A 71,648-nucleotide genomic window follows, 5' to 3' on the forward strand; every position below is an offset into this window, starting at 1 on the left:
CAGCAGAAAACAAGCTTGCTCCCTCCTCAATATGACATCCCTTCAAATATTTAAACAGGGCTGTCATATCACCTCTTAACCCTCTCTTCTCCAAACTAAACATCCCCAGCTCCCTAAGTCATTCCTCATAGGACATGGTTTCCAGACCCTTCGCCATTTTAGTCGCCCTCCTTTGGACACGCTCCAGTTTCTCAATGTCCTTTTTGAATTGAATGCATTCTTTGATGGACTGTAAGTGTAAGAATGCAAGAAGAGCCCAGCTAGATCAGATCAGAGGTGAGTCTAGTCCAGAGGCCTATTTCCAGGAATGGCTAGCAGAAACCTTTGGAAATCAGTCCCTTTTTTCTGGTTCCCTCCGAAGCATGGAGATTACATAAAGTCATCAATATGTATGTGACTTTAATGTTCTTTACTTTGGTGTTGACACAGCATTCAACAATTAGTTCAGTGGATCTGTTCCAGTTGGGACAGCCTTCAGGACCACTCATTGTCTGTATTTTGAGAGACCCTGGAAAGTTTGGAGAAGCAGATACTGGTATCTTTTATAAATCTTTAGAGGGGAAAATATGTGTATAACTCCATGCAGCAGCTTTAGAGGTGCATTGTAGAATATACAACCTGCTTTTTCTTGGATGCTAAAGGGCTTTCAGTGCCATTGTGGCCTAGCGGTTTGAGCTCTGGACTGACTAGAATCTAGAGGGTTTGAATTCTGGCTTGACCATGGAAACCCACTGAGTGACCCTGAGCAAGTCATACTCTCTCAGTCTTAGAGGATAGCAATGGCAAACTTCTCTGAAGAAACTTTGCCAAGAAAACCCCATGATAGGGTCACCATAAGTCAGGAAGGGCTTGAAGGCATACAACAAGGCCATTCCCTTCTCTTTTTGTGTCATCGTTTTAGATCCAAAAAACACTGCAGAAATACTGTATATGGCCTGTTACAGACAGCCAAAATAAATCTGCTTCGAGCCACAGTGGAGGTATGGTGTTTGAATGATGCATGTGTCGTAAGAGTCCAGAAGCCACACCAAAGCCACGCTCCAGTCCTTAGGGCTGGAGCATGGCTTTGGTGCGACTTCTGGACTCTTAGGACTCATGCATCATTGAAACACCATACCTCCACTGTGACTCGAAGCAGATTTATTTTGGCTGTCTGTAACAGGCCTCTAGTATACTCATCTATAAGTCTAAAAATGTATGCCCCAAAATTGACCCCCAAATCCTAGGCTGATTTATTTATAGGTCAGCAGGGTAATGTGCATGGCAGCTCTTTCAGATTTCCTCATGCAGTTTCTTTCTGTCCTGAGCCATCTCAAGAGTCCTTGGTGGCTGATTGATTGCTGAAGCCTTGGACTGATTGCTTCTTCTCTCTTGCCCCTCATTTTACACTCCCCCTATCTACGGGTCATATCAAAATCCATAATTTTTGTCCCAACACTTGCCCTCGACTTATACAGGAGATTGATCTATAGTTGAGTATATACGATAACCCAGTGCCACTGCTTTAACTGCCCTGATTTGATGCTAGGGAATTCTGGGAACTGTAGTTTTGGGAGCCCTTTAGCTTTCTCTGTCAGAGCTCTGATGCCACAATAAACTACAGTTCCCAGGATTCCCTAGCACTGAGCCAGGGCAGTTAAAGCAATCTGGATGATTTCTGCAGTATATTTTGTTCTTTAGACTGTAAACCTGAGGGCAGGGAACTGTCCAATTAATAATCGAAAGATCTAGCTGTGTTAGTCTGTAGAATCAGTATGTAGCTGAGGGATCTTGTGGCTCCTTTGAGACTCACTGAAAGAAAGAAAGAAAGAAAGGTGGCAGTAGGAGCTTTCCTAGACTTCAGTCTACTTCCTTAGATGATCCAAATGCTTCTGAGGAAGTAGAGTGTTTTGTGGGTTTCTTGGCCTATGTGGCCGTGTTCTCTAAGGGTTTCTTCCCGACGATTTCTCTGAGGATGCCAGCCACAGATGCTGGCCAAACGTCAGAAACAAACTCTTCCAGAACACGGCCACACAGCCTGAAAGACCTACCCGCCCCCCACAAAAAGCTATGGGTGCCAGCCGTGAAAGCCTTCCACCTCGGAAGCAGCAGACTGTGAAAGCTCATGCTACCAATTTATTTCTTCCAGGCGCCCCAAGATTCAGACTCCGTAAACCGCTCTGGGCGCATTTCTGAAGAGCGGGGCATATTCAATACAATACATTTAAAGATTGACATAATAACAAGAACGACAACAACAGAGGGCCTGTGGGCGGCGTCTTTCTATGTACGACTTTCAGGCCGGGGCTGATTCCCTCAGGGCCTTGAGAGGCCCACCACCAGCCAGCCCCCTCCAGGCGCGGCGCCTCCTCCTCCTCCTCCTCCTCGGAGAGGGCGCACGGGGCCCGCCTTCTATCTTCTAGGCGAGGCCGAGGCCTGTAACGCGGCCTCAGTCGTGGGCCTTGGCAACCAGCGGAGCCAAAGTGCAGCTACGCGAGAGAGGGGCGGGCGGGCGCGCGGGCGCGGTGCATGGCGGGAAACGCCCTCGCTGGAGGGAGCCGCCATTTTGTCTGTGTCCCTCTCCGCCTCCTCCGCCGCTGTGTGTTCCTTGGCCGGGGAGGGAAAGCGGTGGAGCCCCGCCGGGCCGAGAGAAGGAGACGGGCATCATGATTTCGGCCGCCCAGCTTCTGGACGAGCTGATGGGCCGGGACAGGAACCTGGCCCCGGATGAAAAGCGCAGCAACGTGCGCTGGGACCACGAGAGCGTGAGTGGCGCGGGCTCCGGGCCTGAGGGCGGCGGGCTGGGTTGCTTTCGGGGAGGAAGGCGGGCAGGAGGAGGGGGGCTGGGCTGCTCGGGGAAGCGGGTTGGGCTGGAGGCTGGCGAGGGTCCGGAGCGATGGCGGGGAAAGGGACTCCAGGAGGCCGCCGCGGCCTTTGCAAACAAAGGAGGCCCGCACGGCGGAGGAGAAGGCGGGCCTGGGAAGAGCGGGGCAAGGAGAGGGCTTGCAAAGGCAGGCAGGAGCCACTTGGACAGCCCTTTCCCTCGGCGGAAGGGGCTGCTGGCCTCTTAGTGTGGTAGACTGCACCCATACTGGAGAAACAGTCCGTTCTGGCCCCTCTTTAACCGGAACGGCTCAGTGCTATGGAATTCTGGGAATGGTAGTTTGTTGCGTCCCCAGAATTCCAAAGCACTGAGCTGTTCCTGTTAAAGAGGGGCCAGAACGGATTGTTTCTCCAGTGTGGATGCAGCCGTGTAACGCGGGTCACTGCTGAGTATGAAGACATGGCACCGAGGCCAGAGCCGGGAAGATTTAAAACACTGTACCTGTTACAGATGATGGATTATGGGTTATTTTAACCAGAACTGAGCAGGGAGGCCGAGGACTGGGCAGGAAGCCTTCTTACTTCGGGCTCAGCATTGTTCCCAGTAGGAAATTCACCCAAATTACTGGGACCCCGAATTCAAAGCGAACCGATTTTTATAGCCTTTTGGACAAAGAAAACTACCAGTCACGTTTCACTGGTTCCATTGAATGAAACATTTGCACCCTTCCTGTAGACTGATCGGACATCCTAGCGCAGGCCTCTATCCCTCGGGGGTTAGCCATCAATCCCTCTTTTATCTATAGGTTTTGTTCCACTGCCCTCAAACTCTATGCAGCACTTGCTGTTATTTGGGTTGGAATCTTAAGTTAGGAGCCATTTCCAAGTGCTTTACAATCCATAAACAGAACATTTGACCTGGCCTACAAAACCCAGCCTTGCCCTATACTTCTCAGCACTACAATCTTCAGCTCCTGAGCAAGTGAAATTCTGAATTTTAACCACTATTCTGCCACATACTGAAGCAGAAATGTTTTTGAAAGGTAGGTATGGTGCTGCAGAACTAATTCCAGCTTGAGGCCGCTTCAACTGCCCTGGCTCAGTGCTAGGGAATTGTGGGGGTTATTACTGTCATTATTATGATTACATTTATTTATATCCTGCCCATCTTTGAAGACTGGAACTCAGGGTGACTTACAACATTTCAAAAACGCCATACAGTTAAAACATACAAAAATAGTATATTAAAATTCTAGTTTGTTGTGTCACCTGATCTCTCTGGCAGAGAAAGCTCAATGTCTTACAAAACTCCAGTTCCCAGAATTCTCTAGCATTGAGCCAGGACAGTTGAAGCGTTATGAAACTGGATTGTTTCTGCAGTTTGTTTTGAATCTATCAGAGAGGAACATATTACTGTACAAGTTACTGAGATGGAGTGGTACCTTCAAATAGGTTCTCTTGATTGTCCCCATCCTTACTTTGGATGAGGGATGGCCGGCTTTAGATGGTCTTCTTGCTAAAAAACCTCAGTGCGTGGTCAGGATCACAGCTGTTTACGTATATTCATGGAACACACAGTGTTAGATGTTTGAAAATAAAACTAAACATACGTTTTTGCATCTAGAAAAGGTGGACAGCAAGAAAAACTGCATGCAGCCCGGGCAAAGGGTGTACCTATCTCTTTAGTACTCACATAGGATCCCCCTAGTATGTGGGCTTCTTTACTAATGTATTGAAGATGGGTAATGTCTCTACTTGCTTATAAATTTTCAGCACCATAATCTCTATATGCATCAATTCAAAAGTGGGCCCCATTCAGTTTATGGGGCTTATTCTAGACAAATGGGTAAAATATTTTTCCTTTAAGTGTCATACTAAATAATTTGAATTAGTAGTACTGAGGCGTTGTCACTCGTGAGCTGGAATTCAGATTGGGGCACCCTCACATGTCCCTTACATGTCTCTCGTAATCTGATTGTGAAGTAGTATCCAAAGCCCCCTTCCCATTTTACTATAAAGTCCAAAAGCTGCCCCATACAGGCAATCTGGACCCAAGCAGGACACACAGCCAGAAGCACTGAGACCTCTGAAGGATCTCAGCACTGACATCATTGTTACGTATCGAGCTACAGAAGGGGTAGTCAAAAATTATTCATTGAAGCGTGCATAACCTATATGAGGTGGCTTTGGGCCTTTAAAGTAAGTTGGGGATGGTATGATCAGATTCCAAAACATAAGTATACTTGAATATGGATCACAATGTTGTTGGGCAAGTAGTCTTCAGAGTTGTATGCAGTTGGTTCAGATTTGTTTGTATAAATCTGATTTATACTAGTAATTGGTTTGCGATAAATGTTTAGACTTGTTCTAGTTTCATTTTGATAAACTACATTTTAGAATAACGGGGGAATATCAGGAAAACAGAACATTATTTTTTCAAGATTATATTTTCTGCTAGTTCTTTTAACTGGAAGTCATTTGAGAAGGACATAAGAATGTTTCTTGGCATGTTTCTTTTTGTTAAGAAAGATCACAAGATCTGTACACCTCAACAGTAGTTTCCTTTCCATTAGATGAGGTAGGACTCTGTGCATCATGTCCTTCGAAGAGTTGTTAATACTTCAGCAGTTCAATTAATGCAGACATTTGGGATGTGGAAAAAAACATTCCAAGCAGATCCTCTTCTAGTTAGAAAAACAGTGAGACATTTGAACTGAACCAGATATAACTCCAAAATATTGCTTAGCTATTTCATTCTTAAACATACATAGAATCATAGAGTTGGAAAAGACCCCAATAACGTCAATAACATTTCTTTCAGCAAACTTATGGTTCCTGAGTTTTCAAATGTTGTAATTCTGTTGTCTTTGATTTGTCCGATTTTAAATTGATGTTCTGATAATTTTTATATTTATCATTTTGTTATTTTAAAACCTCAAAGTTGGCATCTTGTATAACATTCCATAATTTATTGGGTGTATTGAAGAAATACAGTACTTTCATTCATCTTAATTCGCCCAGCAGTCCACTCTGAGTTGATATTTCATCAAGCCATCCATCATAATTCCCAAGTTCCTTTTTTTGATCAGTTACTACAGCACAGATCCCAAAGTTGGCATCTTGTATAACATTCCATAATTTAGTAACACGTTTTTCCCGTTAAGGTACACCACTATACACTTGCTTGCAGTGAGTTACAGTGTGTCCGTGTCATATGCGGGTTTGAGCATATGCTATTAATATTATTTATTCATTTATCTTGCTCCTCCCCCCCCCCCCCCCACACACACACACTTTGATTGCCTTAAGTATTCTTTGCATACAGCTTTTGCTCAAAAAAGACTGAAGTCAATATGGAATGTATAGAGTAGGGTGTCACATTTAAAGAGCCACCAACAGTGTTACCAATTATAATTAGGGCTGGGGAGTAGTGGTGATTTTGGAGTTACTCCTTGTCCTACTCTGGAGTAAGATTTTTAAAAAATGTTACTCCTACTGCTTCTGTAAAAACCTTTTACTCCTTTTACTCCTACTTTCCAGCCCTGGGGGAAATCCCAGGTTGCTTTGCAAGGCTGGTGTGTGTGTGTGTGTGTGTGTGTGTAAGTAAGTGTCTCTCTTTGCCTCCCTGTCTCTTCCCCAGTGCAATATAATAAAATTGTTTTTTGGTGTTTACATGTGCAATATAATAACAGGAATAAGGAGTAACAAATTATATTTGTTACTACTCCTACTCTTGTAAAAACCTCTTAGACCTTTACTCCTTACTCTTACTCCCCAGCCCCGGTTATAATATATAGATGTGTAATTCCAAAATGAAGTTCATGAAACTAGTATTTTCTGTCGTGTAAGACGACCCCCAATTTTTCCAGATAAAATATAGAGTTTGGGATATACTCACTGTATAAGACTACCCCTCTTCCAATGCACACCAAATAAAAATGAAAAAAAAAACCCATCAGATTTGATTTCAATATGGTAATTTTAATTCAAATGTTTATGACATGCCGGTACTTAGCAGGAAAACTTGTTGTATACAAAGCCTGCTTGGATTGGTTAGCTCTCCCTGCTTGCCCAGCCCTCCCTGTCTCCAAGACTATCAGAGCGGTAGCACAAACACGGCTCTTTTTTCCATACCCCAGGCGTCCCAGACGCCTGCAGCTTGCTCCACCCTTCACTTACACCTTCCCAATAAGGTGCCCCGTCACCTCGTCATTGGGACCATGTTAAGTCACTTCTTTCCACAAATCCTGGTTAGTGGATTTTCTTCTACCGTACTTGTACAGCGCCACCATTGCTGCTTTCATACGGTCACTGCATACAGAGGGGATGCGGCCATTTTTTAGCTTCCCCCACCATATGCGGCGACCGCAGATTCTCCTGTCCGGCTCGGAAGTTTCAGCACCCGCCCTATAAGACAACACCCCCACGTATAAGATGACACCCAACTTTTGAGAAGATGTTCCTGGGTTAAAAAGTAGTCTTATACACCAGAAAATACAGTAGTTGTGCCTCTTCATCTTTAAACTGTTTGTAAAGAAAACAACTGAGTGATACTCAATAAAGTTCTGAAGGGATGAGAAGGATACATTCAGAGAAAGGTGGCTGCAGTGAGGAGCAAAACGTGTCTGCAGATGTGAATAAGTATGTCATCCCTTCAGAACATCTTCAGCTCCTGCTGGGTTGCTTTCTTCACAGATAGCGATGAGTTGTGAAGTAAAGACACAATGAGCTCTGTTCATATTTCTTATTACATTCACAAATTAGATTGGATTCAACCCATTAGTTACAATAATAGTTTGTGAAGATACTTTTAAGTTTTTAGATAAATGATTGGTGGCTATTGGGCTAGCAGTGAGCTTTGCTTACTCCTTCATGACACTTCCATGTAATTTAGCAATTTCAGCCCTTGGAACACCAGACGTCACTATGAATTCATTTGAGATTTGCAAAATATAATTCTCTCAGTTAAAACACACCCACATTCATTTTGGACAGCCAAATAGTGTCCTGTACTTGAGAACAACATTTAAGGCTTGATGCTCAGTGAGACAGCAAGTGTAAAGCATTCCAAGATCCTTAATGGCTAGGAGATCTCAGACTATATAAATACAGCAAAAATGCTGCAGGCATTATTATGGATCAGGCAAGGTTGGTAGAAATTCTAGCTGTTGAAGAAAGAGAAAATTGCACCATTCTTTTATACTTTTGTCTTTCTAGAGATAAGGTGTAGGAAACAGAACTCTAAAAAAAAACTGTTGTTCTTCCCTGTCAGGTTTGTAAATACTACCTTTGTGGATTTTGTCCAGCTGAATTATTCACGAATACACGTTCTGACTTGGGTAAGTATGTGTGTTTTTTATGTTGTAGCAGATAGGAAGCTGAGGGTTACTGCTGAGGGCTACTGCTTGTGGTTTGGGGTGTTAATGTCTTTAAAAACTGTTGTTGTCATGTATCTTTTTAGAATAAACTGTCTCTTTGTTATTAAGAAGGCTCAAAAACCTTAACTATCATGTTCGTAGCTAATTATATTCTAAGCTAAGAATTCCAGTTGCATCAAATCTAGCATTTGATTTACTAAGTATCAAAATATAGATGTTTTTGCTCTTGGAAATACTTTTTAAGAATACAGTGGGCCCTTCACATTCACTGAGGTTAGGGGCACATGAAAGTGAAAAAAACTGCAAATAAAAAAACTGGTTTTTTGTTTTGTTTTTACTTTAGAGAACCTCTCGGAATCTCCATCCTCCAGCACAGCTCTATGGTCACCTTTTGCCAGAAAATGACTATAGAATCAATATGCAAGACTTACAGATGCCTAGAGAAGTGTTCTTTCTAGGTATCTCTAGGTCTTCCTGCATCACCTGTGGTGGACATTAACAATAGGGTCACAGTGGAGGACCTAGAGATTCCTAAAGTGAACATATTAATTCCTAGAGAGAACATATTAATCAAATCAGTGAATAATCAAAGCCACAAATGGTGAGGGCCAACTTTAGTTTTGTAATCTTTCCTTTTATTGATAGATTTCCTCCACAGCCAATTCAGTCTCTTAGATTTAATGGTCTTTTACTTTTATATTAGATCAAACCACAGACTTAGAGCCTAGTCAGTGTTGTACCAGCATACAGATTTATAATGTGGCTCATACCAAAATTTCACTAATGCATATGTGCAGGATGGTGACACTAAGGAGAATCTATCATAGGGTTTTCTTGGCAAGTTTCTTCAGAGGGGGTTCGCCATTGCCATCCTATAAGGCTGAGAGAGGGTGATCTGCCCAGGGTCACCCAATGGGTTAGTATGCCTGAGTGGGGAATCAAACTCTCATCTCCAGAGTCATAGTCCAACACTTAAACTACGACCCCATGTTGGCTCACTCAGTGTATATGCACATGGTTCTAAAACTGTTCAAATTTTTTCAGCTTGTTTTTAAGCTCTAAAATTGTTTAATATCTTTTTAGATTGTTTGAACTTTTAAAATTGTTTTAAATGTTGTAGTCTCCTTCATTTAATTTTAATTCTACCTTGCCCTGAGCTACTGTGATACAGGATGGGATATAAATATTTTAATCAATAAACCGCTACAATACGCTGGCTCTTAATGGCAGTGCCAGTACCAAGTTGAAAATCAAGATTTTGGAAAACAAGTGGTTGGCCTGACTGTTTCCTTTTTTGGTTTTTAAAAGATTCACTTCACAGCTTTGATTTCTAAACATTCATAGCTACATTTTTGGTAGCTTTAATACATGTTGCAAGGGTATAGTATACTTGTTCTTTAGCTGTCACTAATTCTGTACAAAGTTGCAGAAATATATGTGATACCAAGTATGTTCAGAGGTTTGTGGAAGTAAGCCTTTTTGCCTTATTCCTGGAAAGAACTTGAATCTTTTTCGTTTTGTGGCATGTTCATTCTTACATTTAACATCCACTTGTGTTCTGTATAGTATCAGTAGACTATTGATTACAGGTGTTCTAGTGTAATGTCAGTTACATCATAACAATCAAAATTTTTAGATGTTAAGATGTGCAGGGCTATACAGTGGTATTCCTGCTCTCTAATTTACCTTATGGGAAGAGAGCTTTGAAGTTTGTCTTAAAATATTCCAATAAAGTATTTGAATTTATTATCCTTTTTATTTCTAGGCCCATGTGAAAAAATTCATGATGAAAATCTCAGAAAACAGTGAGTACATCTAATTATAGTTTTTAAGTAGCTAGTAAATATAACTAAACACCAGTAGATACATTTAAATGATATAAAAATGTTAGTCTTTATTGAAACAGCTCCTAAACTCTTGTGACATACTGATATAGATTCAGGTCTATATCAGTTTCTCTTGTGCTTTGGCTGTACAATGATTGACATTTAATTACAAAGTTGTTTGTTTTGTTTGTTTGTTTTTCCATTGACAGGTATGAGAAGAGTTCTCGGTTCATGAAAGTAGGCTATGAAAGGGAATTCCTTCGTTATTTACAGAGCTTGCTTGCAGAGGTCGAACGTCGAATTCGAAGAGGCCATGCTCGTTTAGCATTGTCTCAGAATCAGCAATCCTCAGGTGTAAGTATATAAGGAGATGTATGTATGTTTTCTTGTAAGTTGGATTTAAAATAGGAAATATTTACAGATTTACCCAATGATTATAGCATGCTTGAGACATTTCATAAGAAGAAAACTTAACTAATGATTCAAAAGATATTGGATGTCGTGCTGCTTTTCTAGCTTCTTGTAACTTTACAAACATGGAAAATAGAAGCAGGCTGCATAAGCCATGGTAATATGTCAAGCACATTATGTTTATTTAATTGTTCTGAAGCATCTAAACATAGCAGAATTATTTAGGCTTTAGTCTTTTACCCAGTTACCTCAGAGTAAGTTTTTAAGAACTTAGTGGGGTTTACATCTGACTACAAATGCATAGCATTGCAATATTAATTTGCAAACTCTTTTGTAGAGAGTGGAAATTTAATATTCTTGTATATTAAAAACTTACTGCAGAGTTACATCTTCTATTATTTTTTTAGCATGAGTAGTGTGATAGACAGAGGTAAACAAAGAAGATCTGTGCATTGTTTTATTGATTTCCTTTACATGGTTACTGATAACTTTGTTTTAATATTTAGCAAGCAGCAGGACCTACTGGTAAAAATGAAGAGAAGATTCAAGTTTTAACTGACAAAATCGATGTACTACTACAGCAGGTAAAGATTTCTTGAATATCACAGAAATGTTCAGAAACCTGGATTAAAGCACTGTAATAGCTTCCCCCCCTCTTTACTAGATTGAAGAACTGGGTTCTGAAGGAAAAGTAGAAGAGGCTCAAGGAATGATGAAGCTTGTCGAACAGTTAAAAGAAGAAAGAGAGTTGCTCAGGTCCACAACTTCAGTAAGTACACCACAGGAACCCAACTGATTTTTAATAGCTAAAGGCCACAAGACATAAATCAATCATGATGCTTTCGCAATGCCTTGTAATTCAGTTAATTATAAAAAAAAAGTTTTGTACTTGTCCTTTAAATCTTTTCATTCTTTACAAGTTGATTATTCTTAATCTCAACTTAATATTTAACTTGCAAAATAATTTAATAAAGTAATGATTACATTTTCAAGACTAGTTTTCACTAGCGAGGAAACATCTATATAAAGTATCTAGCAGCTAGCATTGCAGCAGAGTCAGGGCTGTGCTATCTGCTAGAAGAACAGAACTTACTGCTGATCATAGCCAGGTTTCTTCCTATTCAGGACCTTCATTTTCCTCATCAATGAGGGATATAAGGCAGTACCAGCCTTTGGTGTGTCACCAGTGATGGGCTGACACCTGTGAGTCAACCCCAAAGTGGTGATGCTAAAAGATGTCACCACTGTGAGGAGACATAGATCAAAGGCACTACCGCTTCTTAGATTGGAGAATAGATACAGTCCATGGGTGTGAGGCATGGTCTGGTAAAACCAAGCCATTTACAGAGAGAATGTAAATTGACTGTTGAGGCTACCCCCAGAGTCTTTGGGTGAGAGCCAGGGATTGAAAGGAAGAATTAAGGTTACTAAGGTTAGAGCCAAGTACTATGTTTAATCATAATGCCTTATTCAATCATCTCCGTTGCATAGGAGGAGGAGGCATTGCATTACAATAGTTCCACTTCTGTCTGCATTCCAGGTCCTTGACAGTAACTCTACTGGATGCTTCTTAAGCCTCACTACCATTGAGCCATGGAATGCCACAGGATTCCATCTTGACTCTCATGTTGTTCACTGTCTCAGCCACTAGGGAAGGTCATAAAGAGATTTGGGTTGGAGTGCTGGCAGTACGCTGATTGCATTGAGCTCTACTTTTGTTTGTTGTTGGATTTGCCTGGATGTGGCCATGTAAACCAATTTTTAATCCCAGGAGGATTGTGTCTTATTGGTTCTCAGGTCCAGATTTGGCTAACTTACCTAACTTGGACGGTGTTGCACCTCTTGAGCTGTGTAGCTTGGAAGTACTCTTAGATCCATCTTTGTCACTAGAGACTCAGGTGGGCTATTTGGCTGGCAGTGCTTGAGGCCAGCTTTAAGTTATTGGCTAGCTACAGCCTTTCTTGGACAAGGATAACTTACCCATAGTAGTCCATGCACTGCTGACTTCCTGAATTTTCTGTAGTAAAACTCTTACATGGGGCTGCCCTTGAAAATGACTTGGAAACTTCAGCTAGTGCAAACATCAGAAGCTAGACTGCTAACTGGAACATCATATAAAAACCATATAACCTTGGTTTTAAAAAGGTTTTCACTGGCTACTAATATGTTTCTAGTCCAAAATCAAGTTGATGGTAATAATAATTAAAGCTCTAAATGGCTTGGGATCTCATTGCATGAAGGAGTGCCTCTCCTTGAATACCCCTGAGACCCTGTGTCCCATCATTCAGGACAATATATTGTGAGAAGATGCAGGAGAGGGCCTTCTCTGATGTGGCACCCCACTTACAGAATAGTTTCCCCTCAATAGTCTGATTAGCCCCATTGTTGTCATTCTGGCACCAATTGAACATGTGGCTCTTCACTAAAGCCTTTGGGATGTAATTACGTAATGGTTTTACACAAACCCTCACACGTACATGATTTTTAACATTTTAAACTATTTTAATTGCCTTAAATTTTTTAATGGTTTACATTGTCTTAAATTAGTCAGGTTGGTTTTATTGTACACTGACCCGAGATCTTTAGCAACAGAGTGGGATTTGTTGTTGTTAGCTGTCCTTGAGTCAATCTCAGTCCATATAAATATTAAAATAAGTAAGATTTAAAAAGATTCTTTGCATTGATCCAATCTGAGTGTATCAAAACACTATGTAGCTTGTTTTAAGTATCTTGAATTTAGACAGGATTCAAAGATATAGCTGTGTTAGTCTGTAGAGTCAGTATGTAGAGCGATTTTTTAGCACCTTTGAGACTAAGTGAAAGAAAGAAGTTGGAAGCATGAGCTTTCCTAGACTTCAGTCTACTTCCTCAGATGCATTTAGTGGAGTGGAAACCAGGGACAGATATATATATATGCCATTGGTATGTGAGAATGTGCATTCAAATTCAAAATCCACTGTTTATGGAAATGAAGTAGCAAGTCCAGTTTTAACTATGGTCGTTAGTGAACAAAGACATTGGGAACTGGCCATTGTGTATGGAAATGAACAGGCATGACCAGTTTCGCTTTGAAAACTAGCTTGTAGGTGGGAAAAATAGATGAGTGTACGACACCCCCCTAAAGATGGGGTTAGTTAGTGTTGAAATGTGTGTCGTGAGCCAGGAAGCCATTATCCCTGTTCAATTCATTGCTGAGGAGCTGTTGTTTATATGTATGAATTCCAATTCTGCTGTTTTTCTTTCCAATCTACCTTTTGTTCAAGGGCCAATGTTCTGATGTCTGAGATGAAATGCCCAGGGTGATTGAAATGTTCCGCCACCAGTTTTTGTGTAGTTCCATTCCTAATGTCTGATTTATGTACATTTATACTCTGGCACAGGGACTGGCCTGTTTGCCCAATGTGGAGTGGTCAGTGTAGGACGCCCCCATTCTCCAGGGGGCGTCTTACAGTCATCTGTTCTTCCCACCTACTGGCTAGTTTCCAAAGCCAAAGTGGTCTTCATTTCCATATACATTCCATATAGATTTCCTCTTCATTTCCATTTACATTGGACAGTTCCCAATGTCTTTGTTCACTAACAACCTTAGTTAAAACTGGACTAGCTTCTTCATTCCCATACACAAAGGATTTTGAATTTGAATGGACATTTTCACATATCAATGGCAGGTTTCCACTCCACTAAATGCATCTGAGGAAGTAGACTGAAGTCTAGGAAAGCTCATGCTTCCAACTTCTTTCTTTCAGTTAGTCTCAAAGGTTCTACAAGATCTTTCTACATATTGAATTTAGATAATATTTTGCAGTATGGCTGTGTGCTGTTCAGTGGTGGGGGGTGGGTAATTGGAGCACTATGTCAGCCTTATGTGTAAATTATGATGGCATGGTAAACTTTCACTGCATAAAGTAGACAAGTAATGGCAAACTTGTTAAGGTCCGAATGCCCAAACTAAAAGGTCTTCCGGCACCGGGTGTTACCCAGTGCTGGGGGTGGGACTTCTGCCCTCCGGGGCAGGACTTCCAGGGCAGTTCTTCCACCGCCCTCCTGGGCCTTCAGATGCCTCTCAAGAGACAGCTAAAGGCCTTGGGAAGTGAGGGGGAAGAAGAGGCCGCCTCTTCCTCCCCCCCATGCTATCTTCTCCTCCTTCCCCCCTAGTCTCCCCAGGCCTTCGGCTGTCTCTGAGAGGCAACTGGAGGCCGGGGAGGGTCAGGAAGGAGGAGAAACAGGCGCACGCCTCTTCCTCCTCATTTCCCCGTCACGTACCGGGGGAAATGGCATCACATGCCATAGGTTTGCCATCACAGATGTAGACTTATATGAAGTGCCCAGTGAGACAGCTTTGTTTAAACAGCAAACCCTAATGTCTAATCACAAAATACTTCTCAGATTCAATTGAGCTTTAGAAATGAGATTGCAACTTGACATGAGTTGCTTAAGTAGTTTATCCAAAGTCCCACTTCAGAACCAGTTATTTGGATCTTTGGATTAATGCCTTAGCCAGTTCTTGCTACATCAGAATGTAGCCTGAAAAGCTGAAAACATTTGTGAAAGAAAGAAGTCATGCCTTCCATCCATGTTTTTGTACCATGCAACTTCACAAAATAGAATTAAAACAGATTTTGAAAAAGACTTTGGAATTACTGCAGCCCAGATCTCTTTGGATTTACCAACATGAGTATGAAATAAAGTTTTCCCCTCATCTCCTATCTTGATTCTTACAGTAAGCGAAAATGCCTTGAGTAGGGAAACCCTCTTCCATTAGGGGTTGCAGTGCTCTGGTGTCATTCTGTCTTTCCAAAAAGTTTGCTTAGTGTCCTGGTCATATTCTTTGCAAATGGATTTCTAGTGAGATTTTTTTTTTAATTACAGCATCTTCACATTGAAATACAAATGCATTTAGGTGGGCCCTTTTATCTGTTTTGCTGGATTGAGAATAATTCTTGGAGTCACCATATTGTAAACCAAATCTGGAACAGAAATGAGAAAAACATTTCAAAGTTATTCCCTTTTTTAAATAAGTGTCTTTTCTTTACAGACAATTGAAAGCTTTGCAGCCCAGGAAAAGCAGATGGAAGTTTGTGAAGTCTGTGGAGCTTTTTTAATTGTTGGAGATGCACAGTCCAGAGTAGATGATCATTTGATGGGAAAACAGCATATGGGTTATGCTAAAATTAAAGCTACAGTAGAAGAATTAAAGGTATGTTAAACCTCAGTGTGTTTTTAAAAAATTAAAGGAAACATGCTGTATATGCTAGTAAACATTATCATTATTAAATTAATTAATTCTTTTTAATGTACGTTGTTTTTTGTTTTTAATTGTATTGTTTTTTAATACTGTGAAGTCCCGGTCCTGGAAAAAGAGCAGGATATATGCAAATGGAAGTACCGTGGGCCGTCCACATGGGCTGGGGCACAGGACCCCCATGAAAGTGGAAAACTTGCAAATAAAAAAAACAATATGGGTTGTTGTTTTTTTACCTGAGAGAACACTTCTGTAAGATTCTTTAGGTCCTCCAGCGCAACTCTGTGTTCAACATCAACTGAAACTTGTCCATAAAATCAAACTAGAGAACATTAAAAATGCCTATAGGAGTGCTTTCTCTAGAATTTCTTGGGGATAGTCTGCACTGGCCAAATACAGCTGCTTCCAGCTGCTTTGTAGTTAGGGTGTTCAGACAACACATGAAATGAAACCAGGTAGAAAGTGAAAGGAAGCTATGCTCTGGAGCAAAAAACTGGAGCAAAAAGAAGCTGGGATACGCCATCTCAAGGTGGAAAATATGCATCATCTCACCAGCATATAAACAGCCCAGCACCAGTATGGGACTGTGGCAAACCAAAAATGTGATTGTCGATAATGCTATGGATGTAATTACAACATACACAAACCAGACAGTCCAACAAAGGGGCATGGGGTGAAGAGAGGTCAAGGGGACATGTATGGGGGCTTCCATGATTGCACTTTGCCAATGTATCCCTGGGCACACCAATGCACTGTACAAGCAGTGCGTTGCACTTGCGACTGTGTGGCCGATCATACAGGTTGGTATCCAGTGGAATGGCATGTGAGTGGGAAGAGGGAAGTTATTGGAGGTTGCAGACGGTGTGTTTATGCAATGGAGGCTATACATAGTGGGGCGGCGACAAAACAACAACTGCAGTGCGGCTTGACGCTGCATGGTGCGGAACAGCCCATGGGTGTTTGACCACCTTGGGAACGGGCTGTGCAGACAGTGGGGTTTTGACCTGCTTTTAGAAAACCAAGGATAGAGCCACTTTTTCCTGCCCGTCTGCTCCGGCCCTAGGCCCTCTGGTGTGATTCTCTGGCAGCTTCCAGAAGAGTCTGGAGCACCTGGAGATTCCTAGATAGAACATCCCAATTATATCTGCAAACAATCAGATCTGCAAAAGTCAGAGCAACAATACTTAGAACTTTGTGACACCAAAGAGAATAGCACAGCTAACATTGTTCAATATAGTTGGTCCTCTGTATCCATGGATTCAACCATCCACAGCTTGAAAAGCTTGATTTTGCCATTTATATAAAGGACATCATTTTACTACCTCATTGTATAGTGGAGCCTAGCCTTACGAGAGAGATCCATTCCGGACACCCCCCCCTCCCCCATGTAAGGCAAGTCCCTTGTAAACTCAAGCTCCATTCAATAGAATGGGGCTTGTGTTGTGGCGGTTTGGTGCACATGCTATTCATTTAATGCCAGCGCGGCTTCCACGTAAACAGGAAGCCACATATGGTGTGTGTGGAGTGGGTGAACTGTATATAACTGGATGTGAGCATCCATGGATTTTGGTATGCACAGGGGCGGGATGGTGGGGTGTCCTAGAACCAAACCCCAGCAGATACCAAGGTTACCAGTGGGCTACCTATGGAGGAAATAATGGCTTATTGTTTTTTTGTTAACATTACACAAAGACTAAATCTTTTATAGTTATATTACTAATATATAAACTATTAATACTATAAACTATTTATAAGGAATTGAAAATCAATAGTAAACCAGGATGTAACACACCTTCCTCTCCCCCCCCCCCCCCCCCAATATGAGGCAAGAAAGCAATTGTATACAAATAACTGAATATAGGTTTTCAAATGTTGAGGGCCTGCTGTGTATTGAATAATGAAAGACCAAAATTGGTATTATTCTGTGAAATTAGTAAAAAGAATTGAGTTGTGTCACATCAATAATGTATGTATTTTGATGTATAAAATGTGTCCTGATGACCTGGGTTTTTTTTAAAACACACAACATTTCCTGTAACCTTTGTGGAATTCTGTCCATTTTAAGGAGAAATTAAGAAAAAGAACAGAAGAGCCTGAACGTGATGATCGGTTAAAAAAAGAGAAGCTAGAACGAGAAGAAAGAGAGAGGGAGCGTGAAAGGGAAGAAAAAGAAAGAAAGAGGCGACGTGAGGAAGAAGAAAAGGAAAAAGAGAGAGCTCGTGACAGAGAGAGACGAAAGAGAAGTCGTTCACGAAGCAGACATTCAAGCAGAACCTCTGACAGGAGAGGTAGTCGATCAAGGGACCATAAAAGATCCAGAAGCAAAGACAGAAGACGAAGCCGGTATTTATTTAGGAAGTGATATGAATTAATTTGTGTTTATTGATTACTGCCTTGCCTTTTAGAAATAGAATACAAAGTTTGTTAATAACTTGTTAAAGCTTTTTCTGATGGCTATCATTTTAAAAAAAATGTTTAGAAGTCGAGATCGACGCAGAAGCCGAAGCCATGATAGGTCAAACAGAAAACACAGATCACGAAGCAGGGAGAGAAAGCGGTCAAAGAGCCGGGATCGGAAATCTTACAAGCACAGAAGCAAAAGTAGAGAGCGAGAACAAGACAGGAAATCTAAGGAAAAAGGTTAGTCGATATGAATGATACGAAAATTCTCTGCTGTGCCATGGTCCCTCAGTTTGGGGGTGGGGGTACCTTTTTTTCCAGGCTCTTCTTGAATTTCAGTCCATGTGTTGTAGCATTTTAGATGTGCAGTCCCTGCATTCCAGGTAGATGTTGCAGGATTAAATGAGCTGCCCCCATTTTTATCTTCCATGAGATTTAATAATTTGTGTCTGTTCAATTGAGTATTCTTTTGGTGCCTAGCACACAACGTTAACAATCCTAACTATATGAATTGGTATGATATGTCTTGTTTTTTTAAAGAGGTGTTATTTTGACTTGGGAGATAGGCTACTCTTTTGCATTCTCATATTCCTTCTCTTCACTTGCTTTTTATTGTTTCTATTTTTCATCCTTACCTAAATGTTTGATAATTTAAGAATTTTGTAATAGTCTAATCAAAGTAGGTTCTTAATTTTTTAGATCGTTCTTGAAATATCTTCATTAAAAACTGTGTTAGCAAATATGACAGATTTCCTTTTGTTGGAAACTTTTGGTATCTGTTCATTACTGAAATTTCCTCTGACCAAGAATAACATGGAGTCCAAATAAAATAAAGTTCCGTAATAGCTTTGTCTTAAGTTTCCTACATGTCTGTTTAGATGACGAATACATATCTATCTTAAGGTGGCTGGAAATGTTTGAGGGGTAAAAATATGAGTTAATTGATGATTTTCCTTTGGGATAGGTTTGATCAGTTCTTTTGTTACAAGCCCTTTCTCAAACCGATATAGAACATGACCTCTATTTCACATGGTCTTATTCACTTCCTGCTTTCTAAACTATTCTGTTTGGATTGTTGGGGACTTCCTCTTGGTCACTTACAGTGCAGTGCTGTCCATGTCTACTGAGAAGTAAGTCTCATTGAGTTAAAAGAAGCATGTTCCTTAGTCAGTGTCAAGGACTTGCCTCATTAGTGAAGAACAGGGTTCCGCAATCATGTTCAATAAAATGTTCTGAAGGAAATGAAAGGAAAATTTGTACCCTTTCTTTGTATTGTGATTTCCCCCCTGTTGTCACAGTTTATTCAAACTTCTCTTCCCCAAATTTTGAGGATATTTCACAAAAACCTATGTAGTTTCATTAGTGTGCAAAATTCTGGGTCTTTTTATTGCTTGATGGCAGTATGGTGTAACTAGGTATTATAATCATGGCCTTAATCAGATTCAGTTCTGTCACTGGCCTGTAGAAACTGTATTCATTTGGTATGTGTGTTGCATATTTATTTTGCTAAATTGTATTCCTGCCTGCTCAGGAAATTAATAGTGAACCTCCTAAAATTATGGTGAATAAGACCAGATTAATGGGAATGATTTTGTGTATGGATACTACTTTAGGTTGTACCATCAGTGGAGGTTGCACACTTATTACACTGTCAGTTGCCTCTAGAAGGACCCCAGTGACACAAAATATAGATCATGTTTTTATAGTTATTGCAAAAATAGTCAGTTTATTATCACTGAGGATATGCATTGAAACCGCTTTGTTTTGCTTCATTGTCCTATTTGCAGTGCATTTTTCTTGAACACACAAGCACCTAACAGAATTAATTTTCTGTGTCATCGTAAAGTACTTCACAGTTTAATGGAATAAAATGTTACATGTTTAAACAAGAGACAGAGGAGATAACTGTCCCAGCACTTTTAGATTTCAGAATATGCAGTTCATTCCAAGAGTAATTAAATGTGTGAAACCTTCACCAGTTTTGTGACTCAGCTACTTTGCATAAATGGGGTGGTGAAGTAGGTTTTTAAAACTACTGTCTGTAATTTTTTCCCCTTTCCTTCCTATAAACGTCCTGTTGTGGTTCCACTTACTCGAAAAAAGTTACTTCTTTTTATATTGCCTTAGCCTTATGCAAAACACCAGTCATTGTCAAGCAGCTGTTTGAATATTTATCCTAACTGCAGGTTCCTTATTTTTTTTCTTTTCAATTTTACATGTTTTGGGCAAAGTCAGTTTATTATACACAGACTTTACTGAAGAAAGCATCCATGAACATAAGTGCAAAAATGAGGAACTGAAATTTTAAAGTAAATTCCACTTGTGCCCTCCTCAAATTGGAACCTCATGATAAAATCTCCATTTAAGAGGCTAGTATTATAAGCAGAACAAATGAAAACAGGCAATCATTGTGGAGATGTGTTCATACCTATGAGCAAATCAATTCCATTATTTTGGTAATAAAACTTGTTTTCCTCTGTCCCTGCTCTGACCCTGTCCAATGAAACCCAGGAATTTATCATTCTTAGTGGTCACAATCAATGGCTTCATCTGAAGTGCAGAAATAATCCAGTTTGACACCACTTTAACTACCACAGCTCAGTGCTGTGGAATTCCGAGAACTAGTTTTATGAGATATTTTGCCAATTTTATCAGAGAGCTCTGGTGCCACAACAAACTACAATTCCCAGAATTCCATTCCTTTGAGGTATGGCAGTTAAAGCAGTGTCAAATTGGATTATTTCTGCAGGGCAGATTTAGCCCTAATCACCTGAATAGATAGGCATCCCAGCATCAGCTGTGCACATATGATCACAAAATAATTTTTAAGGAATATGCAAAGGAAACTTACTACATGCAGACAGTCTGCTTTTTTAAAAGTTTATCCAATATTTAAGTAGATTTCAAGAATGATTATCATCAAATGAAAGATACACTACAATGAAGTAAGACTCTGGCAGTTGTCATAGTATAGGCTCATCTTTCAACCCATAGGTTAATAAATATTTTATAGTTGCCGAAAGAAAACACCCTCTTTCCCTCACCTGTCCAATTTTAAAGCATCTTTAAAGTGCTTCCACAAGAATCTATACACTGCCCATTTATAGGGCTGTTGAGCTCTATCGTATCTACATAGGACAGAAGATAAGCTTATTGGACTGACTGCTAGTCCTCTGCGGGGCAAAAAGACTGCTGTTCCTCAGTGGATCTACATGTGAATCGTCGATGCCTAATAAAGCAAAAATGGAAGACTTTCAAAAAGGTCAGTTAGTGCAACCTACCCAGGCAATTATCACACAGAGCAGACACTTAAGAGTTCCAAAGTTAAATGGACTTCTGTGGCTGATTCTCTCTAGGTTTCATATAGTGGGTGTTTTCCTGTGCATTTTTCCAGATTTTTGTTTGTTATCTGTTTAATGAAATTGTTTTAGGTTCCTGGCAGCAGGAATTGAAGGCTTCTTAGAAGTACCTATTTGCTCCTGTGGATGGCCAGAAACTTAATATTACCATGCTTTTATATACTCATCACCCAAGTAGCTTTGAGACTCTCCTCTTCTTTACAGTTCTGATTTGCTTTTTCCTTAAATAAATTCATTCAAAACAGCTAGTTGGATGCTTAGGCAAGAACATTTGTTCACCATACTTGCTAGAGAAATACCTAGTGTACTGTCATTATGCCATGTACAATTAATATAGGAAAAGTTCATTTAATGGGTCATAACCAGATAAAATCTCCCGTGTGAAAACTCTGCTCACTATGCTAGCCTGTGCATTAGGTATAAGACAGATACATTTAAAATAATATGCAAGACCGACTGACTTTCAGATCTCTTTCTACTAGTTTCTCTGGCTTTCCTATGTGGGTGGCATGTAAATACACTTGTTCAGACTCCCTTCTGCTGCTTGCCATTTATTTAGATAGGTTGCTGTCCTCCTGTGGATGATGATTCCCATTCAACTATTATATTAACATGGGTCCTGTGCAAGGAGAAAGGTGGGATATAAATAAATAAAATTTGGGTTCAAATAAATTTACTACATTCATAACTTTTAATTGTTTGACATGTGAAAATAAGCTGCAGATTTGCCAGTAATGTGAAAATTTGCAAATCTATTACTGCTTTGAAGGCTACTTTTTTCTCTTCCCCTAGTCCTGGATTGTTAAACATCAATCTAATACTACATGCACATAGACTGCTTTTCTCCCTTCTTGGCAGTGGTGGCAAATAGGGAGACAACCCCCAACTGCTGGTGATGTGATGTGATGGGCATAGCAGGCAAATGAAGGTAAAACATGTGGGAGGGGCTTTGAAGGACAGTGAGGATAAGCAGTTGCTGCGAGTTAAGCAGAGGATTTAAAGCTTTGGTCAAGTATAGAAAAAATTGACCAGAGTTGTTGACCATCAAATCTATATAAATGGCAGCTTCTTCCAGTACAAATTTTGTCATCCTGTTACAGTACAAAATTAAATCTACAGATTTTTTTTTTTAAAAAAACTACAGTACATAAGGACCTGACTTCTTCTATTTGCCTAGTAAAAAAAAGCAATAGTATTTTTAAAGGTTTTAAAGACATCTTAAATTCATTCAGACTGCTCTTAATCTCTGATAAAGATCTGGTTTGTACATATGGCTGTGTTAATCTTGATGCTAGGTAGTCATAGATATACATGTAGTTTGTAATTTTGGCCAGACCTTTCAAATAGGTAACTTTTCTTTGCAAAATATTTTAAGCAGTAGTTACTTGCCTTGATGTTATCCTGTCCCTTGCTCCTAGTTCTATTATTCAGATCTTACTCTTTCTGATAAAATTACTCTATTTTATACAGTATTAGCCTATAACTTTGATGTATAGTTTCCAATTTTACAGATATAGCTGATGGTCTCAGCACACGTGAAAAAGTGATGCCATGTGTGTATTTACTGTGAAGTCCATGGTCAATGTCTTCTTTCATGGCAGAAAAGAGGGGATCTGATGATAAAAAAAGTAGTGTGAAGTCCAGTAGCCGAGAAAAACAGAGTGAAGACACAAGCATGGACTCCAAGGAAGGCGATGCTAAGAATGAGGTCAATGGGACCAGTGAAGACATAAAATCTGAAGGTGACACTCAGTCCAATTAAAACTGATCTGATATGACCTCAGATCAGACAGAGGTAAGTGCATTATTTCAAACTTTGATTAGGGCTTTTTGTTACTGTTTAACAGTTCAGCGTAAGTATGTACAGATGAAGATGGAGCTAAGTCAAGTAAGAAGAGATACTAAAGCCACTTCTGAAGGAAAACACAGTGTAGCCCTGCAAAATCTTTTGAGGTACATTGTTTTGTATCGGCTATTTTGTAGCAGACTCATACCCCCATTAGTGTGCCTCTTGGGAACATATATGTAATTATAGTCACCATAGCAGTTAATTATCCTATTTTTTTTATTTTTAGGGGATTTGTTATCTTTTTTAACATTTGAACTGATTTTGTAATTAAGTCCATATTGTGTTGGTGCATCAGAAACATTTGCTTTAATACTTAATATTTGAGGCACATGTTGGACTATTTTGTTTTTATATAAACTGCTAGTATTTCTTTGTCAAGGATGTTTCTAGTTTTTTTGCTTTGCCTTGCATTCTAATGCAGTTTGTTCTGTAACTCGAGAGCCAGTAGCATTGGATTGATGGAAGTGTAGGGTTTATGAATAATTGCAGCTGACTACCATACCTCACACAGCGTTGGTGTTGTGAGCGGCCCATGAAAAGCCAAATTAAAAATCAAGGATTCAGTCAAACTAAGCAGGTACTCATGCCAGGTACTCCTTTCTCTACCCACATCCATGTTTGAATGCTGTTGCCTGTAATCTTTAAGCTTACTGTTGTGTGTTTTATTTACAAAAAGTGAAAAGGAATCTTTGTGCATATTTTGTGAAACTTGTTAACCTGATATTAACTTGACTGGCATTTTCTTTCAACTGTGTGTAGGGATGCAGTGCTGCCCAGAATTAGATATCTTTAAAGAGTATTAAATGCAATAAATACTACATAATAACCGCCTTGTTACATTCAATGCATTTCAAGTCTTTAAGAGGTATGTGTTTATAATTTCCTACTGTGTAGGAGAATTGCCAGGCAGCCATGGCACTCAGCAACCTATACTGGCTGATACCAGACTTGGGAGGCAAATGAAAATAAAGGCCAATGTCAGAAACACCCAATAGGTATATATAAACAGCACAAATGTATACAGTCAAATTGCTTAGATAAAGGAAACCCTTAGGTATAAATCACCTATCCATTTAAGATTTGTAAAGACATTCCTTTAAGGAATAAAAAAAATAAAAGCTAGCTGATTAATTTCCTTGTAACATAGTAAATTTTAGTTTCTAGTCAGTTACCATGCAGGCCTATGTATGTTTACTCAGAAGTAAGTTCCACTATATTCAGTGGGGCCTACTCCCACATAAATGTGCATAGTGTTGCAATCAGAATACTGATGTTGCACAGCTTCCATTCATTTCGATGGCACTTGCATTAGACCCCTGTGCAGGTCCAGCTGGAATGTGTAAAGGCTTCCCAACAGCACTGATTGGTGAATTGTAACGTCATGTTTATCCTTTATTACTGCCAAATACGTAGGGACTTTAGGTGTAGTGTATATGAGATAATTTTGAAGAGTTAAGTGGGCAGCAAACAATATTTAGGAGTGGCAAATGAAAGTAAATCTCTGTTCCCACTATCTGACTCGCTTTCCCCAACATTTTGCGTTATAGGACAACTGGGTGACAAGTCTGTGAAGAATCCAGAAGACTGCATAAAATGAAGATCTGCTTTAAAATGAGGTGAAAGAAAGCTGTAGTGGCATAGAAAAAATAAAGTTCAGTTAGATTTTTTTTAATAAAAATTAATTCAGGACTGTTGTGACCACTCAGAAAACAGAAAAGTTAATAATTAAACAAGCTACTGAAAAAGTCCTTTTACCATTTTTTTCCTATAAGACTTTTAAGATGATAAACCAACATAATCTGAACACATGGCTTGCTCAGTGTTTAATTGCAAGTTTTCATTCTTGAACTTCAAAAATGCAAGGATAAATGTTTAGTATTTGTGTGACTCAGACAAGAACAAATCCCATTTTTACAGTCAGGCTATACTTAGCTTCTTGATATATCCTAATGGAAATAAAAGTATCTAAATTTCTGTTACACATCCAATTGTCATTGAGTGTTTAATATTAAATAGACTTCTTTTCAAATAAATGTGTTCAGCTGCATTATTGTCTCTTTTTGTCCCTGATCCCAGTAAAAATGAGAGGTTTCATACTGCTCTCGACTAAAAATAACCATCCAAATTCTGCCCATCTAGTTTCCTTAACTTAAAAAAAATGAAGTATGTGATATTGCTACTGTTTTAGTTTGCTAATATGTTTCACAGCAGACAAGGTCCTAACCTTGTTAAGCTCCTCCTATTCGCTCCTGTAGGCAGGGACAATAAAAGACCGGCCGCTAGATAGGGAGGAGCTAACACCCCTGGGCCCTAGTCCTGCCTATGCTCCTAGCAGGATGTGTCTCTTCAAGCCAGCAAAGTTTTTCCTTTCTCTGAAAGCGGTTTGAGAGTTTTCTTGGCCTTCCCTTCTTCTCCTCTCTCCTGCCTTTCCCCCCCTTCCTTGGTGGTGGCTATGGCAGAGGACCCCAAGAGCACTGGCTAAGGGTCATCCCTAGCTCAGGCTTCCCTAGCTCAGGGTCTGCCAGCTCAACAGAGGGAGCTGGCTTCAGAGAGAGACCCATTGGGATGTGTTTGCTGTTGCTCTGCAGCTTCTTCACTACAGCCACTCCAGTCCTTCTCTTCATTTCTCTTGCTGCCTTGGAAGCATGAAGAAAGACTTAATGTGGCAAGGGCTTCCAGGATTGGAGAAAGGTCTTGGCTTTGCCAATGACTCTCGCTCTCCTCCAAAGCTGCCCCCCTTTCATGGTGGGAGCACAGGAGATTTCTGTAAACAGCATTGCAGCACATGGGAGCTGTGGGAACAGATGGTGAGGGGTATCCCCTCCATGTCTCTGTTTCTCCACATCACCTCTGCCCAGCCTGTTTAAGGCCAGGGATCAGTGAGGAAACTGGCCAGAAGTCATGGAAACTTCCCTTCTCAGCATCTCTGCCCATCCAGAGTTCAGAGGACAAGCTAGCCAAAAGCCATGGCAAAGGATTTCTCTGCATCACCTCTGCACAGCCTGAAACAGGGCCAAGGTCAGAGAGGCAAGTTAGCCAGAAGACCCAGGAGAAGAGGTGAGTACCAGGGGCCCTCTCTCTCTCTAGCCAGCAAGGAACCTTTGCCAGATCTAATGTCCTCGCTCAGGGCAGCCTCTGCCATGGCCATTGCAGGCACTATGCCTAGCATAGGGTTTGGGACTCTGCCAGGAGGGCAGATGGGGGCATAAACCCTTGGTCTCCCCCTTCCTTCCCATCTCTGGCCCCAATGGCACCCAGGACCCCAACAGGTGTGGGAGATCCTTTTGCAGACAGGGAAACACATGGTGGTGTTGCCAGGGCTCCTGCACATTCCTTTTGAATTCTTATAATGAGATGGTGTGTAAGGAGGCAGAGGACTCTTCCTCTATGTTGTACAGTCGCATGGCTGTAAAGGAAGCTGGACTTGGCCCAGCAGGAGCTGAAGCTTCCAACTCTAAAATGGTCTTTTTTGGCTACCAGAGAGCATCCCACAAAAAAGCACAAAGTGGCTTCATGTCCTCCCCAGAGAGAGCATGGCCTCTGCCACTCACTTCTAAACAGAGGCTGGAGGGTCATCTATCGGGTATGCTTTGATTGAGAGTTCCTGCATGGCAGAATGGGGTTGGACTGGATGTCCCTTGGGGTCTCTTCCAACCCAAGGATTCTATGAGAGAGCACATGGATACAAATCCTCCTGTGTTCCCTCCCCAAAAATTACAACAACAAAAAGGAGGAAACCACTTGTGGATATGGGTGGAGAATTCCCTTCACCCCCAACTGTGACTGCCCCAAACTATGGCACTCTTGAGAGAACAGCTTGAGCGCTTGGCCTCTCCTTTCCATCGGAGATTATCCTTTCTCAGCACACAGACATACCTCAGGTAAATGTAGAGCCATGTCTTACAGCAGCCTCTCTGCCCTTCCCAGCTACCTATGCAAGTGGGAAGGGAGTTGAGGACCAAGCTAGCTTCTATCATGCAGCCAGGTTACTATAAATATAAAGCCTGCCTGAGATTAAAGGGCTAAGCTGTAAACCCCAGCTTGAAGTTGGGGCTGTCTCAAACATAAATAAAATAAAGTGCCCTGTGAGTATCAGGGCTACACTACAGGCCATATGCAGCTATCTACCCATGGTTACAAATGGTCTTCAGTCACTGCTAACTTCAGAGCAGTTTCCTCAGTGCTTGGAAGAAGCTACTGCCCAGGCAGCCTCCCTTGATGGGGCAAATAAAGGAGGGGAGAGCCCCCACAGCAACAGGTCTGAGGGCTCAGATTTACAAGAGATACTGGTTAACTTTTTCTGGTGTTCATTTTATTACTGTTAGCCCATGAGGTTTGAGTTGTGCTGTTTCTGCTCACCCCCCTCTCTTTTTTCCAGGCCAGAGAAGATGCCTGGAAACTAATTCAACAAGGGAAGGGGCTAGCCATAAGCCAACATGATGACTTTTCTTCCTTCCTCATGGGCCTCCATCCCTGTCTCCATTAGGGCCAGAGCCTTTTTGCCTTAGCTGGAACAGCCTAAGACATAAGATGAGCACATGGTTCTACCTCCATTGTGCAAAATGTTATCAGCCATAGCACTTCTCATTAAGAGCATAAGCTTTAACAATACAGATTCATTTAATAAACAGGGTGACTCAAGCAAGGAGAAGGCCCCTCTGGTCACTCAGCAGACCTCTAATGCTTACAGGCATTGAGGATCTTTGGTAAAAACATCTCATATGAGGTGATAGATATATTGGATTAAGGTGACCAACAAAGCTCCACTTTAGTGGCAAAGGGTTATGTTCCTGTTATAAAACACAGGGAACCTCAGTCAGCTAGCCTCAGGAGAGGTGGCTGTCCTCTCCGTCCCTTTTTTCATTGGAGAGATGTCTGCTAAAGGGAAGAAACTAAAAAAAATACAGTTTCTTCCATGAGATGGTTCTCACTAATACAGGGGGTTAAGAAAAATTCTTATCAAAAACAAACAGCCTCCTCTCCATGGGGGGGGGGGGGGAGAAACCCCCCTTCCTCCATGAGTGTTTTAAAACAATATGATTAGGTTTTTCTGCTAAGGGGTTGCTTCAAATCCCATTCAGACATCCTACAGAGCCCTGAGGAGTCTGCCACAAAGATCACAATTATCTCTTACCTTTTCTAGATAGTTGCATTTTAAATAAGAATGCCTGCTGATGGGCTTGCCAGTCAACTGCTCCCTGCCCTGGATAGGCCTATTGTAACAAGGTCTATCATGCATATAATGAGTTGGGCTCAAGGCCATGAAGGTTCATGCTGCCAGTCTCTTTCTTTTAGTGGTCTCAGGGTGCTACAAGATTCCTTTGCATACAGTTGGGCATGCTTTGATTGTGATTTCCTGCATGGCAGGGAGTTGGACTTGATGGCCCTTGTGGTCTCATCCAGCTCCATGATTCTATGATTTTATTGATATAAGGTTAGCTGCTGTGTGGGTGAGTGTCTTATCCCTGACTGGGTTTTCATGCCAAGGTCTGGTCCAAACAACACTGTTGTCCACTGCCTTCTGAGGCTAGGAAAATGGACTTCCTAGTGCCTATGCCTTGTTTTCTGCTAGCACATGTGCTCAGATTTAATATACCATAGACTTACACCAGCCACCTATATGCCCACAGCTTGTGTGTGTGTGTATTCCAAAAAACAAAAAACAGAAACAGAAAAACAACAACACCAAACTGTGATTTTACTATTTTATATAGGAGACTCCATTTTACTATGCCATTATATTTTATGTGACTTGAACTTCCATGGATCTGGTATCCATGCAAAGTCCTAAATCCAACTCCAGTACATATTGAGGGCCCACTATACTATTTAAAATTTAGGTTTGTTTTCCTTTGACAGATCCTTTTTGTGGAGAAAATCCTCTCCTCGAAATTAGATACCAGAGGGCTATCCTTGCCAAGCCCTCTGTTCCAATTTCATGACTCCTTAATCAGCAGTTCATTCAGCCAGGAGACCCCTCAGCCTTCATACAGGTTGATGATAGTCTGCTACATGGAGTTGGGCGATTTTTGAAGCCTCTAGACAAATTCATCCTCAGATGAAATCAGACTTAATTCTGACCACAGGCCCTGTTAACACAGAGTGCATCCATGCTTCTGCATGGACTCACCAATGTCTGTGAGGTAAAGGTTAATCCAGTGTCTCCCTTGCCTAACCATGGAATTAGTCTTATTTTACACAGGTTCACAGATGTTCCAGTAAAGAACTGCACATTGTTTTGAAATATTAGTTGGTGGTCAGACATTAACATTCCTCTTTCAGAGTGGTAAGTCTTCATTGCTACACATGAAATCACCTTAATATCACCTTCATTGCTATAACCAGTTGACCAGGTGATCAGTGATAGGGTGGAAGCTGTCATAGGTCCAGATTAGATCAGGTTCTATTCTGATTGATCACATCATCCACCATAATCCATCTTTTAGACAAGTTCTCATCGATTGCTTCAGGTTTTCAGTGGCTGACCTGCTATAGTCCATCCAAGATGGCATTAAAAAGGGACTAAGACCCAACATGGTTATAAGGCAGGTGTCTGCCATCACGTCGGTTCTGCTCCATATGACAACAGCTAGAATGGCGGCCATCCTCACATTAAGAGGCTGTTGAGGGGAGTTTCCAACAGGGCCAGCCCACCAGACATCGTTTTCCATCTTGGGACGTGAACACGGTCTTAAAGGCGCTGACGGTTGGGCTGATCAAGTCCCTTCGGGAGGCCTTCCTCAAACATCTCTCCCTCAAGGTCATCTTCCTCACGGCCATTACCTCCGCCAGACGGGTGTCAGAGCTGGGGCCCTGTCGGTACGTAATGACTTGTATATTTTAGGCCGGTCTCAGTGTGCCTTCGTCCAGATCCTACCTTCGTGCCTAGGGTGAACTCAGCCTTTCAGGTGTCACAGGACATTCTCCTGCCTTCATTCTGCCCCAGTCCTAAGAAGGACTTGGAAAAGACCTGGCACACATTGGATGTGCGCATAGCCCTCAAAATCTACATCAAGAGGACTTCAACCTTAAGGTCATCTGAAATGTTCATTTCCTTTCTCCTGGGCTCTTTGGGGTGCAAGGTATCTGCCTCAACTCTGAGTAGGTGGATCAGGTCTTGTATTCAAGAGAGCTACCGAACTCTTGATCTCACTCCTCCCAAGGGGGTGATGGTGCACTCAACCAGGAGTGCATCAACCTCTGCAGCCCTGGCCACTAGCGCCTCCGTCAGACGTTTACAGGGTGGCCACATGGAAGTCGCCTTCAACCTTCATAAGACATTACAAACTGGACGTGTCTCAGTCTGCTGAAGCGTCATTTGGAAGGCGGTTCCTCCAACAGATTGTGTCGGGGGCCACAGTGTCCTAGCAGCACTTCCCTCCCAGTTCGAGAGGGCTTTTGTAAATTCCAGAATACAGGAGCTTAGGACCCTGTCTGCTGGGAAAACAAACGTTGGTACTTACCCATGATATGTTCATTTCCAGCAGACGAGGGTCCTAGCATCCTGCCCACCTGGGTGCTGCCTGCGGCCTCCGACCCTGTCTGCCTGTTGGTGGACCTGCCTTGTTCTTCTTGTTGCTGGATTGGTTTTCTGAGTTCTTGTTTGTTGTTAGACTAGTTTTTTCTAAGGTGTTCTAGTTACTCTTAGCTGATGTTACTAAAGTTCAGTTCCTTGATTTACCTTACTAGTCACTTGGCTTGTTACTGACTGAGGCCCAGGGGGGTTAGCTCCTCCCTATATAGGGGCCGGTCTTTTGTTTGTTGTCCCTGCCTACAGGAGCGAATATGAGGAGCTTAACCCAGAATACAGGATGCTAGGACCCTCGTCTGCTGGAAATGAACGTATCACGGGTAAGTACTAACGTTCGTTTTTCCATAACTTGTAAAGTTAAAAGAAAAGCACAGTACTGTTCACAATCTCTGTATTAGCAAAGCCAATTGTGCATCATCCTTTAGGGAAGATCACTCAAGTTAAATAACAAAGAGAAAAATGTGAAAATTAATTTTTAAAAAAGATTTAATCACAAAGAAGGTTGCAGACTTTGAAAGCCCTAGGTCATGTTGGTTTGAAGTGCTTCTTTACTTTTGAGCTAATTTGCTGCAATATTTGGAAGTGCAGCTCTTTGGAAATTGGAAATTTGTAACCGTGACTAGAAAAGGTTTGGGCACATATTGTTTTTTTGTATTGCCAGGAAGTAGTTCAGTAGAGATAGTACTGAAGAACTGATAAACATTTAAACAGTTTATAATAATGTGTGACAGTAATATGTGAAGAGATCTTGTAGCACCTTTGAGACTAACTCAAAGAAATTGGCAGCATGAGCTTTCGTAGACTTCAGTCTACTTCCTCAGATGCATTTGGTGTAGTGGAAGCCAGGTACAAACATATGTATGCCATTGGTATGGGAGGATGTCAATACAAATTACAAATCCTTTATGTATGAAAATGAAGTTGCAGGTCCAATTTTAAGATGGTTGTTAGTGCACAAAGACAAAGGAAATTAGTCTTTCTGCATGGAGATGAAGTGTCAGATCATTTTGCAATGGGACTAGCCTGTGTTGGGGGGGTGGGGGAATAGATGAATGTAGGGCACCCCTCATGAGGATGAAGTCAGATAGTGTTGAAGTGTGTGTAGTGTAGTGTCTTTATTCAATCCATCGCTGAGGGGCGGTAGTTTATGGATGAATTCCAGTTCTGCTGTTTCTCTTTCCAACCTAACTTTGTAGTTCTTTTGTTCAGTGACCGCTATGCTGAGGTGTGAGATGGAATGCCCAGGGAAACTGAAATGTTTTGCCAACCGTTTTTGTGTATTCCCATTCCTATTATCTGATTTATGTCCATCTATCCTCTGACACAAAGACTGGCCTATTTGCCCAGTGTAGAGTGGTGAAGGGCATTGCTGTCACAGTATAGCATAGATCACATTGGAGGATGAGCACATGAAGGCCCCCCCTAATATTGTGTGTGATACGATTAGGTTTTGTGATGACATTTCCTGGACAAATGGGTGGGCAGAGTTGGCATCTTGGTTTGTGGCGAGGCTTAGTACCTGTCGCCGTCTGTGTTGTCCTGTAGGTGAGTACCTTTTTTGAGGTTTGGAGGCTGTCTGTAAGCGAGTAAAGGTCTGCCACTGAAATAGTGGCATTATTGTCCAGAATAGGTTGTAGTTCATTGATGATGTGCCTGAGTGGTCCCAGTTGGGAGCTGTATGTGAGCACTAGTGGGGTTCTGTCATTTTCCCTCTTCATTCTGTTCTGTGATAGATCAATTCTGGGTACACATCTTGCCTTGTTTATGTGTTTTTCCACTTCATGTGATGGCTACTGTAGTTTGAGGAATGCTTATTGTAATTTCTTGAGTTTGGCATCCCTGTCTTGTGGGTCTGAGCAGATGCAATTGTATTGGAGGGCTTGGCTGTAGATTATAGATCTAGTGGTGTGTTCAAGGTGGAAGCTGAAGGCATGTACGTATGTGTAGCGGTCCATGGGTTTGCGATATAGTGTGGTGCTTATCTGTCCATTTTGTAGCTGTACTGTAGTGTCCAGAAAGTGAACTTGTTCAGTAGATAGTTCCAGACTGAGGTTGATGAGGTGATATGTAAACAAAGTTGATGGGAGTGAGGGGAAAATAGAAGGCACAATTTTGTGGATCTTTGTATATGTGTACAGAAAACATGGGAAATGCAGGTTGGCAGTTGGGAAGCTGAAAGAATAAAGGAAACCAATAGCCATACCAATATAATCAAGTAGAGCCAGTTCTAGTTTCACAGTAGATGAGATTGTTTAAAGTTTTTCAACTCAGCTATAAGAAGTAAATCACTGCAACAGCTGAACACCGAGCTTCACTACATAGCATTCATGGCATACTCCTGTTTCAATCATATACAAGAACCATAACAATCAGGTGTAAAACAAAACTTTAGGTTTATTAAAAATACTTTAATACATTAATTAGCCTGTTACAATTAGGTAATACAAAAAGTACTGTTCCAAAAGTTTGCCATCTTATTTACAGGATAACAAATTACAGAAATACAATGACTATTTGTTTAGCTTGCTTCATAGCCGCCGCCCCCGTCCCCCCTTTTTTAACAAATCTACAAAAATAATTTTCTAAATGCATAGATCTGGTCCATTGTCAGCATACTTATATAATCTCTTCTGCGCATGTTTAAATTGTATACAACAGTAAACTTGATTGTGGTAGCACAATTGGTAATGTCAGGAAATGTTCCAGATGGGATTTTCTTACAAAAGCTGTATAACAGCAGTTAACATTGAAACTATTCTCATACTACTTGGGAGAAAAGGTAAAATAAAGGTGTTGTTACAGTGTTGTTACGGTTCTTGGGATGAAGATCATATATCAGGAGAACAATACTGAAGATTTTTCACCTTCTAATGTGCTTTCTTTTGTTTTCAGTTAATTGTCTGCCTTCATGTTATTAACATAAATAAGTTACCTAACACTACTTCTACTACTACAACTATTAAAAGAACTAGTAGCTATTTGTAACATAATGTATTTTAGGCAGGAATCTCAGTCCAGTTGCCTGAGAGAAATTTGGAAAATGATTGCTTCTCCCACAAAACACTTTTTTCCATCTGTGCTTGCATATGAAACTTCTAAAGTGATTGAGCTGTATGGGCCTTTACCTCTACTCAACAAAAACTAACAAATATAAATTTTTCAAATGTATCCTAGCTGAAAATACCAATATATAAAAATAATTACTAGTAAAAATAAATTAACATGAATTTAAAACTTTTAAATATATTTAGTCACTGCCTGTTAATCTTCAGTATGTCAGTTTTGCAGCTTTAGTGTTGTAGTAGGGTCTGTCCATCGCTGTTGGTGCTGATGGATTTCTGAATGGAGAACTGATGCTTCGCTCCAGTACTAGTTCCAGCTCTTGAAAATCTTGAAGCCTGGAAACATCTTTATCCTTGAATGAGGAAGGAAATAACATCATTTAATTGGAAATAGTAGCTTAAAACAGTAGTTTTAACTGTGAAAGTAATGCTACAAAATGCACTGAGATCATCAGACAGAATACTATATGCTCATGTCTCAAAAATAATTTTCATATGCCCTGTTAAAGAAAGTAATATTTTTCTAACTAACCCACAGCATAGTTTGATGTGTAGAAGTGAAATTACTCAAGTTGGAGAGGTAGGACCTCCCCCTTCACATCATCAGTTTTACTTCATAGTCTCCAGTGAAGAAAGCAGATGAAGTACTTGCTACCAAGTGCCTTCCAGGTTCTCTAAGAAGCCAGCACCTGAGACCCAATGTGGATGTGCAGATTCGGTGGGTGCTGGTTCAGCTGGATATTTTGCTTGTGCCATCTTTGATACATGGCACATACCAGCACCAGAGCAGTTGCAGAACTTCCCTCCTCACTAGGGTCTGCCTGCTGGTTTAAGGACACTGGAAACATAATTCAGCACAGGAACTGGGGAGTGGACAGACCATCAGTCCAGCCTGGATGGTGTCCCATTGCTGGAAAGTTCCTGTTGAATGATCCATTGGACAAAATTGTACAAACGGTCAGGCACAAGAAGGCACTCTGAAATCCACAGGAAAAGGATCCAAACAAAGCCTCAAAACCATTTCTTTATTCCTCTACTCTTCATTCTCTTCTAGGTTCTCAGGATACAATTAACCACTGTTTCCTTTCTGGGCTATCCTTTGTGGGACAAGAAACACATGACCTGTCCAGTCCAAACAGAAGCAAGTCCTATGGTAATACCCACTTGAATAAAAAAAAAGTCTGGTGGGCAAGATGCTTCTTCTCAGGTGTCTTTGATATTATTCTTTGACAACTGAGTGCTTGAAAAATCCAATAGGGCTATGCCTTGAGTTCTATTCCCTGGTCAAGGAAAAGTTAAGATCCGCACCATGAGGGACCCTGCCAAAGCATCAGAAGGAAAGAGGAACCATAAACAATCTCATCTAGATACAGGTCATAGAGCCAGTACCACCCTCACCAGAGGAGTAAAAGGGTGTTCTCAGCATTCTACATGGTCCTGAAGAAAACTGGGAATAACGAGCAATCCTGACCCTCAAAATAATACGTTTGTTGCTTAAAGGGGCAGAAATTTTGCATGGATACCTGATCCATCAGGGAAGAAAAGAATGACTTCCTGATTTCCATTGATCATACTAAAGCATATCTCCACATACCTATTTTTCCAGCTCATCACCACTACATGTACTTCAGATATGGAAAGGACTAGTATCAGTACTATGCAATATCCTTTGGCCTGACCACAGTTCTTTGTATTTTCACTAAGATGCTGGTGGCTTCTGTGGTTCTTAAGGTCCAGAAGAGTTGCAGTCCATGAGTACCTAAACCACCTGCTTATCCACACTCCATTGCTTAGCAGCAATGACAAATGAGGCTTAAAGTTCTGCAGAGAATATGGTTTCATGTGTTCTTCTTTCTAGAGCATCAATAATCCACTGCACAAATAGCCGAGAGTGATGGAAGCTCCTTCCAGTCCTTTCATGAGCCTGGACATATTTTTAGGAAAGATGGTATCCTGCAAGACTCAGTGCCATGGGCTTGCCTATTCTTAACACCCCTGTAAACCTACATAATTAATAATAATAATAATAATAATAATAATAATAATAGGATTTATTTATATACCGCCCAATCACTGGGAATCCGAGCGGTTTACAACAGAGGGGATAACAGACGGTTCCCTGCCCTCAGGCTTACAATCTAAAAGACATGACACAAAAGGAGAAGGGAATGGTGAGGGGGGGAGGGAATCAGGTCCAGGAGTTATTCTCTCCCTCTGAGGCCTGGACCAAGGCAGATGGACCGGAGGGAGGGCTCTCTATCTTCAGGCTGGCCCTGATGGAGCTGAGCCAGCCTATTCGCTCCCTCACAGGCCGAAAGATGACAGTTATGGAGGGAGGGCGCTTTATCTTCAGGCTGGCCCTGATGGAGCTGAGCCAGCCTATTCACTCCCTCACAGGCCAAAAGATGACAGTTATGGAGGGAGGGCGCTTTATCTTCAGGCTGGCCCTTGATGGAGTTGAGCCAGCCTATTTGCTCCCTCACAGTCCGAAAGATGACAGTTATGGAGGGAGGGCACTTTATCTTCAGGCTGGCCCTTGATGGAGTTGAGCCAGCCTATTCGCTCCCTCACAGGCCAAAAGATGACTACCAATAGATTTGTAGAATCAGAACTTAAAAATCTCCCTCTCTCCTGAACTCACTCTGTTGGCAGACCAATCCTGCCACTCTGACTAGATAGTCTTGATCACAAATGTTTGCCTGACAGGATCGAGTGCAGCATGTAATGGCGAACATGCTCAGCACCCCTAGTCCAAAGAAGTAAGCAGTAAGAGCACGAATAAAGAAAAGCATCTGAAAAAGACCCAAAATCTTTAATACTGGACCCAGGATCTGTTCCTTGGCCAAATGGCCTGCTCTACACCTTCCCTCACCTTCCAGTGATTCCAAGAGCAATTAGGAAAGAAAGAACTGAAAGAGCCTCAGTCATCCTAATTGCTTTGTGGTGCCCCTGGTTTGTTGATATGAACTTCTCCATCCATCCCAGGCAGACCTATTTGGTATGAAAACCCCATCTTCTTCAAAATGACCACTAGACATTGAGTGGCTGTTCTGAAAGCAAGCATGGCCATTCTGACAGGCATCTATCCATCCTAGCTTCCAGAAGACATTTCACTTACATAGCATATGGCCTTCCTCAGCCTTCTAGGATGGACCCCCTAGAGGTCCTGGATTCCCTCCAGGATGGCCTGTCAGTCAGCACATGTTCAGGGAAGGAAGTAATACTAGTGGGGAGTTACTGCTTTTCCTGAGAAACACTGCTGTTTCACATACACCAACTAGTGGGCTTCCTTCCTTACTGAACCAGAGAAACAGGAATTTTGTATTTGCCAGTTCTGAGTTGTGGAAAGGAGGCCACCTGGGCCTGCTGAGAGTTGTGTTTCTCCTTTTCCTCCTCACAGTCCTGGCATAGGGCTCCCCGCCTGTGGGATCCCTCCCCATCCATTTTCCCTACAGGTTTCTGGCACCACATGATGGGAGCCAGTTTAAAGCTTTGTTGGGTCCTCCAGATCTACAAGACATTGGAAGTCTCATCTGGCTATCTGAAGGAGAAGACCCTGCCTCCTCCCAGAACTTGGATCCAGCCTCAGTCTCTGTGGTAGCAAGTTTTTCCCCACACTAGGTGGCCTCCTTTCTTAAACTGGGTCATACTTGTGTGCAGAGTTTCCCTTTCATGCATTTAAGGCACTTTTTGATCCAAATATCTATATTGCTACTGTTTTTAAACAACAACTTTACAATTCATTTTATAAGATATGGATGGCATACCCTAAAAAGGCTCATAATCATAAAAGAAGTTCAACATAATGATCTTCTTTTTGCATGGATCTCTAAATAAATCTGCTCACAATGCAAGACTCTAAAGCACAGCCTCCCTTTCCTACATAAGAAAGTAGCAATTAAATAGGCTGGCAAAGAACAAGCTGATGTGATTCAAAGTTCAGTCATTTATCAAGAGCTATGGCATATTAATGCTTACCCTTATTTTTCCTATAAAAATCCATTGTGGCTTAGATTGCTCCTTGTCATGCTTGCAAATATGGGTTATCTTAAGTGGTAATAATATTCAAGGGCAAAGTTTAGGTTTAGTACCATATTAACAATACATAACAATAAAATACTAACTTCAACATGACCGCCTGTTTGCGAGTGAAAAGGGTCTTGACTCTTAAATGTTGGTCAGTAACAAGAAATTTAGCTCTTTCTCTGCTCTTGACTGCTGATCAGTGCTGTCTGGCAAGGAATATTCTTGCACACTTGAATGTGTAGAATGCTGCTTCATATGAAGCTCTGGATGGAATCTAAAGCCAAAATCATGAACAGGAAATTGCAAATGTATATTTCCTAAACAACGAGCCAGGACTAATATATGCACTCTGGGACACATGTACCAGATACACCTAACAAGAAATGATAACCTGTATGTGGCAAAAGCCACATTTTGTATTGCATATATTTTATAACAGATGACATCCATTTCCACCAACATGTCCAATGTAAATGTGTCAACTTACAGAAAAATCTTTCAATGAAAATACTATCCCTTACCTTTCTTACCAGAGTATTGGGTAGCTTTCTGATCTTCTCCACTTGCTCAGGATTAATACCCAGTTCACAGCAACTCACTCTGAGCAGGTTCTGGTATGTCAACTCTTGTCTGTCCAGCTCAACTTCAATGAAGTCATTCTCCTTAGGATTCTGAACTCTTACTTTGAGCACTAATTCTATATGATTTTTTGGAAGGGGGAGATAATGTGTTTTTAATGAAGTTAATCATCACTAAAATGTAAGGAAACTGAAAAAGGCAATCACTTCATTTAAATCCTAAACCCATAGATGTAATTACAATATAGAGTCCCACCATCTTTATTATATCTGATGTTACCTTCCAAAAACTATCTTGTCAGCCTGGCAGCATCCCAGCTGAAGGTTTTCTGAGATGCTGCACATCAGGCTGATGGGAAAATAATGTCTCCTGGCTATGGGGCACATAGAAAACAGACAGCTGGAGTGACCCCTCAGACTCCTTCCACAACTGCTTGTCTGCTTCCCACAACTGGGAGAGCGGTGTAGACATCATTGCTGAGTACCCCAGTTTGCAGGGTCTTGGTAATCCTTTGGTTGAACAGCTAAGCTAAGTTTGGTGGGTGATGTTCAGTTATTTTAACAACCACAAACAGGAATCCCCAGCAGTAAGGAGATCTTAAGACATCTTTAAAGGCTATACTTATTATTGTTGCACACATTGCCACTGAGACAATTCTAATAAAAGATAACACGGGTAAGTCTCAATTTATATTACTCTCATTTAAAATTTAAATTTACAATGGTTCCCAATAACTGTTTCTGCTACAATGCATAGCTGTCCTTGTGCAGTCGAACAAAGAGAGATGTGAGAAGAATGAGTTGAGTTAGAGTTAAGAGTTTTACCTGCCTTAGCTGGGGAAATGGGGAGAGGCAGAAAGCAACTGCAGTCTTGGCATTGTCACAAAGAAGGAGATTCCTTTGCCTTCTTAGAAAGAGGGTGTATGAGGAGGAGGAGGAGGAGGAAGAAGAACAAACTGGCATCTTGCAGTTTTGGTGTGATAGGATGGGAAGGGTTTCTTTTGCCTGCTTAAGAGAATTGTGATGCATAGAGAACAAGTGGGTAACAGTAGCAATATCAAAGGGGAGGGGGCAGCTGCTAAACATGTTGCAGTAGAAAGGAGAACTGCAGCTTTTTCACTGAGCACTGAGTAGGAAGAGAGAATGTGTTTTATGCAATTACATACATGCTTTTTAAAAATGCAGCTTGTTACTTGTACAGGAGATGTGCACTTGGTCTGTCTTCACCCACCCACCCCCACCCGTTGCTGATGTGCTTTCTACCTGGGAAGCCTGGTGGAGAATGTATAGCAGAAGAATATAGTTCTTACCAATTGCTTTCTATGTGCCTCTGTAGAGGAACTATCATGTAGTGACAAGCCAGCTCACCCCAGGCAAACCCCTTCCAAATCAGGAGTTGGTCCCTCTACAAAGCATTTGCACACTTCTCTAGCCTGAAAATGTGAGTCTTGATGTTTTATGCTTTAAACGTCTTTAAAATTGGTGATGGCTTGAGTAAAATCCTATGGAACTGATTCCCCACATTTATGCCAGTCTCAATTTGCATTGTGAATTTAGGACCACTGGTGTACATTGGGATTTACTTGCATAAAACAGCAAACATACTATTGTCCATTAAAATTACTTGAAGATACAAGTGTATGACATGGGGGCAACTGAAAAAGCAATAAAAGTGGCAAAATGATGCAAGAAGTGAAGGTGCTGGAAAGATCAGAGCTGTACCTATCTGGCCAGTTTTGGGGTAGAATCCAAGTAAGTCCTGCTGATGAAACTTTTTGTCAACTGGTATGGGGCTATCACATACATAGAAAACACTCAAAAATCTGTTCTAGTAAGGAGGCAAAGGCAGAGGAGAAAGTTTGATTATGTAAGCAGACTTCAGTTTGCACAATGCTGGATTGTGTCCCTAACACACATCTACTTCCCTAATTCTGGGCCTTATTACTGTCAGGGTACTACTTATATCTGACAAGTACAAAATCTGCTGAGGAAAAAATGTCCCATCTGCAGATTTTATAAAGCCCTGAATTTATAATACACTTTTCTCAAGCAATTGGCTTTTAAATCTTGCCAGATTTTTCAAGATGGGTAGCTATCTGTGGTGGTATAGAGCAGTCAACACATGATGCAGTTCTCTTCTTGAAGCTAAGTAGGTGGAAGACTGCCCAGGAACCATATGTAAGTTGTTCTACGAAGAGCTGGAGCTGAAGAAGAGCAGGGTACAAGTGTGACACATAAATGACAGATAATGCCTATGTTCTAATTTTATCTGTGCTAGAGTTGTGACAAGCAGAGTAAAAACAGTCTTGTGATACTTTAAAGAGTAGCAAATTTATTATAGCACAGGTTTTTGCGGACCGTAGCTCACTTCATCAGTAATCTTTTGCAATTTTATGCTGGTACAGTTGTTGCCCCATTCTCAGCATTTTAATTGGTTTGTAAATCAATTATGGGGGTTGGGATACATGTATTTCAATGAGAATTAAGAGTCAGAGTTGGAAGATACCACATTGGCCATCCAGTCCAACCCCCTGCCATGAAGGAGCTCACAACCAAAGCAGTCTCGCCAGATGGCCAGCCTCTGTTTAAAGACCTCCAAAGAAGGAGACTCCACCACTCCAAGGGAGTGTGTGCCACTGTCTAATAGCTCTTACTGTCACAAAGTTCCTCCTAACGTTGAGGTGGAATTTCTTTTCCTGTAGCTTGCATCCATTGTTCCACATCCTATTCTCTGGAGCAGCTGATAACAAGCTTGCTCCATCCTCAATATGACATTCTTTCAAATATTTAAAGTTTACAGTTGTCTTATTATGAAGAGCTGAGCTTTTCTGCTATTGCAAGGTCTGCTCTGGGCACTCCTGACCTTCCTTACTATCATACCAAAAAAGTTCAAAGTATCAGTTGAAATTTATTCAGTTGATACTTGTTCCCCATCATCACCTTAGAAACAAACCATCAACTCTCTCTTCTCTCTCATAACTGCAAAATATAGAATCACAAGTTCTGAACAAAAAAAATAGGTGGATGGAACAGAAGCACTGTGGCAATGAGTAAGGCCCCAAATCTACAAAATAACCCCCTTCAAGTATCAGTTTTTAAAAAAGGAACCTTGTCTTGAGACAAAGTTCTTAAGAAATGGAAGGAAATGTTTTAAACATTTACCTCTCAATCAGAGCAGGTAGTGATGCACACTTTAATCTCTAAGCAATTAAAAGGGATCATCATGAGAAAAAACATTTTTCAGTACCTTGTGTATTATATGGGAAGTTTCCTGTGAGAAGCAGTGGCTGTAAGGGCTCTGTATTGCCTGTGCAGGAGCCATTTGCTTGCTGAGGTACATGTTGAGATGCAGCTGAGCTGAAGAGGACTCTGTTTTGACTTGCAGGAGAGGGGTAAACAGGGCAGCCCTGGACTGGAGATGTCATGCATGCTGTAGCTTCTGCATTGATGGGAGAAGTGAAGTCCCCTTTGTAGTAGTCTTCACTGTGCATGGAGAAGGTTGGGCACACATCTTCAGTTTGAATTATCGATAAGCAAGTGTTAGATTTGCCCTCAGGTAAGCAAGTGACAATGGTGCTGGTATCCTCAGATGGTGATGGAGTGTCGAGGACACAGTCCCTTCCTTCCTTGTTTGCACACAATAGTGGGTTGGTCACATCATTTGCACTGACTGGCAGCTTTAAGTCATTCATTTCTTGATTGTCACATTCTTCCAGGTCAAGGGAGGTTAGGAAGGGAAAAAACCCAATATTTTAACCATTTCCTCAATTTAAAATCACAAAATTCTGTGCCTTTCAGAAGAAAATCTGTCAAGTTTTTACAATTATAAATACCCAATTTTAGCTAAAAGGAGCAAACAAAACATTTTTCAAAGATAAAAATTAAAATAATTTATATATACTATTTTCTATAATTTTAAAATTTATATAACATTTAAAATTACACTCATGAATGTCATTGGACTCTCTTTAAGAGTGTAAGACTGACGCTAAAGGATTTTGCTGGAAAAATTATGCCCATCCCATTACATTAAAGGTCTACAGTATACTTCTGGAAAAACAAATTCAAGATGTCAATTATACCTCCTAGAAGCATTCTGATTTCTTTCTTTGACGTTACATGTGCCGCCAGCTCACCATTAACTGTGAAAATCTCCTTATTGGCTCCAGAATCCAACAAGTAAGCAACCACTTCAGTGTGGTTCCGTTTGCAAGCCCAATGCAAACAAGTCCTATGTAAGAGAAACACTGGTTATTAAACTGTCTAGACGCTAGAGCCATGTTGGCAACCCACAGCAAACAGCTGCCTCTGTCATGGTCTGCTGGTGTCCCTGAAGTATGTCCTTCAAGCTGCCAGTTAGCCATTTGGGCCAACATGACCATCATTTGATTTATTTATATCTTGCCTTCCTCCACTATAGAGACTCAAGGCAAACATTCTTATGACATCTTGTTTTCACTTTCTTTGATGATGAAATAGGAGAGGAACAGTAGCTCATGGACACAGCACACATTTTGCATGCAGAAAGAGGCTTACTTTCCAGAGTTTCTAGGTAGAGATACATAAGAGAGCCAGCATGGTGTAGTGGTTTGAGTGCTGGACTACACTTCTGGAGACCAGAGTTCAAATACCTGCTTGGCCATGGAAGCCCACTGGATGACCCTGGGCAAGTCACACTCTCTCAGCCTCAGAGGAAGGCAAAAGAAAAACCGCACCCTCTGAACAAATCTTGCCAAGAAAACTCCATGGTAGGCTCACTGTAAGTCAGAAACAACTTGAAAGCACAACAACAACAGAAGTACCTAAGATCCTATCTGAGATTCTGGAGTATCACTGCCAGCTGGAGCAGATAATGCTGGACTAAATGAAGCATAGGGAATGTGTGGCCCTTGGATGTTGTTGGGACTGTAACTCCCATTAGACATTGCCACCATAACCTACTGTGACATCCTATACAATAGGGGTTCCAATCTGTCCAGTGTTCACCACACTTCTCACATGAGTTTGCTTCGGAAAGTAGTAGGTGGAAACCATAGTTAATCATTTAGGAGAAGAAATACAAGAATATGTTGCTTTCGTCATCTTCTTTCTGTCCTCTGAACTGGGTGACATAGCGACTAAAGGTCAAATTGCACAGCCACATTATGTGAGAGATGTATGATGATGGGAGATTCCAGATAGCTCCAGGGACTAAGAATTAATAGGCAATATGCACCTATTCATGCTCTTTCTCTTCAACATATTTCCATGGTGTTAAAAAAATGATGGAATGGTACTGGAGGTGGGAGGAAGATAGAGTTATGAGTGGAGGAACCAACATCATCTGAAACTTCAGTGGAGGAGGTAGGGCCATGGCATGATCATTCTTGTCTGGAACTGCTCTAGATCTTTAGAAGGGTGGGGTGAATTGGATCTAAGCAGTTGCTGCAAGAGGGGGGAAAGCAGACCATTTCTCCAAGATAAGGAGCTACCACTAATGTGCTGGGATCCAGTATATTCCAGCTACAGCTGTCTTCAATGGAAATAGGTTGGGTGATGGCATCACAGATACCACACATAATTTTTAGAGGACTCTAACTTGATGTCCCTTAAATTTCAGCCTTTTCAAATCCTTCAGTAGTCTATAGATGCTCTTGAAATAAGATTATTGTTAAATATCTTCAATATTGAGGGGAACTATATTAACCTGCACTGAAGGCACATTTTGAATACTCACAAGAGTGCTGTTATCAAGTACAGTTGTTGTGGCTGACATTGTAGGAGTGATCGCTCCTACTTGGCCTATCTTCCAGATCGCCTCTGAGCTTGGAAGCTAAGCTGGGTTAGCCCTGGTTAATACTTGGGTGGGATACTGCCAATGAGAACTTGATGGTGTCACTTATATTCTAGAGGAAGAAATGGGCAAAACCACCTCTGCGCAGGGTGACCAGGTGTCCTCACTGCAAAGGAGGGCAAGGCACCGCAAAAGGTAGAATGTTGGACATGAGCAAAGAGAAGCTAAAATCCTAAATGCAGGCTTCCTCGTCCTCCTCAGAATGGAAGGCATTTTGGAATCCCTCCTGAAGAGAAGATTGAAATGTAGGGCATGTCCTGGAAAAGGAGACCTGTGGGGTCACCCTGCCTCTGAAGAGTCTCCCTTGCCTAATGAGAGGACTCCATGAAAATGCCTGGGTCGACAGGCAATGGGAAGGCATACACGCAAACACACACAGAGACCCTGGATCAAAACCCAAAGCTCCAGAATCCCTGCGCTGATGCCCGTTTCATAACCAAGCAGCCATCGCTCTAGGGTTACTCCGTGACACCTGCCCTTCTTCCCAGGGTTTGGGTTGATAACTCTCGCATAAATGTGAATTCAAGTGCTGCTCAAATGGCTCCTGCCCGCCTGGAGGACGCGTCCTGGAAAAGGAGGACGGGGCCGAGGGGAGCCTCCTTACCAGCCATTGACTTCGTTGGGGGCATCCACCTGGGCCCCCTGGCCGACCAGCGCCTGCACCTCCTCCAGGTCACCCAGGGCTGCGGCCTCCCTCAGCCGCTCCTCCAGAGGGCCGCTCGGCAGCATCCCCTCGCCCGCCCTAGGCCCTCTGGCGGGAGTGGGCACCAGCCAGCGCTGGGCGGCGGAGACCTCGCTTCCCTCCCGACTCGGCGCCTGGGCTTTCCGTGGCTCCGCCTCCTCCTCTCAGGGGCCGCAGGGAGGCTTCCTCCGGTCAGTGGAGCCGCTCCCGTCCCTTCTTCAGGGGAGCCACGGAGGGCCGAAAGGCGAGGCCTACTACTCTGAGGAGGCGCTGCTGCTGGGGATGAGGAATGCTAGGCCCCGTTGCCTTGGCAACCGAGGAACCCACTGGGCCTTGCACTGATTCTGGAACCAGAGACCTCTAAGGCACTGGCTCCCAAGCTTTGGTCCTCCAGATTCTTTGGACTTCATTTCCCAGAATTCCTGACTGTTTAACCAAACTGGCTGGGGCTTCTGGGAGTTTTGAAGTCCAAAACATCTGGAGGACCAAAGTTTGGGAACCACTGCTCTAAGAAGGCCCCTCAGGAGCCAAGCGCCACGGCAACAACAACAGCAACAGCCAGCATCACAATAGGCCTTTCAGAGATTCCCAAACTTTGGCTCTCCAAGTGTTTTGGACTTCAACTCCCAGAAGCCCCAGCCACCTTGGCCAATAGTCAGGAATTCTGGGAGCTGAAATCCAAAGCGCCTGGAGGAGTGCTGCTTGGAAGCCACGATGGCAAGGCGTCTCTTTGGAAGGCAGCTTTGTGCAAACATTTTCCCCCTGTCTGTGGCACCAGGGTGAGCCCATGCCCCAGCTGCAAAGGAGGGCAAGGCACTGCAAAATGGGAGGGCATTCGAGATAAATGCAGGATGTGGCACAACAAAAGCTAAAGGCACTCATAGAAATGTAAATCCATGCTTCTTAGTCAGGCTCAAAATGGAGGACGTTTTGGAATTCCTCCTAGACAGAAGGTTGAAATAGAGGGCATATCCAACTGTGATGCAGCAGCTAAAAAGGCCAGTGTAATTCTAGGCTGCATCAATAGAAGTATAGTGACCAGATCAAGGGAAGTGATGGTACCACTCTATTGTGCATTGGTCAGGCTTCACCTGGAATACTATGTCTGGGCACTGCAATTCAAAAGGATGTTGAAAAATTGGAGCATGTCCAAAGGAGGGCAACTAGAATGGTGAATGGCTGGGAAACTGCCCTATGAGAAGAGACTTAGGGAGCTAGATATGTTTAGCCTGGAGAGGAGACAGTTAATGAGGTAATACACTAGCTCTGTATAAGTGTCGTATTGAGGATTGGTCAAATTTGTTTTCTGCTGCTCCAGAGAATAGGACCTGGAGCAATGGATGCACGCTACAGGAAAAGAGATTCCATGTAAACATTAGGAACGTCCTGACAGTAAGGGCTGTTCAATGGAGGAACACACTCCCTCAGAGAGTAATGGAGTCTCCTCCTTTGGAGATCTTTAAATAGAGGCTGGATGGACATCTGTCAGGCATGCTTTGATTGTGAGTTCCTGCATAGCAGAAGAGGGTTGGACTGGATGGCCCTTGAGGTCTCTTCCAACTCTGATTCTATGATCATGGAAAAGGAGACATCTGGTCAGCTGAGTGGTACTAACTGGCTAAGCTGGGGGGCCATATTAAAAGCTTGTGACTGTTGTGTGCCTTCAAATCATTTCTGACTTATGGAAACCCTAAGGTGATGCATACACTGTATTCCCCATCACCATGTTGGGATGTGAGAGCTGTAAAGTGGATAAGAAGAACATTCATTTGAGATGTGTTGCTGGAAAAGAGTGCTGAGGATACTGTGGACAGCCAAATAGACAAACAAATGGGTCCTTGAACAGATCAAGCCTGGAATCTCCCTGGAAGCCAAGCTGATAAAGTTGAGGTTGCTGTACTCTGGTCACATCATGAGAAGGCATTAATGCTAGGAAAAGTAGAGGGATGCAGAAAGAGAGGAAGTCTGCACACAAAAAACCTGTCATGCGATAAGGCAACAGCCACTGGCAACAGAAAAGAAAATTAGTCAAGGACCACTTCATAAAGCAAGAGGTAAAAAATCTAATGTACAGTGAAACAGTGGTGAATTTTATCATTACAGTCCCTGGAGCAACACTTTTAAGGAAACTGCAGACAGCCGTGTTGAGCCCTATTAGAAGTAAACCAAAAAAACAAATCCATTCAGTTCAGGTTTTTTGTAAACCTAATGGGCCTTGCACACTCGGGATCAAGCCATGTCCAAACACTTTGGATTATAATACAGATACTGATAACAATACAGTCGGCCCTTCTTATACACTGATTTCTTATACAGTGGAGCCTCGGGTTACGAAAATAATTCGTTCCGCGGCCGCTTTCGTAACCCGAACGGCTTTCGCAAGCCGAATCCCCATAGCCGCTAATGGGGAAAAGCCGCGATTTGGTGTAAAATCGCGGCAAAAAGCACCAAAAGTTTTTTCGGGACCCGAAAAAACGTTCGTAACCCGGAACAATTATTTCCAATTGGATTTTTTCGGGTCCCGAAAAATTCGTAACCCGGGTATTTCGTATCCCGAGGTTCCACTGTACACAGATTAAAGCATCCACAGTTTGAAAATGTTCCAAAAAAGTATAAATTTCAAATATCAAACCTTGATTTTCCATTTTTTATAAGGGACACCATTATGCTATGTCATTATATTTAATGGGACTTGAGCATCCACAGATTTTGTTATCCACGAGGAATCTTAGAACCACCCCAACGTATAACAAGGGCCCACTGTACATTATTATTACTCTGGAGAATGTAGCTGAACTCGGAACAGGATTGGGGGAGTTCAGATGTAATAATTCCTCATGGGTTTAACTCTGAATCCTGTCTCTGCTACCTCACTGCTTATATAAAATATATTACCTGTTTCCTTATTCATATTCTGGGCCCTGAACGAGAAATCATGATTTACTATTTGGAGAAGAATTAGATTGCTTAAATCCCTTTAATTTCAATATGATTTATACTCCAACTGTTGCTGCACCTACTCAAAATAAAGCTCACCCATTTCAATCATGTTTTTATTCCAAATGCTTCTGACTGCATTCTTAAGCAGCTTAGTTATACACTGGACTACAGCTTTGCAATTACATACATGCTTATTTTGAAATTGCACTTACAGATATATAGGAAAGGGGGAGAGAGAAAAGTTTGGAAGAGGGAAATAGAGGAGATGCTGAGAAGCCAGAATGGAACTATGGAGGGTTGAAAGTGGGCTTTGCCCCTATGTAAGAGGTCTTATTAGGGGGCTCAAATTTTTAGGATTGCAGAGAGTGAGACAGTGAAACTTGTTCATTCCCAAAACATTTATACTTTACAGATTTGGGTATCCATGGGTGGTCCTGGGGTTTGGTTCCAGGACCACCCATGGATACCTAAATCCATGGATGCTCAAGTCCCATTAAGTACAATGGGATAATAAAATAGTGTCCCTTACATAAAATTGTAAAATCAAGGTTTGCTGTTTGGAATTTATACTTTTTGGGAAAATTTTCAAGCTGTCAATGCTTGAATTCATGGATAAAGAATCCATGGATATGGTGGACCAACTGTATTTGCTGTGTTCGTTTTTCCTTTTCTTTGAATGTCTAAATTGTATTTCTAAATGCTCAGCGGAAGTTTTTAGATACTGTAGTGTTAGAAATTTGGGGAATGAAAAATGGGGAGAGGGATTCTTATAGACCGTAGTATATTCATTTTGCCCCTACCCTTTGCTGTGAGAATCCAGCTACAGTTGAGTGCCTTCAAGTTGTTTCTGACTTATGGGGGTCCTAAGTCGAACCTATCATGGGGTTTTCTTGGCAAGATTTGTTCAGAGGGGCTTTACCTATGCCTGCCTCTGAGGCTGAGAGTGTGAGACTTGTCCAAGGTCGCCCAGTGGCTTTCCATGGCTGAACAGGAGCTCTGGTGGCACAGTGGTTAAATGCAGGTACTACAGCCATTCACAGCTACAAGATTGTGAGTTTAATCTCAGGCACGGCTCCAGGGTCCACTCAGCCTTCCATCTTTTCATAGGTCAATAAAATGAGAACCCAGCTTGTTGGGGGCAATTAGCTTACACATTGCAAACCACTTAGGGAGTATTAATTCACTGATAAGCTGTATAAAAATGTACTTGCTATTGCTAACAGAAATGTGAACTCTGTTTTTCAGAGTAGTCTAGCGCTTAAGCCACTACGCCACACTGGCTCTTAGCAGCAGGAAAAGGGGAAATGAAGGACAAAAGAAGCCTCTACTATTTGAGGAGCATCAGAAACTGTTTCATATTGTTAGCCCACTGGTCCTTCTAGCCAGGCAGCTGCTCCGTATTCATTAGATGCAGGCACTATTGCCACAATCATAATTCTCCAAAACTACTCTACCGGGCAGCAGCTGCACCAAGCTGGTAATGGGAGCACAGGAAGATAAAATTTCCACCGCCTCCCACTAGTGAGTGAGGCTGCAACAATTAGAAATAGGATCCTTGCTATAATTCCTTTTTTGAGGTCTTCTTTGCTGGTAAGAGAGGGCTGAAAATGCCATTCTCCAGTGCTTTGTTTGCCAGCTGAACAGAACTCCATTTCTCAGTGCTGCCTGGTAACACATAGGTAAAGCATACATAACTAAGTCAGTGATGTATACAGTCATCCCTCCATATTTGCGGCTTTGATTATTCACAGATTTCATTAATATGTTCTCTCTAGGACTGTCTAGGTCCTCCAGTGCAACTCTGTAGTCAACTTTAACTAAAAGTTGCACGGAAAGACCATCTGTAGCTACTCCAGTGCCATTCTATGGTCCATGTATGTTGAATATTGACCACAGAGTTGCACTGGAGGACCTAGAGATTCCTAGAGAGGTGTCCTCTCAGGTAAAAACAGTGTTTTTGTTATTTGTGGTTTTCCCATATTCACGGGGGTCTTGTTCCCCTAACCCTAGCGAATACGGAGGGACAGCTGTAATATGAGCTATCATCATTATAATACACTAGATTGTAAATATGAGTACATTTTCAGAATTTTCTGATTTGTTTACATGGCACTCTAATATGTACAGGGGAGTCACAAGGGGCATGCAGAAGGCTGCAGACCACACCAGGTGACACCTTAAAGGGAGCAACGTTGTTTCCCAAACATTTGCCTTTTGGCAGAAATGGCATGTGATGTTCACCTGCATCCCTTTAAAATGCTGAAAAGATGGCGTGAGTGTGGCAAGGCTCAGTGGGAAAGAGAAAGGGGAGGCCCAGGTGTTTTTTTAATTAAAATTTAAAATAAAAAAAAAATAATTTAAGAAAGATCTTTTAAAATTTTCTTTAAAACATCACCTTTACAAATTTTCTCTTTAACTACATGAAACTATGTACATGTAAATACATTTAGGCTGTGCATATAATATTGTATTATAAAGGTATAACTTCAACTTTTGCTAGTTATTTATGTCACTGCTATTCCCATTACATTCAGTGATATATGGTAGTTATGATTTATGAATAACAATACAAAAAACATTACTAAGAATTCTGTATGGAGAGGTCCGGGAGGAGATCAATGGGGGAGTGATGCTGATATTTGGGTGATGAACCTTGCCTGTGATTCCAGTCTGGTAGCTGATGGATGAAGACATCGGCTATCTCTCCAGCACAGGAACAGAGCAAAACTCCAAACACAAGCTTTCGGCTTACTTGGAAGAATGCCTGGAGAAACAACTGCTAGATCAAAGAAACACTCTCCAGCAGTTCACTCCTAAGAGGGCTTTATTACTTTGTTTCAAATAACACGAGCTAATCACCACTATACAAAATTTCTTACCAACCGACACACCACACTATCTCAAACTCCCACAATCCCACAGCACAGCATTTTGCTTATATACAGAATTACCATGAGGCGACCACTAAGCCCAGCCTCTTCCTATACAAGTTGCTATGCACCATTGACACCAATCCCTCTTCAGACTGAAGACATAGCATATTTACATTTAGTTCAGTCAGTTGACCTTGAGCATCCGGCTGCTGCTCTGGACCTCAGCTGTAACCAATTTAGGCTTCTGCAACCATTGCCACATCTGAACATTTTCACCTTCAATACACTAACAAGTGACACCATGAGTTACCACACCAGGTGATGCCAACTCTAGTGACACCACTGACCATGTATATTGTTGTTACAAAAATAGTTGAAACAGCAACAAATCAGTGGTACTGAGATATATCAGGACAAAAAAAAATGCTCGGCTTAAAAAAAAAGGATCCATTGTGGTGAAGCAATATCTTTATTAGGCTAACCAAAAGGGCATAAAATTCATCACTATATCCAGTGGGATTGCACAGCATTACCACAAGCCACTAGAGGTCACAATGGAACACTAAAAAGAGCTACAAAGGACTGTACAGAACACTGCCAAAATTTTACAGAGGTGTGTCTGTGAGAGTGTGTGTACCTATATATAGAGAGAGTGAATATATTTGAGTAGTATTTGTTTGGGAATTAACATTCCAAAATAGTTCCTAAATCTAACTATGATTATATGGTCTATTGTAAAAATTATGCTCTATTATATGTGCTAATTATTTTAAATGGTCATTTTCATTATTTTAAGAGATCAGACCTATACTGTTGACTATAGGATGACAGCATATTATTATAAAGTCAGTTGACAAATGATTGTGAACTCTCCTTAAAACAATATGCCATCTCTGTTCCTTGTTTCATTTGGAATATCTATTTGGGGGGAGGGACGATAGCTACGTTTTTTTAAAAAAATCTTAATTATTACATGTCAACATGATGTGTGCATGGAGTTGCAACCTTTCATTGTGTATACTCACAATGTACCAAAAATTAGCAGCTAAAGATTCTTCAGTGGAACACATTCCCTCAAAGTGTGATGGAGTCTCCTTCGTTGGAGGTTTTTAAACAGGCTGGAATGCTATTTGTCAGGAGTGTTTTGATGGTGAAATGAAATGAAATTCTTTCTTTATTAGGGTCAAAGACCAGCATCAATATAAAATATAACATAGAAAAATAAAATAATACACATAAAAGATTGCTTGGGATAAAAATCTGCCAACTAGAAATGTAAATAATTCATTTCCTTACATTTAAGATAGCTTCATTTAAAATAAAATAAAATAAACCAAGAAACGCGTATTAAAATTAAAGATAAAAAATACTTAAAATGTAATAAATTGGGTAAAGAATTTGTTTCGGCGTCTAAACTGAGGAAAAAAGGAGTGGTGATATATGCCAAAGAGAATCTGAACCCAAAAGAGATATTTAATGACTTTGACGGACATTATGTTGGCATAGAAGTGGACTGGGGTAACGGGAAAATATTAGTGGTAGGCATATATGGACCCCAAATAAATAAAGGGAATTTTTATAAGAAACTTCATGAGAAAATCAATACATTAGGATACATGGAAATCATATTATTAGGCGATTTCAATGGGGTGATAAACCCAGAGATTGATAGGAAATCTGATAAGAAAATAGGGGCAAATCAAGGGAAACTTCCTAGGTCTTTTTTTAACCTGATTAAAAATCTAGACTTGACTGACGGGGGTAGACAGTTATAAAAAAATAGATCAGAATTTACGTTTTTCTCCGAAAGACACAATTCATTTTCCAGAATAGATATGGCCTTTTTTTCCAAATCTCTGATCGCGCAGCTAACCAAGACTGACTCTTATCCAAGAACAATCTCAGACCACAACCAAATTTCATTCACATTAAAGGAGGTGGCGAATTCCTATATTTGGAGGCTTAATGATGACCTATTAACGGACCAGGACTTCATTAGCGACACAAAACTAGTCATCAATCAATATTTTAAAGACAACATGACAGGAGAAACAAAAACCACTGTCGTGTGGGAAGAATGTAAGATAGTGTTGAGAGGACATTTTATGCAACATAATTCAATTAGGAAAAGGAAAAAATTAGAGAAAATGAACGTATTAAACAAAGAATTAGAACAAAAAGAAAAAACTCTATTAAGAAACCCCGCTAATAAAAATATAAGGGAGGAAATCAAGATACTTCAAAAGAAGATAGATATTTTAAATATCTCCGAAATAGGGAAAAATTTAAAAAGGGCAAAACAAATCACATTCGAACATTCTAACAAGGTCAGTAAATGGTTAGCTGCAGAGCTAAGGAAAAAGAAAAACAGAGGTATAATATCAGAGATTACAAATGAAGAAGGGTCCTTGGTTCGCAATGAAAAGATCAAAGAAGTTTTCTTAAATTTTTATGAAGGCTTATACAAAGCACGACCTTCAGACACAAAGAAAAGTAAGGACTATGTGGACAGGATAGGTGTCTATACTCCCACTTTAGAACAACTGGAGAGATTAAATCAGGAAATAACGTTAGAGGAAGTCACCCATGCAATAAGTAACTCTAAGGAAGGCAAGGCCCCAGGGATGGACGGATTTACGGCGAAATTTTACAAAACATTTTTAGTTGAATTGGCTAACCCTTTAAAAGAAACCATGAATGCTATTTTGAGAGAAGGGATCCCGCAATCATGGACTGAGGCATGCATAGTAGTTATTCCTAAGGAAGGCAAAGACTTTAAGGACCCGAAAAATTATAGGCCCATATCCCTTCTAAACCAGGACTACAAAATTTTTGCAAGTATATTAGCCAACAGACTGAAGGAGTGCATGAGATGCTGGATTGACACTGAACAAAGAGGTTTTCTTCCAGGTAGACATATGCAGGACAATTTAAGAATAATATTAAATACACTGGAGTTTTATCAACTAAGAACTGACAAGAAGCTAGGTATATTGTTCGCTGATCTGGAAAAAGCCTTCGACACTGTTAGCTGGGACATTCTACGTTATATCATAGAAAAAATGGAATTGGGAGATAAATTTGGACACTGGATTAAAGAGATATATAAAACACAATCAGCCAAAATTAGTATCAATGGTCAGAGAACCCAATTTTTCCGCATAGAAAGAGGTACGAGACAAGGGTGCCCCCTCTCACCACTGCTTTTTAATTTAATAATTGAACTCTTAATCAAAGATATAAAATGTGACAGGGAGATCAAGGGACTTAAAATAAAAACACACTCATATAAAATAAGAGCGTATGCAGACGATCTGGCAATTATACTTGACGAACCCAACGAAAGTGCAGAAAGGGTGATGTCAAAGTTTGATGAATTTGGTGCAATTACCGGATGCAAAATAAACAAAGATAAGTCAGCTTTTTTAATTAAAAATTTAACGTCAGAGGATGAGAAAGAGCTATACACCAGGACGGGTATACAAACACAGAAATCCGTGAAATATCTGGGCATAAACCTTTCTAATAACAACAGAGATCTATTTGATAAAAACTACAAATTGATTTGGGAAACAATAAAGGGGGATATGAGGAGATGGAGTAAGTCTAGGTTATCCCTTTTTGGAAGGATGGAAGCAATTAAACTTTCAATACTCCCCAGATTGATCTTTTATTTTCAAATGATCCCGATTTCAATAAAGAAAAAAATATTTAAGAATTGGCACAAAGAAATTTTGTCTTTCATCTGGCAGGGGAAAAAACCCAGGGCTCGGTTAAAAATTTTACAAGACTCAAAGCAAAGAGGCGGATTGGCGATACCAAATTTTGAATTATGATGCTTGCTGCTTGTTGTGGTTAAGAGACTGGATCACCCTTGAAAATGACAACCTGCTAGCTATTGAAGGTGCAGGTCTTCGGTTCAGGTGGCACGCCTACCTTATTTATGATAAAGCGAAAAGCAACCCTGAGGTGAATAATCATTGTATTAGAAGGTCTTTATTAGACGTGTGGAAAAAGTATAAGAAACGGTGGATATCTAAACTGCCAGACTGGGTGTCGCCCACGGAGGCGCTTCAGAGGAGGGATACCATTCAGAGCGAAAACTGGCTTACATATAGAACACTACTAAAGTTCAATGTGGGTGAAGCAAAGTTAAAAACCAGAGACAAATTAGAAGCAGAGGGAATTAAGATTGACTGGTTTCCATACAGACAAATCTTTGAAAGATTTTGTTTGGACAAAAAACAGTGGGGATTTATAGGAAAGAACAAAAACCCAGAAATATTTAAAACTATTCTGGCAGATAAGAAAGGTATGATTGGGAGAATATACGACATATTATTGAGAGAAGACATGGAATCGGAAGTAATTAAGGAAGTAATGGTTAAGTGGGCTAGAAACATTGGACATGAACTAAAACTGGCAGACTGGGAGAAATCATGGCGGGATATTAAAAAATATACTGTTTCGCAACGAATCAGAGAAAACTGTTACAAACTATTTTATCGCTGGTACCTGACACCCGATAAAATTTCTAAAATATATAAGAACAGTTGTAACACTTGTTGGAAATGCAAAAAGGAGCCTGGCACTTTCTTCCATTGTTGGTGGTCCTGCGTGAAAATAGGGAAATATTGGGATATGGTCAATTCAACATTATCAGAAATGTTAAAAATCCAAATAGACAAGAAGCCGGAACTATATTTACTTAATATGATTGATGCATCTTTGGAAAAAAAATTTGGTAAAATTTTGTTCTACTCGATTACCATAGCAAGAATCCTGTTGGCACAAAAATGGAAGGAAGAAGTGATCCCGGACAAAAAGGAATGGCTATCTAATCTCTATGAAGCAATAGAAATGGATAAGCTAACGCAAATCCTAAGAGGAAAATCGACAGAGATAGTAAATGAAAACTGGAAACCTGTGACGGATTACTTAAAGAAAATTTGGGTAGTCTAGAAGATTACTGGATGTACTAAGGGGTTGTAATCTTGGGTTATTTGGAATATAAGATATCTATAATTCACATAATTTAGAGAACGGAATGTTATAGTTTGATAGAATAAGTTGGAATAGAGATGATCGCTGAGATTTGTAATTGAACCGGGTAATTTGTATAATCTGATCAAATTAAGATAATCTCAACAGATTTATTGCTTTACTTGGATATCTTAGGTTAACAGAATTAGGTGAAGTCACAAAACATGTAATGAAGGAAAGAAGGTCACGATTTGTTATTCGCGATATAAACAGTACGGAAAGGAAAGGAAGTTGTATGAATGTTAAAGTGAGAGAGAGTTAGAGAGAATGAGAAGATTAGAAGACCCAAACTCAAGGTCTGGGGAAGAACTTTTAAGGAATTAGAAAGAAGTAAGTAGAATTATGTTTTAGATTCTTGTGTATGGAATCGTGTGTACATTTGTCATAGTAGAATGTCTGTAATCTGTTGTTGTCTGATATGGGACTGTTTGTTCTATAACTTTGATGTTATTGTTTGACATGTGATATTAGAATTTGTATATATGTTTTTTATATCAATAAACTTTATTTAAAAATAAAATAAAATAAAATAAAATAAAATAAACCTTTATGGGCTTCCGCCCTTAAGATAGAAATAATAAAGGTAGATTAGCGATATCAGATTTTTACCAGAATGCAGTACCAGACATGACACAATATTATGTGTTTAACTTTGATCAGTTCTTTTCCTACAAGTGATTGCTAGTGAAGAAAATTGTGACACTTTATAAGTTATATGCAAGTTCCAGTCTGATAATAGGTAATTTAAATAAAAAGCTTCAGATCTCCCAGGTACGTTCAAAAAGATCAAATCTCTGCAAGCATTGCCATAAAAAGGGCAGTGAAACAATATGTGTCCAACATTTTCTATGTCTCCTGAGTTACAGGGGCATGTTCGCTCATGAACAAGAGTCTTACTAAATTTATCCTCCAGTAATGCTGATGCTGATGGTACAGCAGCGGGGTTGGACTGGATGGCCTTTAGTCTCTTCCAACTCTATAATTCCAAGAACATGAAACTACATTTCTGAGTGAGAGTTTGGAGTTAAGGTTGGAGCAGAAGCAGTAAGAAAATGTAACTACATCCAGCACTACAAAGAGGATCCTGTTGGTACATAGAAGTGTGGCAAAACTCCTGGTTACACCAGCTGTTGTGTTCAAGGAGTTATCCAGTTCTTCCTTTTGCAAGGGGTTCCTGATTTGCCCACAGTAAAAAGGCCAGGTTGGGACAGGCACATGCACGCACATACTGAACAATCAGAATAGCCACCTCTTTGCTGTCTATAAGGAGTTATCTAGTCCTGATTTTGGTTGCAATTTTTGAATTTTAAAAATCTCCACATAGTAACAACAATTAACACCTATTTATTCATAATCTGAAATAAGTTAGAGACCCAGCTCTTCAGCAACTGTGAAACTTAGTCTTTGGCGGGATACAGACCGCTCAAAAAGGGCGGTCTCCCACCACCCTGGTTTGCTGCGCGAGAGAGCCACAGTGGACAAACCGTGCAGCTCCCTTGCGCAGCAAAAAGAACCTGCAAAAAGTGGGTTCTTTCTGCAGTGCAGTTGTGATGCCGCAGTGCGCCAATGGTGCACTAGCGGCGTCACAATGACACTGGGATGTGTGGATGCTAGGCGTCCATCACGTCAAAATGGCAGCGCTCATATGTACAGGGCACCGCCATTTTGACGCGCTCGTCACATGCAAGGGGCGTTGCGTCTGGAAGCACCACCCCTCGTACGTAACGACGGTGCCCCATAGGGCCCGTCTGTACAGCGCCTTTGTTTCATTTTCCCCTCCTTATGTGTTCATACTATTTAAAGCAGCCAGTAGCTTTTTTTGACAGAAGATATATATACCTAGGGCTACACTAGTAATGGGACTCCCCCCCTCCAACTTTCCAGTTCTCTGTAGCTTCCAGACTAGCTCTAGAGGGTTTCCCAGTCCTCCAGGGAGTTTAGGATAGACATCTAATTGTTGCCCTCCAGATTTTCTTGTCCAACCTATTGAATTCAGTTACCCTGCTGAATCCTCATATGATATGCTCTCTTCTTGAGTACAGAGCCCTTCTATACTCCTGCTCACAATCAAAGCTGTTTGAATGCTTGCCCTGGAATCATACATGCTTTCCCATCACTCAGGTGTGAAAGCAAACTCTTACTTTCTAGGTGTCTTGACTGTACTCTCTAGTGTTTTTGCTTTGCCTAAAACACTCCTCTTTGGACCCCTTTCTCCCTCTGGATCAGTGGTTCCCAACCTTCCTAATGCCGCGACCCTTTAATACAGTTCCTCATATTGTGGTGACCCAAACCCATGAAATTATTTTCGTTGGTACTTCATAACTGTAATTAAATAGGTGTTTTCCAATGGTCTTAGGTGACCCCCATGAAAAGGTCATTTGATCCCCAAAGGGGTCCCAACCCACAGGTTGGGAACCACTGTTCTGGATGAACAACCTGCAGTGTATGAAGAATATTCCCCATAAAAGCCTATTACACCACAATGGATGTTTTCATACCTGGTGGTCATCAGTTCTTATCAAGTGATTTTAGACTTTGCAGTTCAGAATCTCTGTTTCTCTCTCACACATAAGAGAACAAACTTCTTGAGATTCATTTTCAGCATTAGTTAATTATACAGTGTTCTTTTCTTAGACAGTAAGATTTTCCCACTCAGACAAAACTGGTGTGGGAGAGAATTAGTGGAGTGTTTACTTGACTCCAGGCTACCGCCTGCCACTGCTGTTCTACTTTCCTGTGCTATGATCCTCTGTATAACCTAATATTTTTAAAAGCTAGAACTCACAGTACATTTCAAAAATAAACATGTCATATCACACAAAGCCTTCATTCTTTTTTGTTTCAGTCCTTCCTAGTCTACTATAGAAGACCAAAGAGGTAGATGGAACAGAATACCAGAGATGGATAGTGGCAGCAACAATACTGCTGAAAATGTGGTAGAATTCACTGAGGAAACACAATTGTAACCTTTGTGGCCAAAATGGCCTTCTGTATATATGACTTGTGTATGAATCCATACTATAACCTGTTAATTAATAGTTTCCACACCCTGAAAAGAAGGGGGTGGGTTTCACTTTATGATCATGAGTGTTTCTGTGTATTTACATTTACAACATAAAATAAATAAATAAAAATAAAACATTTATTTCTATACCGCCCTTCTATATAATCAGGGCGGTGTACAACATTATAAAACATCAACAGAAAAGCAATCATTACAATTACATTAAAATTTACAACTACATTAAAACAATCTACATTAAAACAATCTAGCCAGCTTGCCACTGCTGACATGGGGGTGGGGGGGGGTGGGGAGAGAACTAATTGGGGCCTGTGTCAGGGAATGCTGATTTGAACAGAAAAGTCTTAAGCCCCTTTTTAAACTGGGCCAGGGAGGTGGCCAAGCGGAGCTCAATGGGCAGAGAATTCCAGAGGGTCGGGGCCGAGATGGTGAAAGCTCTCCTAGACGTGGAGGCTAACCTGGCCCCTGGAACCCTCAATAACTGCTGCCCAGATGTTCTGAGAGTGCAGGGCGGATTGTATGGGGAGAGGCGGTCCTCAAGGTATCCTGGGCCCAAGCCATTTAGGGCTTTATAGGTAATAACCAGCACCTTGTATTGCGCCCGGAAGCGAATAGGCAGCCAGTGCAGATCTTTAAGCACTGGTGTTATGTGACTGGCTCTGGATATGCCAGTAACCAGCCTGGCTGCCAAATTCTGCACTAGTTGTAGCTTCCGGGTATGGTACAAGGGCTGCCCCATGTAGAGTGCATTGCAGAAGTCCAAACGAGAGGTTACCAGAGCGTGTACTATCGTTTCAAGGTGCCCCCGGTCCAGGAAGGGGCGCAGCTGGCGAATCAGCCGGAGCTGATAACAGGTGCTCCTGACCGTCGCATCCACCTGAGATGTAAGGTGGAGGGACGAATCAAGGAGCACCCCCAGACTGCATACCGAGTCCTTCACGGGAAGCGTGATCCCATTCAGGACAGGTGGAACCACCACCATCCCCGGGCCAGGGGAACCTATCACGAGCACCTCCGTTTTCTCTGGATTCAGACTGAGTCGGTTTTCCCTCATCCAGCCCATTACCGACTCCAGGCAGGCCACGAGAGGAGAGATGCCATCCCCAGTCACTGCATCAGTCGGAGACATAAAGAAGACTATTTGGGTGTCATCAGCGTACTGATAACCCCGCGCCCCATGTCTCCGGATGATCTCTCCCAGCGGTTTCATGTAAATGTTGAAAAGCATGGGAGACAGAATGGCTCCTTGAGGGACCCCAGATGTGAGGGCCCTCTTATCGGAGCACACGTCTCCCAGCTGCACCATCTGGAACCTCCCAGAGAGGTAGGATCGGAACCACTGGAGCGCAGTGCCCCCAATACCCACCTCTACTAGGCGCTCCAGAAGGATTCCATGGTCTATGGTATCGAAAGCCGCTGAGATGTCCAAGAGCACCAACAGGGACGCGCTTCCCCTGTCCATGCCCAGACAGAGATCATCAACCAAGGCGACCATGGCCGTCTCAACCCCGTAACCCGCCCGAAAGCCGGTTTGAAATGGGTCCAGATAATCCGCTTCATCCAAGATCGATTGAAGCTGGATTGCAACCGCCCTCTCGATCACCTTCCCCAAAAATGGCAGTAGCGAAACTGGCCGGTAATTATTATGCAACAGGGGATCGAGGGAGGGCTTTTTGAGCAGCGGTTTTACAGTGGCCAATTTTAAGCTGGATGGAAATTGCCCATCCCTCAAAGATGTATTTATAATCCGGTGTAACAATGAAGTTACCACCGGTCCCCCCTGAGCCGCTAGCCATGAGGGACAGGGATCGAGAGAGCAGGTTGTCTTCCGAACGCTCCCAAGGATCTTGTCCACATCATCGGTACTAACCGACTCAAACTGATCCAGTTTAATGGAGTCCACGGAGGCTCTGGACGCCTCTACTCTGGGTTCTGCCCTAATGCCGGCGTTAAGACCCTTGCTTATCCGAGAGATTTTATCTGCGAAGAAGTTGTTAAATTGGTCACAGCAGGCCTTAGAAGGTTCAAGGATCTGGTTCGGGGCAGGAGGGAGCTGAGTTAGCTCCCTGACTACCCTGAACAACTCTGCTGGACGCGACTCCGCGGACGCGATACGAGCACCATAGAACGAGTTCTTAGCTGCTCGTATCGCCTCTCCGTAGTCCTCCAAAAGGCGGTCTAGGAGAGCCTTGTCGGCTAAGCGTAGGTGTTTCCGCCAGCGATGCTCTAGCCGTCGCAGAACCCGCTTCCTCGCCCGGAGATCTTCCGTATACCAGGGCTTTCGTTTGGAAGCAGGCCTGAGAGGGCGCTTGGGAGCGATACTGTGTATAGCCCTGGAAAGACCGGTATCCCAGATACCAGTGAGGGCATCAACAGAGTCGCCGTCATTTCCAACCATGTGCCCCTCTAGGGCTTCCTGGAACCTTTTGGGTTCCATCAGCCTTCGAGGGTGGACCATTCTAATAGGTCCACCACCCCCGGGGGGGATCTGGGTAGGAGCCTTGATTTTTGCCTCCACCAGGAAATGATCCGTCCATGACAGGGCGGAAATGTTAGTTATTTCCGCCCACGGATTTTCCGCGTCCGTACAAAAGACCAAATCAAGTGTATTACCCACACAATGCATCAGACCCGAGACCAATTGGGACAGGCCCATGGCCACCATGGTATCCATGAATTCCCGAGCCGCACCGGATGGAATATAGTTGGCCGCGAAGGGGATGTTGAAGTCACCCAGGACAAGTAGCCTGGGTGTTTCCAGCATCAGCTCCGAGACCAACTGTGTCAGCTCGTTAAGGGAGTCTGTTAGCGCACGGGGTGGCCGGTACACCAACAAAATCCCTAGACTGTCCCTGGCCTTCAGGGTCAAGTAAATACACTCGATAAAGGAAGTTTGACGGATGTGGTTCCTGGTGAGAGACAAGGTGTTCTTATGTACCAAGGCAACACCACCACCACCCCCCCGCCCACCTAACCTAACACATAGAATTGTGTTGTCATCTGGAGGAGAGATGTTCTAGGTGAGCATCAGATGTGAATTAATTTGTGTTATTCCCACCTGCACCCACCCTGCTGTTCTACCCACATTTTATCTTTGCATCAATGGTGTTGCACTGGTGATGCTGGTACATAATGCCAGTGGTAGCATAATTCACTATACAATGCAGCATCTTATGCTAGCATCATTAAATATGTTGCTAGTCAGATAAGATACAATTAAACTATTCATGTCTTAGTTTTTCTAAATAACAACAACAATGGAAACTTTAACTCAAATACCACAGAGACATAACTGGGAGTGCAAGATTATGAAATGTGAATTTAGTGTAAATCTATTCTTATCAGCTTTCTTTGGTCTCTTTGTGAGTGAATTAAACCCTGTAAGTGCAGCGATATTACAGATTGGCCTATCAGGCATGTCATTCAATTGCCAGTCAAGTCAGCTTTTGCAGACAGAAGGGAGAGAGCTGCCATTTTGTCCATTGCCTCGGGCAGCAAAATTTCTTGAGCCTGCTCTGTGGTCTAATATATGTAAGGTAGAAAGCAAATGTTTGTTCCTCCACAGATCACACAAGCCACATTCAAATACTACTTTACCACACAAGCAAAGGAACACCTAGCTCCTCCCCTGCCATTTCTCATTTCTTGACAGGGAAAGTTCATACCCACCAAACTGTCCTGATAACTCAGCAGAGAAGAGAGAGAGGCAGAGGCAGAATCTTGCCCTTCCCAGTAGGCTCAGATAAAAGCAAACTGCTGCAGCTGCTCCTGACATGCCTATTCTTCCTCATTAATACCTATTGCCATCTTGACCACAAGTGTCCTGGTTTTCATCATGTGAAATCTGGGAAGGTACTTGTAAAGCATCTCTATTGGCACCCTTATGGCCACAGCCTTTGCTATTCTCTGCCCTGTTAACAGTTAAGATCAAAGGAGTTGTGAGTAGGAGGATAAAAAACTCAATAAAAGGATCAAGGAAAAACAAACTGTTTAGAAACATACATGATTGGAGTTCATAGGCTGGGATTAGGAAGAATAGCACCTCTTCCTGCCTGTTACTTGAACATTCTTATTGCTGCTTAGAAGCTTACTGGAGGTCAGCACCAAACACCCAAACAGACTAATCTGAGTTATAGACACATAATCAAAGTCACAAGGTTTTACATAATCTATATTGAGGGCACAAGACATGTTTGTTAGAGTAATTTTGTCATCGGGATTAGACGCTATGAAAGCACTGACTGTTTGCTAATCTCTTTTGTTGTGTTTTGTTTTTGTCCAGCTGTTGGTGCATCTCACGGAGACATCATAAAGATTGCCTCCTGTTAACATTACTGAGCCCTTGCATTTGCAGAAGAATTTTTCTTTTTGATGCTGTGACTAGTGGGTATTTACCAGAATGGAAGAATTTTAAATTAGATAGACCATATATTACAGGCCTTATAACTGATTTAAAATTAGGGTTTATTGGAAAAGACTACAAGAGCCATCCAGTTCAACCCCACTCTGCCATGCAGGAATACACAATAAAGTACTCCAACAGATGGCCATCCAACCTGTTTTAAAACCTCCAAAGAAGGAAACGCCACTAAGGAGCTCTGCTAGCACAGTGGTTAAATGCTGCTACTGGTGCCACAACATTGTAAGTTTGATCCTAGAGGAGGGCTCCAAGATCCACTCAGCCTTCCATCCTTTCGTAGGTCGGTAAACTGAATAACCAGCTTGTTGGGGGCAATTGGCTTACAGATTGTAAACCGCTTAGAGAGTGCTAGTTCACTGGTAAGCAGTGTAGAAATGTGCTTGCTATTGCTATACAATTTGAGGCAGCATATTCCACAGTTGAACAGCTCTTACCATCCTGAAGTTCTTCTTAATGCTTAGGTGGAATCTTTTTTCAGACTCTCTACAAAGATGTGTATGTATTTTCCCCATTGATTAGACTGTGTTGTTCGTTTGAACAGCATACTCTAAGCAACAATAGTTGATGCTTACTATATCAGGCTTATGACATCACAGGGGTAGTCCCTTTTCATATCACCTTTGTAATATCACCATGGACTGCTTTCTATGGCATCATGATGAGTCTCCCTTGGGTCTCTGTTTTGGATAGTCCTGACCTGCCAACCCTAATTTCAAATAACAACCTTCATTCTTTAATACAATTGTGATATTTAATAATGGCAACAGATGTGACCCACTGAAAGTTAAATATTATGGTCCCATTGATTTTAGGTTCAGAATTAAATATAATCCTGAGTTAAGTATTTACGAATTTTTTTCAGTAAGATCCATGTGAATTACAGTAAGTTATAACTTCATAAATTAATCCAGGCTGGGCCGCAATGTTTTGAAGGGCCACTGCTGGAATCTAGGTAAATACTGGAGCCAAAATACTACATTTAGGCAGAAAAACTATGACTGTTTAGATACAGGGTAGGTGACATTTTAGTAATAATACTGTTATTAATAACATGTGAAAAGAATCTAGGAGTCTAGTATACCACAAGCTAAACATGAGTCAACAGTGTGATGCAGCACCCAAAACAGCTAATGCAGTTCTTGGCTGCATCTACAGGCATATAGTGTCCAGATCCAGACAAGTAATAGTATTACTGTATTCTGCTTTGTCCAGGCCTCACCTGCAATATGGTGTTTGGTTCTGGGCACCAAGAAGGATATTGAGAAACTGGAACATATTCAGAGGAGGGAGACCAAGGAGTTTATCGCTCACCTTTTTAAACCACTTCAAGCCTCCAGAGCTGAAGCCAGAACATGGGATGGAGGCAGGGATTATCGCTTGCTAAATCGCCACCGAACCGCTACCCACTATCAGCTTGGATCCAAGCCTGGCTCCAGCCACATTCCAAATGAACTTTTTAGATGCCACTGGCTTCTAAAAAGTTCAGTCAGAGTGCGGCTGGGATCTGGGCTGATGGCGGTTTAGTGGCAATTTAGCAAGTGCAAATCCCCAACTCCATCCTATGCCCCGGCTCCAACCCGGGAGGCTTGAAGCAGTTTTAAAAGGTGAACGATAGGCATGAATGACAGTAAAAGGTCTGGAAACAAGCTCTATGAAGAACAGTTTTAGAGAACTGGATATGTCTACCTTGGAGAAGAGAAGATGGAAAGGGGATAACGATAACCATCTTTAAATATCTGATGTAGATAGAAAATGGAGGAAGGTTGTTTTTTGCTGCTCCAAAGACTGAAACACAAACCAATACATTCAAATTACAAGAGAAATGCCACCTAAGCATTAGGAGGAACTCCTGGATTGTAAGAGTTGTTCAGCTGTAGAACAGCGGAGTCTCTTTCTTTAAATAGAGATTGTATGGCCTTCCTGTGGGAGTGCTTTAGTTGCATTTTCGTGCATGTCGGGAGATAGGATTAGAGGTCCTTGTGGTCCATTCCAATTCTGTGACTTTATGAATTCTGATCAGCAGTGGACTATAGGAACATCCAGAGAATCTTTACATCTGCTTGTGCTTACATAATACAAATATGTATTATCACTAGATCCTGAGTCCCACTGATGGAACTATTAGCTAATTTCGGGGCCTAAATGTTTCTGGTCAGAACTAGTGAAGTCTGAGCTAATACGATGCCATTTCAGTTCTTCATGGAACATGCCAAAAATTCTGAGTGCTCTTTATGATTCCGGTCAAATCCCCAAATCCACCACTATTTACCCCCCCCCTTTTTTTATAGAATTTGGTGGCCAACACAGTATTTTTGTAACACAACAGTCATTTTTGGTCATTTTTTTAAAATATGTAAATCAGAATCCTTAAACATGACACAGGTAATTCTTTAATATCTGTCCCAATCTAAACATTTTTATTCTTGTTCATTTTAATCTTTAAAATGTACTCTTCTTACATTACTTCAGCTATGTCCTTACATTTTCTACCTCATGTGTATTAGCATAGTGGATACCAAGCTCCATTTGATGAGCATATTGTGCTCAGTAAACTCCCCAGTATGAAATACTAGTCAGCCGCCTTAAGACAGTCTTAAAATATAATGCGATCGGGGGGGAGGGGGGAGGGATGAAGGATTTAGCTTCAGGGCTTAGAGTACATACTGGTCAGCTTACCTCAGGAACCACAACAGTTTAGAAAGTTAATTAAAGAAAAACATTGCCGTAGTTTCTAACATGAAAACACGGCATTAGGAATTATATGCCACCTGCAGGCTTTTATGTTTCATCTGCTCCTTCTGAAAGGCAAGCTGGCTTTTGGTCTCTGCCATGGCAGTTGCAGTTTGATATCATGTAGTAATCTCTCTCTCTCTCTCTCTCTCTCTCTCTCTCTCTCTCTCTCTCTCTCTCTGTCTTGGGAAGGGAATCATGCAGTCAAGTTTTTACAGCCAAAATCTCCCATGCTGGCTAAAGTCACCTTACTGCTCCCCAGCTGGGTGAAATTAATTTGAACTTTGAGGTCTATAGTTAAAATGCTATGATCCCACTTTTAAGTGCAATGGCAACACTTATGAAATTCTAAGAATGGCATTTCTGGAAGGAGCCTTTAAAGTTCTGTGCCAGGAGCTCCTCTGGTGCTTCTGACCATACTTCAAACCCCAGAATTCCCACAACCATGACAGTTAAAGCTGGCTCATAGTGCTACACTTGCACAGTGTGAAAGGGGCCTTGGACACTCTCAGAACCATCCTACAAGGAACAAAGAAACATGACCTTCAGCTGTCTGCCCTTCCACAGTATGTAAATATGCAAGCACAGATCTAACAATTCACTACTCAGCTTTCACCACATACCTGTGGTTAGGAGAATTTGCAGTCAGCCTGCCTCTTGTAGTACAGAAAAGATGATCCTAGTACTAATAAGCCACACCATCATTGCCTGGATATTTTTGTAGACAGTGAGAAAACAAATGGTGATTACTTGCAGGGTCTGTTCTTAAAAGATAAAGGTATGCAAGCGGACACAATCTACTGAAGCATAAATTATGCTGCTAGAAATTGTCAAGTGCTTTTAGAATATTACCCATTCTCATCCAAAAGAAAGGAAGGGAAGGAAAAGTAAGGAAAGGAAAGGAAAAATTAGTCTATTTAGGATAGATTCCTTCCAAAAAACCCTTGTCCTGAACATTATTATTATTATTATTATTATTATTAAACTTTATTTCTAAAGCGCTGTAATTATACACAGTGCTATACAAAGTCGGTAAAATTAAAAAGTATATAAAAGCCTGCCCACGGCGTACATTATAAGATAACAATAAAAGAGGAATAGATAAAATTACCATATAGAAAAGAAAAAAACAAATTAAAAACATTAAAAAAACCACAAATCACATCACATCAAATATTGTCAGACAGCCAGATGACAATCACAAATTCCCTGAGAACGCTTCCCTAAACAATATGGTTTTCAGCTCAGCCTTAAAGCTGGTTAGAAGAATAGTTGAAGAATGTAGAAAAGAGACCAGACTTCTATTTATATGGATCTTCCATCCAACGAGTGAAAATAAGCTACAGTCATGAGGCATTTCTTGTTTCTATGTACATTTATTTATTACTATATATATATGTCCTTCCAGGATTCTTTCATGGAATTCAGGGGAGCTTGCGTGGCATTAACCCATTGTCTGTTCACCACCTTCTTCTGAAATTTCTTAGAGTAAGAAATTGGAACTTAATACAGTTTAAGAAATAAGTACACTTGTCCACAACATGCAAAATGGGTGTGTTTACTGGGGGGGGGGGGAATATTACACAACAAATATGGCTTTTATCACTAACAAACAAATAATCTACTAGCAGAGGGAAATGTTCACTGTTAGTGAAAGCGGAAGAACTTTTCAGTCATATGGTGGTGTGTGTGTGTGATTTGAAACTCATTCACTGTTTATTGCTTTATATAATAACACTGAGATGTAAACTTCAAAATTCTCATAGTGCCCAGAAATCTTCCCATTGGCACAGGCAACTGGCTAATTTCAAGTTGGTAGTACAGCCTCCATCTCAAAACAACTTCCTCATCTGACTGTATGCCTACAAATACTAGACAGTTATATACCTGCCAGCATTTGAAAACTGACAGAAATGAAGTTGAAGATCTAGCATGCATACAATTTGCTATGATCAAAATGCAGTATGTACTTACAGGTTTTGGGTTGTATAAAAGAAAAAAAAAAGGGGGGGGGGGAACTACTCAAAAAACTTTCTTCTAACTACAGTTTCTTGATGACATCTTTGTTATTTTGCCACACAAAATACAATAGCTTGAAAAGTTCCACCAGGATTTCATGTCAAGGGACTACCTTTACCTTTATGTCAGCAATGCCCCTCTATAATTTACATTGAACAAACAGGACAGTCTCAACACAAGAGGATTAATGTACACAGATCTGACATTAGAAACAGAAGTACCCACAAACTAGTTGCAGAACATTTCAACCTTCTTGAACACATGCTAAGTGATTTACAGGTTGTGGTCTTTGATCAAGGGAATTACAAAGGAAAAGTGAACTGAATTATATTCACAAATTCCAATCCATTAGCAGAGGCAGTGGCATCACTATGGTTGGTGTGGCAGCTCATGTTAAAGCAATAGCAAGCAATAGCAAGTACATTTCTATACTGCTGAATGAACACTTCCTAAGCAGTTTACAATGTGTAAGTTAATTGCCCCGAACAAGCTGGGTACTCATTTTAGCGACCTACTGAAGGATGGAAGGCTGAATGGACCTTGGAGCCCCTGGGATCGAACTCACAACCTTGTGGTTGCAGGACAGTCATTTAACCACTGTGCCACAAAGGCTCTCTGTTATCACCCACTGGCCTGGCCAGTGGTCCCTCAGGAGATGTCATCAGGCTACTGTGGAAGAGAAAGGCTGGTCTCCTTGCTGCTGATGGCTGGAAGATTAGGCCACCCAAAGGGAATGGCCATGTCCTTGGCAGTTCTGGTCTACCCATTGTGTCTGCAATTCCAAAGGGGGATGAGGCATCATTTGGCAACAGGGGTGGCCTCCATGTGTTCGCACGCTCAAGGCTGCCGGAGAGGAGGCTGCCTGGGAACAATTCCATGGGGAGATACACACAAGCATGTTTAATCTTTGGGCACCCCTGCCAGAGTCTGAAATGCTTGTAGGTAACTGAATGGTGAGGGCTGAAAATTCAGCAGCACAGCTGCAGGAAGACAAGATGGAATTCCTGGATGGACTCCTGGAGCCCTTGCTTGGGAAAGCTTGGAACTTTGGCCCCTTCCACAGTGCAGAACCACCAGGCCAATGGTCTATCATGAGTAGATTGGACTGTTGAGGAAGAGAGGCCAGTCTCTTTGCTGCTGAAGGGGAGGTGGTCTGGCATACCCAAGGGTACTGTCTGTGTCCCAGGCCATTCCAGTCTATTCTCCTTGTTTGCAGCTCCCAAAGGAGTCCAGGCACCATTCAGCAATGGGAGAGGCCTCCAGGAGTTCACCGTAGTCTAGCAAACCTGTCCTGGCCAGTTTCCTTGTTGCCTCCTGGCGGGTGGTCAAGGTCCTCCCCAGGAAAGTCTGCTTCTGGGAATCCAGGTCTACCCATGGAGAGGCTTGGCAGTATACTCCACACTGAGAGGTAGCGCCTTTCCACTAGTGCAATGGACGTCAACTGATGCGATCCGCAACCCCCACACCACCCTTGTGATTCCCCAGGACAGAGGTATGCTCAAACAAAATAATTTCATGGCAAACTACATATATTAACATAAGAGTTTTTGCTACTACACATATAATAAAAGAAATCTTCTCAGATAGAGTTTTGAATCTGGGGAAACTGACTTCTGGTAAGCAGATTTATTGGTTTCATACACCAACACTAACTGACCACTGTAATGATCTGAGAGATCATTTATCTCCATATCCAGTCACATTCTATCCCACTCCCACAACTATAAATATGCTTTTTACCGGAGGCCTTAATACCACTTGGTATTGCATCTGAAGAAGTGAGTTTATATCCATGAAAGCTCATGCTAAAATAAAGACAAGTTAGTCTTAAAGTTACTGCCACATTTTTCTTCCCTTCCCTTCTTTCCTCTTTTATGCTGCAAGAGACTCACACAGATACTCCTTTGAAAACCTGCTACTTTTGACTAGCATCTATTGTTAGCATCTGCTGTAATACATACTTATGCAAGCTTTTGAAGTTTCACAAATCTTTTTTGTACTTTGTAAGGAAGAGCAGGCTTAACTAACAAGATAGGGGATGCTTTATGAATGTTCCTGCACAAGTCAAGAGACAGCTATATATTACCTCCCATATCAGAGGCAGTATGCTTGTGGACAATGCCAGAGGGGAATAAAAAGAGGAGAAAGATTTCTGCCCTCATGTCCTACATGTGAGCTTTCCATGGGCATTTGGAAACACAATATGGGACTTGGTAAGGCTTTGGTCTGATCCAGGATGGCTCTTCCTGTCTTCTTAGTGGTGCATGTGACTTTAATATATGAGGCAACCAGATATATAGCAGAGAGTATGTTTAATTTGAAAGGAGTTAAAAGATAGGTTAGCTTCTTTTCCTCCTTTCTTTAGCATCTTTTGTTGTGTGCCTTCGAGTCATTTCTGACTTATGGCAACCCTATCATAGGGTTTTCTTGGCAGTTTTCTTCAGAGGGTGTTTGCCATTGTCATTCTCTGAGGCTGAGAGAAAGTGACCTGCCCAAGGTGGGTTTACATAGCCAAGCCAGGATTTGAACCCTGGTCTCCACAGTCATACAGTAGTTCAGCGCTCAAACCACTACACTACAATGGCTGTGTATTAGCATTTTACCTAGTAATAAAGCTCTTAACTGCTATTAGTCCCTGCTTTCCATGAAAAGGTAACCAATGCCAAGGAGCAGGATTTTCTGTTGTGAAGAGCCAAACGGCTGCTTCCAAAACCTCTTGAGGAAGAGGTTTCTCAAATACAGTATGTTAATGTTAAATATATCTTCTTGGTACATTTAACGTCAGCAGAACAGATTACAGCAGGGGTGCAGAGAAGGTAGATCACATCACATCTATGAAACACCGGCCAATTTTAGATGGTGTTTTGGTTAAGAAAGAAAAAAGCAGAAGATGACAGGCACATAAGACTTAAATGAAGTTATGTTGGAGTATATTGCCAGAAGTGTTGCTATATTGTAGAGATATATGAATTTCTTCCTAGTATCTTGCCAAGTTACACTATTGGTTTCCTTGTTAGGAAATAAGGGATCAAGACATGTCCTTCATGCTTTCTGAGACTTGGCTCTAAGGCTGAAGAATAAGTTTAATAAAATTATAACAAATAGTGTGTGTGTGGGGGGGGGGGAGATGAAGGGACTTAACAAAGTTATGACAAGAAGAAGGCATCATATAAGTGTTGTCACGCTGATGTACTTGCCAGTCCAGCAGAATGAACATCGTAAAGGTACTTTTTTTCCTTTTTTCTTGATCTATTACCTATTAGTGAGAATCTTTGTTTCTCCAACAACATTTCCCCTTGATGCTGTTCCATGTCCTGGTGGTGGTAGTTGCTGCTGCTTCTCCTCATCCTTGCTTCCAGACTTCTTTCATCCACTGCTGCAGCAGTCTACTTTCTACTTTCTACTTTCTATTTAGCTCTTTTCAGACAGTCACACTGTGGAAAGTGAATTCACCAATGGTGGGAGCATCAGGGCTGTGGGGGTAGATGGTGATAGTCCACAAATAGGCCCTGTCCTAACCCATGCTTGATTAGTATGCTGAGTGAACAGACCTTACATATGGTCATCCATAGGCACCGAGTCTACTCACAAGAGGAGCTTAGCTTGTTATAGGATTCCCAAT

At 41.5% G+C, this 71,648-nt stretch overlaps 2 protein-coding genes across 18 annotated transcripts; one reads left to right on the top strand and one right to left on the bottom strand.

Annotated features, from left to right (window-relative positions):
* The first annotated feature begins 2,537 nt into the window (after nucleotides 1-2,537).
* On the top strand, nucleotides 2,538-25,259 carry LUC7L3 (LUC7 like 3 pre-mRNA splicing factor). 11 transcript variants are annotated; one of them, XR_016282245.1, is made up of 13 exons: nucleotides 2,539-2,744; nucleotides 8,075-8,141; nucleotides 9,946-9,985; nucleotides 10,216-10,360; nucleotides 10,924-11,001; nucleotides 11,082-11,186; nucleotides 15,453-15,614; nucleotides 17,725-18,002; nucleotides 18,139-18,299; nucleotides 23,020-23,371; nucleotides 23,689-23,844; nucleotides 24,162-24,262; nucleotides 24,815-25,256. XR_016282245.1 is itself a non-coding variant. In XM_089537349.1 (11 exons), exons 1-11 carry the CDS (start codon nucleotides 2,646-2,648, stop codon nucleotides 23,445-23,447), a joined length of 1,458 nt encoding a protein of 485 aa, XP_089393475.1. In that variant the 5' UTR covers nucleotides 2,538-2,645; the 3' UTR covers nucleotides 23,448-23,678. The 11 variants fall into 11 exon arrangements, 4 of the variants coding, with proteins under 4 accessions (XP_089393475.1, XP_089393459.1, XP_089393455.1 ...); XR_016282238.1 differs by having other exon boundaries at nucleotides 23,689-24,262; nucleotides 24,815-25,259; XR_016282241.1 differs by having other exon boundaries at nucleotides 23,020-23,213; nucleotides 23,689-24,262; nucleotides 24,815-25,258.
* A 7,936-nt stretch (nucleotides 25,260-33,195) lies between these two features.
* LOC149322239 (ankyrin repeat domain-containing protein 40-like) lies at nucleotides 33,196-45,494 on the bottom strand. 7 transcript variants are annotated; one of them, XR_016282276.1, is made up of 6 exons: nucleotides 44,902-45,485; nucleotides 42,547-42,695; nucleotides 41,712-42,173; nucleotides 38,408-38,583; nucleotides 37,985-38,160; nucleotides 34,128-34,213 (listed from the first exon to the last, which is right to left on the bottom strand). XR_016282276.1 is itself a non-coding variant. In XM_089537381.1 (5 exons), the coding sequence occupies exons 1-5, from the start codon at nucleotides 45,024-45,026 to the stop codon at nucleotides 34,067-34,069; spliced, it is 1,005 nt and encodes a 334-aa protein (XP_089393507.1). In that variant the 5' UTR covers nucleotides 45,027-45,474; the 3' UTR covers nucleotides 33,196-34,066. The 7 variants fall into 7 exon arrangements, 4 of the variants coding, with proteins under 4 accessions (XP_089393507.1, XP_089393497.1, XP_089393488.1 ...); XM_089537381.1 differs by lacking the exon at nucleotides 37,985-38,160 and having other exon boundaries at nucleotides 33,196-34,213; nucleotides 42,601-42,695; nucleotides 44,902-45,474; XM_089537371.1 differs by lacking the exon at nucleotides 37,985-38,160 and having other exon boundaries at nucleotides 33,196-34,213; nucleotides 38,417-38,583; nucleotides 44,902-45,472.
* Between the last annotated feature and the right edge of the window lie 26,154 nt (nucleotides 45,495-71,648).

Source organism: Sceloporus occidentalis, unplaced genomic scaffold (genome assembly GCF_023333645.1).
Source record: "Sceloporus occidentalis isolate IW3139 unplaced genomic scaffold, rSceOcc1.0.p SCAF_1, whole genome shotgun sequence".
Taxonomy (NCBI): domain Eukaryota; kingdom Metazoa; phylum Chordata; class Lepidosauria; order Squamata; family Phrynosomatidae; genus Sceloporus; species Sceloporus occidentalis.

Coding starts and splice junctions, on each gene's coding strand:
- LUC7L3 (XM_089537349.1), top strand. CDS start 2,646: ATGATTTCGGCCGCCCAGCTTCTGGACGAGCTGATGGGCCGGGACAGG. Junction 8,142..9,945: donor GAATACACGTTCTGACTTGG/GTAAGTATGTGT, acceptor TTTTATTTCTAG/GCCCATGTGAAAAAATTCAT. Junction 18,003..18,138: donor AAAGACAGAAGACGAAGCCG/GTATTTATTTAG, acceptor AAAAATGTTTAG/AAGTCGAGATCGACGCAGAA.
- LOC149322239 (XM_089537362.1), bottom strand. CDS start 45,026: ATGCTGCCGAGCGGCCCTCTGGAGGAGCGGCTGAGGGAGGCCGCAGCC. Junction 42,696..44,901: donor CCCAACGAAGTCAATGGCTG/GTAAGGAGGCTC, acceptor TCTCTTACATAG/GACTTGTTTGCATTGGGCTT. Junction 42,174..42,546: donor AATCAGAATGCTTCTAGGAG/GTATAATTGACA, acceptor TTGACCTGGAAG/AATGTGACAATCAAGAAATG.